Source organism: Apteryx rowi, unplaced genomic scaffold (genome assembly GCF_003343035.1).
Source record: "Apteryx rowi isolate R43461 unplaced genomic scaffold, aptRow1 scaffold_405, whole genome shotgun sequence".
In the NCBI taxonomy this organism is placed as follows: Eukaryota; Metazoa; Chordata; class Aves; order Apterygiformes; family Apterygidae; genus Apteryx; species Apteryx rowi.
In genome coordinates, this window is record NW_020450580.1 from 32,550 (window position 1) to 99,636 (window position 67,087).

Here is a 67,087-nt window from a genome sequence, read left to right on the forward strand (position 1 = left end):
TCAGCATTGCCCTGCTGACCTAGTGAGGGACGGTGTACACAACCAGGCAAAAGGTCTTCTAGACCTCTCACATGGAAAAGGGCTGCACCTTCATCCTTCAGGCAAACATCGGGAAAAGCCTAGGTCATCTATGAAGCCCTTATGGTGATGGGAAGGTGGGAGTGGTGGATGTATAGGATGCTATCCAATGGTTAGCTCTAAGCAAGGCAGTGGGTCTGTCTTTCGCATTCGAAGCATAAGCTTTCCAACTCGCTCCTTCTCTGTCCTAGCATTAATTTTGTGCAAGTACAGCAGAAGTGGGCCTTCAGTGGGCACACGAATGTAAAGAGCATGGTGGTCTTGCAGATCAGCTTGGGAAGATGCCTTATTTGATGATGGCATCCTCCCTGTAACCCCTGCATATTTTGCAGGCAGTGTCACATCTGCCTGGGGCTCTGGGAATGTTTTGAAGCCCCGGCCTGTTCTGGCCAAGGGTGTTTAATTTGCTCTCGGAGGCAGCTGCCTGGTTTGAAGTGGAGAGCTAGGAGGGTTTATTTAAAACTCCGTCGGCACCAGGGGAGTTGTGGATTGTTTCTATAAACAGGAAGCCTCTTGGCTGTGTTGACAGATTAGACAGGAGTCCGAGCGTGGAGCTATTTGGGAGTTGTTCACGTCATTCCCAGAAACCGAGGGATTCCTAGGAAAGGGAAAAACAGAACAAAGCAGCCGCAGCGGTTTCAAATAGACCCTGGGGTACGAGTGCTGCCCTAGTCCCCCGGCTTTGTGCCGCAGGTCGGTGATGGCCACCCGAAACTACTCGATGAGATGAGTGTGAGGATACAGATAGCACTGGCAAGCAGGATGGGAAACGCCAGCCTGTCGCCGGCGGTGCTCAGGAGGGACCGGCACCGCTGCCGAGGCCTGGGAAAGCCACAGAAACCTCCCCCCAGCCCAGGTTTTTCTCTTCAGTAATAAGAAAACCAAGTTTTCTTGGTAAGAGCTGCAGGAAATAAACTGAAAGGTGCCTGGGAGCTCACCTAGGATGTGGTGGGGCTGCAGGTGTCCCTGCCGGAGGGGACGGGACGTGGTGCTGGCTGGGGCATCGCACCGAGCCCTGTGCGAGTGTGGAGGAGGACTTGGCCTTGGAGCGGCAGCGTGCTGTCCCCAGGAGCCAGCCATCCCGCAGAGGCCGTGGCGGTTTTTGTAGAAACAGGCTGGTTTGCTGCCGGGGCACACGAGCATCTCTGCAAGTGGCTCCCGCCACCTTGGCTGAGGTCCTGGTGGCGGTGGAGCTGCTCTTCTCTTGCATCTCTGGCTCCTTGGCACTCCCGAAACGGCAGAAGCTGCGGTTGGTGTGGAGACCTCCTCCAGGCCTTGGTGTCCTGACGCCGGGTCTGGAGCCTGGCTCAGCGGACAGTAGTGCTGAGCAGCCCGGGCATCTCTGCAAATCCTTCTTTTGGCCCTTGCATTGGTGGAAAACCCAATGTTTGGAAAATGATTCATTTGGCAACTGGCCTCTGCTGCTGGGAAAGAGAGCACTCAGAAAAAGGGGTTGAAATCCAAATTTGCCTGCAACTCCAGGCCTGTCCTTGACATCGCCGGCTGCCGGACCTGGGCGCTGGGGAGGACGGGGGAGAGCCGGCAGGCTGGGCGCACGAGGGGGACGGGGGGATATTGCGAAATGCGCGTCGGCCCGGGTTGGGGCGCGCAGCGTAACTCCGGGGTGGCTTTGCCATTCCTCGGCAGCGTGGTCCCGTCAAAAGCAGGCTGATCTCACAAGTTCGGGCCCCTCCGTCGTGTTCACGCCTCTCTACCAGCCCTGGCGTTACCCGCTCGCCGGCACACCGACCGGCGTCCTGCTTCCCAGCCCCGGAGGAGCAGAGGTTTGCGTGCGGGAGGAGCAGGGCTCTGCTGTTCCCTGTTAAAATATCTCGAGCAAGGAGGCTTTTATGGTTCCTTTGGGGAATTTAGTAGTGTTTTATATAAGATTTAATCTTCTTGGGGGTGACTTGTCTGGGATCATTACCGTGGTCAGAGTAAATTTTCCCCTCCATTTTGTCGCTAATGGGAACTGGGACTTGCTTGTGAAAGCTGCTGGTTACTCATTTCCAGGCACTGCGCCATTTCCCCTTTTTAATGAAAACAATGTAGTTATATAATCTGCACAAAGGTTAATTATTATTATTGTATCATTCCTGATAGTTCCTGCAAGTGTGCTAGAACAGAAGGGATCAAAGAGCTGGAGCTGAACAACAGCCCTGGTGAAATCGGTATTAGCTGAGACTTCAGTGAGACCAAATTTCGGCCATTAATTCTTTCTGCGCGCTCACCAAATAATCTAAGCTGTCATAAGCTGGGCTAAGTGGCACCATTTATTATTAAAATTGCCCAGCAATTCCCTTTATGAAACTTTCTTTTCAACTGCTTACTCCTTTACCCAGTTCCAGCCGCGCGGGTTGACATTTTACATGACAAGTTGCATGCCTGAGGCTGTTGTTGAAAACATTGTAATTCCCAGGAACGGAGCTGCAGAAAAATAAGTGTTTGCAGGCTGTTTTATAATGTTGGTGGCTTTGGCACAGGTGGGAAATGGGGCTGAAGAGAGCCGAGAGTGGTGGCCGGGGCTGTGACGGGAAGGGGCTGTGGGAAGGGCTGCTGTCCCGAGGAGGAACCAAATACTTGGAAAAGGACAAATCTGGGCCCCCGCTGGACAACCTTTCCCTCCAGAGCCTGGCACGGGGCCCGTGCTGTGAGCAAGCCTCCGGGGAGCCCGTCACGAGGGTGTCCTGGCCCTCTCCACGCTTGGGCCGCTCCAGGGAGGGCGGCCTGATCGTGCTGCTTCGTTAGTGTTGGATCAAAAGGAGCCAACGCTGATGATGGTCTGTCCGGGCTCTGGCAGGGTGCCGTATGATGGGTCATTTGTTTTCCAGTTGGCTTTTCTAGAAAACAAACAAACAAGGAGTACGGAATTAAACCTTCAGGAATGAAGGATTGCAGCGAGGTTAGGAAATGAAGCCAGACATACCCGCACTAAGGCATATCCACGTTACGATACAGTCTTTTTATCTTTCCCACGAGGCTTGGATGGCGGTAGCGAAAGGGGCATGGGAGGAGTGTAGGAAGGTAAATGCGATGCTCGGAAAACAAAACCAAAAAAACAGTGATACTTCTCAGGCCACAAGAATTGCAGTTAGTAAGACTAGGGGTTGCATAGAAAAGGGAAAATGCGAGCGGGTGGTGCTAAGAACCTGCCCTGCTGGCGAGGGAGGGCTCCAAGAAGAGCCCGCAGGCTCGGCGGCAGGACGGCGTTCTGGGGCGCGCTGGTGAGACGGGGTGGGGGGTAATGGGCAGCCTTGGGCCGGGCGCTGCGCCGCGCGGCTTTGGCAACGCTCCTCTAGCTTGGGATGTGGGGGGTCTCCGCGGGCAGGGGGTTCCCGGGTCAGCGGCGCTCCGCTGTGCCGCGGGCAGGAGCGGGAGACCCAGCAGCCCGTCGCCGCTCCCGCGGTGATGCCACGCAGCCTGGAAAGAGGAGCCCCGGAGCGGCCGCGCCAGCTCTGCGTTTGCCCTGGCATCTCAAAGCCTCCTAGCCTGCGAGGAAGATGCTTTGCTGTGGAAGCAAACCACAAGAAAAAGGGGCAAATAGCGTTTTGGGCCCCTCGGGCTGGGGGCAAAGTTTGCACCTGGGAAGCGGGAGGCTGAGAAGACCTGTGGGTGGGAGGCTGTACTTGGCCACCCCCAGCTCAGCATCTCTCTTGGCCGCCCGGCCTCTGCCCTGGCCAGTGACAATGAAGGAAGAACAGTGAATTTAGCTAACTTTATTGTCATCTTTGGTAAAAAAGACAAAAAAAAGTAAAGAAAAGGCACTTTGTAATTGGGCAGCGTTAAAAATCTGTGTTTATTAACTGGATTGAAAACTAATCCCCAGACAGCTGAAAGCTAACCGGGTCTGAGGCGCAGCCCATCAGCGTAGACGCTTCTAGGTTTGCCGGGGAGCTGGGCATGGCCTGCTGCTGCTGCCCAGTTATATTAATGATCTGGAAGAAAATACAAAATCCCGGCTGAGAGCACGCAGGTAGCGCTGATGTTCGCGGAAGGGCGACCGGCGATTGCATCGGGGTCGCCCGTAGACGTGGACTCCAGCGGCTCTGCGAAATGGGTTCGTCTGGTCCTTTAGAGGAAGGAGCAAAGGCTCGGAGACGGCGCTTGGCAGCACTCGGAGGACCCTGCCGCTCCCGCCGGCGCGGCTCGTCCTTGCACCCGCTTGGCAAGCGCCTGGGAAAGGAGGAGAGGATTCAGACCCGGGCGGTCTGAGATCAGGGAAATCCGCCCTGCAAAGGCGAGACGAGCTCAGTCTGGCCAAGCCGCCTGCAGAAGGTGAAGACGAGGTGAGTCAGTCGTGACTTATTTATGGAAACCCACGTGAGTAAGAGATTTCCGATCCGCGGCGGCGGCTCTGTCCCTGGCTGGCGTCGGTGCCGCCGGGGGTTAGGGCTGGAGGTCAGATCCGCACTGGAAAGCGGGGATGAGGATGGGCTGAGCTGCGAGGGCTGAGGGGGTGACCCGGGGCCGGGGCGAGCCCTGCGGGCACGGGCGCCCACGGGCGGGCTGTGCCCCGTCCCCATCGGCGAGGGGTGAGCGGGGAGGGTGCGTGTCCCTTGGCCGGGGCTGCGTCCGCCCCCGGGGCAGAGCGCATCCGGGAGCCGGGCTGGGGTCTGGCCCCCTCGCACCGCGGGTTAAGGAAGAGAGTCAAAGCGGGGGGGAATTGTGGCAGGAACGGAACAGCAGCGAAGCTGCCTCCCCTCCCTGCAAACCTGTGGTCCTGGCCGCTCCAGCAAGCATCACCGTGGGAGAAGCCTCCTGGCCTTGTTCTGGTTCTTGTCTTCACTCCTTCTGCTACATGTTTGGTTAGAGGGCGAGTTAGTGTTTTGATGGTTTTAGATGCCATTCAGTACAGTAAACACCAACATTCTGAATTTCATGATTAAACCAAACATTCTGGCAGCTGGATGTTGCCAGGCTGAGACTTTTTCTGAAACATCCTTTCCGCAGAAGAGTGCGAAGTGTTGACGTGATGTCCCAGGCGAGGACAAAGCCGTGCCTGGGGGGCTGGCGCTTCCCACGGAGCAGTTCCTGCGGCATCTGGCCCCCCTGAGCCCTGCAGGTACCTGCTCATCTCCACTGAGAAGGAGTGGAGGGACCTTGAAAGGTTGCAGCTGGGTCCTGCTCCAGGTTTTTTTGAGACCTTTGTGCTTTTAAAAAAACAAACAAACAAACAAAAAACCCCCAAGCCACAAAAAACCGCTAGTGGAAGAGCTAGTGGGCAAAGGGGAAGATGTCAGGGTTGGCACTCGGAATAGCACGGAGAAATGGTCTGTGCTGCCCCGAGCCTGTCGGGAAACAGGCCCTGGGTTGAGAGCTCGGGGAAGCTGGAGCTGAGACTTGGCTGCCGGATCAGGTCGGATGCGGGGGCAATGCTGGGGGCTGTCGTGAAGGCGCTGTTGGCAGGGCAGTGGGCCAGGAGAGCGACGCAAGAGCTGGGTAACAGCAGCAAGGGTCTAACCTGCCCTCTGCCCCCTTGATGGAGGTGGCTCCTGGGGCTCCCCAGCTGGTGCTAGTTTGGGGTTATGACTCCACAAGCCCCAGAAGACCCTGGTGCAAAAAACAACAGCTTCTCCAATTAGCTTGGGCCGTTGCTTTTTGTCTCCAAGGGCCTGGTTAATCGGAGACGTGAGTCCCTGGGGTAGGGACGCCCTGGGTGCAAGAACTTTCTGCTTGGCCAGCTCCAGTACCTGTGACTCACTTGTTCCCTTGCAAAACATGAAACGAGTTTCTCTGCGTATGCATCAGACCGGGTGATAAATCCAGCATTTTGGTTTCCACTGCCCAGGCAGGACGTGGGGAAAGAGGGAGCTCCCTCTTCGTCGCTGACGGGTTCCCGCAGGCCCCTGGTGTCAGGGCTCGGCCTCGGCGGGGGTGCAGGTTTTGGGCACGGCAAATAACGAAAGGAGGCTGCGAACGTGGGGCCGGGCCAGCGGGGCAAGCTGGGGCTAGCTGCTGTTCGGTCTAAACCCTGGCTTGGTTCGTGGCTTGCTAGGGAAGCCCTGCGCTCCCCGTGCCTCAGTTTCCCCGTGGAGGGACATGGCAGTAGGTGCCCAGCTTTGGGGGTACAGCAGCGCTGCGAGGATGGGTGAGTTTGGGGGGCGGGCAGGCGTGCTGGGGTCAGCGCTGGCCACGGGGGCCGGATCGGTGCATTGCGCCCACCGACGGCCCCATCTCTGTGCCGAAGGGGTGCAAAGCTGCGCCTGCCCTGCTGGGCTGGGAAGCGCCGTCCCCCCCCGGCTAAGCACGCGCTTATCAGGCGTGGAGCTTCTGCCCCGTTGTGAAAGCGCTTGCCAAAAATAGCCGGTGGCCAGCGCTGAGCAAATAACGCCCCGATAAGCGCTCGGGGCCTCGCACAACCCGTGGCTGAAACCTGTCCCGGTCGTGGCAGGATGCCGGTGGCACGCGGTCCTCGTGGGCGCGCTGCGGGGTGGGGACACGCCGGGGCGCGAACGGTGAAAGCCCCCGTGCAGAAAACGCTGCCGGTGGGTCCTGCGCCTCCTCCGGCCCCTGGTGCGACCGGTGCGCGGGACCTGCCGGGTGTCTGGCTGCACGGAGGCGCGTGCTTTCCCGGCTGGGAAATGCAGGAGAAACCGCGTGCTGAATGAAGCAAGAGACCGTTCCTCTGAGGGGAGAAGGTTGGGACTGGATTGGTCACCGAGCACAGGCCAATACCGGGATCAGGACGTGGGAATTCGAACCAGCGTTTGTTCCCTGTGGGTTAAATAGGAATTGCTGCAGCTCGTTAATCCCCAAATCCCTGGGCTCCGTCACCAGGAGTAGCCAAACTGGGACGAATTCCTGCTCTTGCAATGATCTGTACGTGCTAGAAATAGGTCCGTCGCCTCCCTTTTGTGGCCACCTGTCCTTCCCTCCTCCCATTCCCGGCCCGGGCTTGCGGACGTGTCTGGCCGGCGCGCTTCATGCCCAGCCCCAAGCGTGGTTTCATTTAGCCCAACTGGAGGCTCCTTGCTGTTGCCAGGAAATCCAGCTCACCGGTCGGCAAACAGCAACGTTTGGATTTTCCAAGGTGTTTTAATTGGGAATTCTCGATGCCAGCATCCTGGCAGGGGGAAACGAAACAGAAACCAGGTCTAAAACGTGCCAGTGACCGGAGCCCGTCCCTCGCGTGCTGCGAGCAGCAGATTAGCGCTAAAGCGGGGGGTCTGGGCGGCCCGGAGCAGCAGCGGGAGCTGCGCCGCTCCGTGCTCGTCCCACGGCGGGTGCCTTTCCCCAGAAGCGGCGGGTTGGAGCAGGCCCGGAGGCGGGCCCCGGCCGGCGCCTTTCTCGCCGTGCCTCGGCCCGGCCGCCCTGCTGGGCCCCGGCCAGCGCGCTTGCCCTCGCGCCTGCCAGCGCTAAAATTAGCCACCGACATCAAAGCAGGGAGAAAAAGAGAGGCAGAGCGTTTATTTTAATCTAAAATAATTTGCGGCCGTGCATCTTCTTCCAAAACAAACAGAGCAGGAGCCTGCCTTTAGTAATTTGGGAAGCTGAGAGGGAGTTAAATAAAAACACGAGTCTGTGACGGGGAAATGACCGCTCGCCGGTGCTAAAATAGAGCTGCAGAAGCCGGTTTGCCCTTCGCCAGCTCCTCCCGACCGAGCTGAGCAGAGAGGGAGACAGCCCGGCCAGCGTGCGGGGATGCTCCAGGGATGCTCCCGGGCCACCCCGTGCCGGGTACCAACACCGGGCGCCCGGCCCTTTGGTGCGGAGCCGCTGCCCGGGGTGGGGTGCGCTTAGGCGGAGGGAGCGACGTCCCGCGGGCAGAGCCGAGGGGCCCGTGGACGAGGCGCGAGGAACGCGGGAGCTGGCGCATGCGGCCGGGCGGTGCAGGAGGTGGAGTCTCGCCTCCCGCGTCTTGGCCGTCGGCGTAGCCACCGGCGTTCCCCGCCTGAGCGCTGGCAGGCGAAGCACCCGTCGCTGCCGTTTGCCGCGGCGGCGGTGCCTCGGGGATTAGCGGGCCCGGCTGTCCCCCTGCAGAGGCGCGCGGCTGCCCGGCAGCGCCGCCGGAGAGGGCCAGCTGGCAGGGCGCTCACCCGGCAGCGGCAGGGCATGGATGGCTCGCATAGCTCGGATAGCGCGGCCGAGCCGGGCGCTGGCCTCACCCCGCTGATTGCTCGGGCCCTTATTAATAGCAGCAGGAAACGTCGCAGGGGAACCGCGTTCCTCCGCCGCGTGCCGGGAGCAAGCGTCTCCTGGGCTCGGCACCGCGTGCCCCGAACGCCAGCGCCGCGGGCGGCTTCCTCCGCGCCGGGCTCTGGTCCAAGGCAGCTCAGGCAGCAGGAGCTTTTCTCCCGTATCGTCTCTCCCTCGCCGCCGTCTCAAAGCCTACGGCTTTGGGGCAGGCACTGCCGGGCCGCCGGGCCCCTGCTCCCCTCGCCTGGCCCCCCTCGCACAGCGGGAGTCGGGAATCGCGGGAGCTCGCGCTGGGAAAAGGCACAGGCGAGCCGTGGTGGGGGCCGTGCTGATGGCCCGCGCTGCTGCCGGAGGGGGAACGGCAGCGAGTGCCGCTTCTCGCTAAGCCTCGGCGTCAGTGCGCTGCCGCTGAAGGGTCTCTGGTGCGTCACCGCGCTGCGCTTGGAGGTGCCGTCGTAGGGGGCCGGATAATAAAACCATCTGCTTCCGCAAGTGCGCCGATACGTTCATTTTCCCGGCGGAGAGGAGCGGGTGCGTGCATTTGAAATCAGGGCACGCCGTGGGAAAAGCAGGCGCCGCCGCTGGCTGCAGGGACAGCCTGTTCTGGCAGGGCCCCCCGGCGCGTGTCTGCACCCGGGGCCGCCCGGGAACCGGGGCGCTCGGAGCGTTGCAGCTGCTTCCCACGGCTGCCGGGGAGCGGTTCTGCCCCAACAGCCGGCGGGCGGGCGGGCGGGCGGCGCTGGGGAGAGCGGGGCTCGCCGGGGGCTCGTCCCCCACGGCCGCGCAGCCGGCTGCAGCAGGGCTGTCACCCGTTGGGGACGGCGCCAGGGTCCGGCCCTGCCGTGGGCCTCCTGTAGCTGAACGCTTAGACGTCGCCTGTAGGATTAGGCACGGGAAGAAAAACGGGGCGAGAAACATTTTCTCTAAAGTTTTCCAAATTACTGGTAGCCCTGAGACTTGGCCACGCGGCGATGCTGGTTCAGCTGTGGTTTTGAGAAGGGGGGGATGCATATCGGGGGGGGGGCAGGGGGTGAAAAACCTACGCGCGTTTCTTCCAGAGGAAACGCGCTGCCTTTGCTGGCCACCTTCTCGCCTTGTTTGCGTTTTTGTAACCCGGCGACGTTTGCAATGCGTAAGGCGATGGTTTGGCCTCACTCCCCCACCTGCCTCCTGCGGCGGGGGGAAAGTCCCGTCTTACAGCAACCGATTAATTGCCTGTCAGTATTTTTAGCCAGCAAGGCCTGAATTTAGCTGAAATTATAGCAAAGGGGAACGCAGTGCCGGAGAGGTCAAAAACGCAAGCCTGGCTGGCTCGGCCGTGCTGCCCGGCCGGCCGAGCGCTGCAGCTGGGTAACGTGGCTCGAGCGAAACAGCGGAGCCCGATGCCGAGAAAAACAAGCGCACGTGCCAAACGCCAAAGCCAGCAAAAGCGCCCGCAGCCGCGAGCTCCACGCCTCTCCTAACGAAAGGGTAGGCCTGTGCGGGGCGGGGGGGGGGCTTCAGGTTGGCTCTCCGGGGGAAGATCTTGGGGATGTGCCCGTGTCGGCTTCTTTCAGTAGCAACTAGGAAGCCCGTTTACAGCAGGGAGACCGAAAAGGGTTTCCCTTTCGGCTGACCCCGCGTGAAGGCCTCTGTAAGACCCGCGAGGTTGCGCACGCAGAAACGCGCAGCCGCCTCGTGAACGTCCCCCTTCGAAAGGACCTTGCGCAGCCCCAGCGCTGGAGGCCTGCAAGACGAGCGCCGATTCTACAGCTGCCCAGGCCGCCCCGACTTCGTCACCTGGGGCGAATGGTGGCTGATATCATCTTTAATGACACGGCATGTGGTTTGCACCCCAGGGGTATTTTTTTAATTGAAAAATGGGGCTGCGGCAGGAGGTTCCACCAAGCGCAGTTAATTGCTGACGAGGAGCAGGGAGCGCGCTGGGGGCCAGCGCGGCTCAGGGAGGGAGCCTCTCCTTGCTGCCGCGGGAGCTGAGCATCGCCTTCCCGTCCAGGTAAGTTGGAAGCAAGACATTAAAATAAAAAAAAAAAAAGCAGGACATTAAAAAAACAAAGCAAAACAAAAAAACAGCCAAGGGGCATGCAAGGCCCTACTGGCAGCAGCTGCATGGGGATGCTGGCCGTGCCCCACGCAGGGATGTCACCCGTGCAGCATCCCCTGTGCTGGTTTGCCCGTGGCCGGCAGCGGGGGACAGTGACAATATTGGCACGGCAGGCGTGCTCCCGCCTGACGTCACCCCGCGTTGTTCCCAGGCCGGCTCTGTTGACAAGCGCTATCTAAACCCCCGGAGCCACAAGGCACGTCGGGGTGGCTCCGACGGCGCTGGCCTCTGCACCCGCTTATCGTGGGTCATGCAGCATTCGGGCACCTTGCATGGGGACCGGCTGTGTCCTGCATCCTTGGCCAGACACCCAGGGAGAAAACAGCAAAGTTGTGGGCGCCCCGGTGAACATGCACTGCAGCCATCGGCTGGGGCAGGTACTACAGCCGGCCACGTCACGGGCTTGCATCGGCGAACCTGGCTCTGCGGCAGGCGTGTAGCAAACGCGAGCCCAAGCCCCACGCCTGCGGACCTGGGTGGCCCGTACGGTCCATCTCTGTGAGCGGGGGCTGATTTCTGCATCGCCGGCGGGCGCCTGTCTCTGATGCGGCGCCGGCGCATGGTGGGGGCTGTGCCACTGTGGTGGTTGCATGCTAATAGCTGCTGTTTTCCCTCGGCAGAGGTGGTTGGGTTTCTTTGCTGCTGCGTGTTTGAACGCAATGCCGAGATGTTTGCAGCGCTTTGTTTCCCGAGCCCTGAGGGTGACAGCGCTGGCTACAGCACATTTGCCAGCTGCTCCGCCGAGCCGGCCGCGCTGGGATTGCTCCCGGGCTGCTGCCAGCCGCGGTGGTACCCGGCCCGCCGTGAAATCCTTGCTCCGTGCTCCCTGTAGGTGTTCCTGAAACGCTGTGCTTCCCCGGGTTTGGGGAGCATCCGAACCCAGGGGATCCCAGGACGAGGGCCTGTCCGTGGGGCAGCGTCAGAGCTGGCTGTTGCCCCCGGCCGGAGCAAGGCTGCGGATGGGCGGAGAGGCGGTCACTGGCCGGCTTCGGGGTCTGACGCTGCCCCCCGAGCCTCGGAGCCGGCACGTGCTCTCTTTGTGCCGGCTTCGTTGCCGTGCGCCCCGTGGTGCTCCCAGGAGAAGCTCGGGCGAGGGGGGGAGCCTGCAGCCTCCGGCTCCTCCGGAGCAGCGGCGGCTCCCCGAGGGAGGCGTTCAGGGTGGCTAGAGCAGGGGCTGGCTGGAAAAAACGTGTCCCCCGGCAGCCTGAGCGATCCCTTGGGAGGGGACCCGCTCGCTCCCGGGGCGCTGGCACAGCAGCGCCTGCTTGGCTGGGGCAGCTCGCTCCGAGCAGCTCCCAGGGAGGCTGGAGGGAGGCGGCCGAGACGCCCGGCAGCCGGGAGCTGGACTCGCAGGACGGGCGATCCCTGATCGCGAGCCGGGCTGACGTGCGGCCCAGAGCCCTTCCCTGGCAGAGCCGGAGCACGGCGCGGAGCCGGAGCTGAGAGTGAACCTGCGACAGCAGGGCGCCGGGCCCTCGGGGCAAACGAAGCTCCTGCGAAAGCACTTGGCTGGCTTCGGCATCAGAAAAAACTGTGTTTAGTGCATTACCATCCCAGATCATTGCTAATCAGGGAATATCAGCGTGGGGCTTCTTTCCTGGGAAAGCAGTAAAAGTTAGACTCAAATTAAGTTGCGAGGGAGGACGGAGCAGAGGCGAATCCGGGCACCGCGGTGGCAGCAGGAGCGCAGCCGCCAGGGCGACTCCGCCGTGCGTGCGTGCGTGCGTGCGGGCCGGCCCCGGCGGCGCTCTGTGTCCCAGAGCCTCCGCGCAGGGGGACGCCTTGGAAACTCGCACTAAATCGGCGTGGAAATCTGTTCAGCTCGGTGCACGCGTACGCACGCGCAGGCCCCGCTGGAGCATTCGCGGGAGCCTCGCGGGAAGCGGGTTTCTTCCTCGCTCCACATCCCAGGGGGTGACATCCTCGGTTTCTCTCTGGAGCACGGGCAGATTGGGGCAGATTTTCGGGGGCGAGGGGCTCATGCTGCGGCACCGTGTGGGTTTTGCCACTGGCACGGGGAGCCTTGGCGAGCCCCAGGGACCCGCGGGAGAGTGCCGAGGCGGGGAGGGCAGAAGGGCCGTCTTCTGCTTTTCTCCTCTCCATGTTGTTTTTGTTTTTTTTTTTAATGTGGCTTTTTTTAGACTATTGAAGGCTTCAAGTTGCTGAAAGTGGCACAGTCTAATCCAGAAATTGCTCCAGCCCAAACAGGCTGCACATGCAAGGGAATATTACTGTGCTGGTAGTTACCTGCCTCCACCTGCACTTATGAGCTAATTAAGGACCATTGTGGGTTTGCTAATGACCATAATCCTGGTGTATTATTACGCCTGTGGCCTTAAAGCACCTGCCCAGGTGCTTTTGGGCTGGAAACTTCAGGAGATTCTTTGATTTTTCTGGTGTTTCAAAGGAACCGAGTGCCTTGGGCTCCCAGGGACGTCCTGGGCAGCCGCAGGTGCTCGGCACCTTTCTAAAGCCGGATGGGAGCGTCCAAGAGTCCTGAAACGTGCTGTCCCGGCAAGGCGAGGGGCGGCACGAGGTATCCCTCTGGGTGCCTTGCGAAAGGGTGAACCAGCCTGCGCTCGCCGTCCCGGGCCCCCCGAGCGGGGCAAGGAAGAGCAGCTGGGCACGGCCGGCCGGGGCACGTGCCTTCCTCCCGCGCCAGAAACGGGTTTGTCATCGAGCATCGGCAAGAGCCCTTGCTGCTGGGCTGGAAAAGGTTAACTTCCTCGGGCGTATTTTAATCTATTAATTAGGAAATAGATCCTGTTGGTAGAGGTTTGGGTTTCACCTGCCGTTATGTCAAGCGAAGGTCAGACCACTGGCTTATCTGGCATCCTGGTTTGCCTTAATTAAAACACTTTGTTCCTTAGTAACTCCGGGCTCCTGAAGCACGGGTAGGCTTCACGTCCCGCCGCGGTCTCGGCTGGTTTCGCCTGTGGGCTGGGGCTCCTTTCGGGGCCCGCGTGCTGCTTTTCCTCATGCGGTCCTCCGCGTCCCTCGCAGGTGCGTTAGCCAACACTGCTGCTATTGTTCCCTGGCTGAACAGCAAGGCATTGTTCGGGGCCGGAGCCGCAATCCCGCTCCCCGGAGACCCGGGGCTGAGCTCTGCAGCGAGCAGGGCGCCAGGCAGGCCTGGGGCCTCACCGGCACGTCGGTCCCGGCCTCTGCTCCCGGGTATCCGAGTGGGGCAGCGAGGCAAGGAGCCGTGTTCTCCTCTCTCGGCATCACCCCCCCCCCCCATGCAGGATATTACCAACTTTACAAGCCTTCCCAGCACCTTTCCTACCTGAAACGCCCTTTGCCACTGCGGGAGAAGCAGAGGGATCCGCGTGACGCCAGCTGGCACAGGCCTGCGGTGGATGCGCTGGCTGCAGCCCATCCCCATTCCCAGCACGCCCACAGTTATTTTTACAGCCCAGAAATATTGCACTCCTGATGACGTCAGTTAGCGGCGGTACTTTGGATGGATCGGACTGACAACAGCCATTTCCTCGCAGTGACGTCAGCTCTGGGAGCCAACTCCCGGCGCTGGCAGCTCTCGGGGCCTCGGCAGGGCTTGCCGTGGACGTAGAGCCTGCACCCGGCGCAGGGGCACGTGCAGCCTGGCCATGCCCCGGCACGCATCGCGTAGCTCTTCCCGGTGCAATCCCAGCAGAGGCGACGGGAAGGTTCCTGGCACAGCCCGGCTTGGCCCCACCGTTAAGGGGGAGCATGGGGGGCTAAACCTGGGACAGGGCACGTGGGAGAGCAGGAGGCCAGCGCCTTGCCAGGCTCTGCCGGAGATGGGCGGGAGTGAGCAATAAAACTGGCGATGAGGAAAGCAGAGGTGAAATCTCAGCAGGACCGACTGGTCCTTGGAGGGAGCCAGCAAATGTCAGCTTACGGGGAGGCATCTCAAGGCCCAAAGGGTGGATCATGGGAAGGGCTTTGGGCAGATGCTGCGGCTCTCACGGCCACAGTGTCTCTGTTCCTTAAGCTAGCGAAGACATTAATATGCAAAACTGGACTCCAGGAGCTGGTCTTGTATCAGCGCAGACAGCAGCGACCCAAGGCACGCACAGACCTTGGACTTCACTCTGGGCGCACTGCAGGAGATCAGCCCAGCCTGGATGCCCTCGCTGATGGAGCAACTGGGACAAATGAGCCGTGGCACCACGGCATCCCCTTGCACCAGGGGTGTGACAGCTCTGTGTAACCGCGGCCCCTGCCCGCAGCCCAAGCCCCCACCAGCCCTCTGCTCCCGGAGGAGCAGTTCGCTCTGAGGACGTGCTGGGCTGGAGGTGGAAAAAGGCACCAGGTGAAACCCCTCTGCGACCAGTCGCTGTTGCATTGGGGTGGGCCGATCCCCGCAGCCATCCCTGTTTCCCGAGCCCTGGGTGGTGGCTGCTTCTTTACTTGTCCCAAAGTAAAGGCGAGGGAGCAGTTCTCGCACATCACTGCAGCTTTCTGGTCGCACGGAGCGCATTTTCTCCTGCTGACGGCCACAGTCTCAACGTGGCTCTTCTTGCACCTTGAGGCCCCCAGGCAGCTCCTTCCCCGGGGGCAGCTCTGCGCCCGCTGCTGTTCCTGCGCGGGCCTGGAGGACCCAAGCGTGGCGATTCGAGGCGAGGGGCTGCGCTTCTGCGGCAGCCCGCTGTTTGCAGCGCCTGGCTCCGACCCCCGGGCTGGCTGCCCTGCGGGGGCTCGGCTGAGTCGCTGCTGCTGCTGCTGCCTGCTGCCGCAGCGCTCCGCTTCTATTTTCGTTTGCTTTGCTCCTTTGCCGCATTGTTTCCTGTGCCGAAAGAGCTTCAGGAGGCCGCGTTGTGTCCGACCCCCGGGAACAACGCCGGGCTGCCCCTCCGCCCCCCCCCAGCTCCCCTGTGTAGGGAGCTGCTTTCCCCCCCCTTTATTTTAGCACTTTGATGTCCTTAGGATTTATTTTTGCAGCGCAGTTGTTTTCATGGTAAAATGGAAATGCTTCCCGTGGGTGGCTTTCAAATGAAAGGCTGAGCGAAGAGGCTAAAAATAGGGCAGAGCGAGCTGCCAGCTGAGCGCAGGGAGCCGCTCGGTTACGTAAGGCCTCCCGCGGCCGGGAAGGGGCACAGCACTGCCCGTTCCCCAGCCGTCTCTCCCCGGGGCTAAGCTGGGGTACAGCTCATTCGGGGCAGAGACGTCCCATCTCGCAGGGGGTGGCTGCTGGCCCTGGTTGGTTGGGCGTCCGGGTACAGAGCAAGGGGCGTGCACGTGGGACCATCACCAGTGGCATCGCAAAACCAGAGGCGCGTTGATAAGGAGCCCGGGGGATGGTGGCACGTTCCTGGGAGCAAAGCTGCAGGCAGGGCCCAGCCTCACGTGCCCACCTGGCCAGCAGCAGGGCAGGCCCATGGCAGGAGGCTCTGCCCTTGTGGGCTCTCTGCGCCCCTCAGGAAAGCTCCTGAGATGTCTCTCCTGCCTTGCAGAGCCCAAAAGCCGCTCTCGAGCTGGTTCTTATGGTCCGGCTCCTTCATTTCCACATTGATGAAGTCAAAGAAATGTAAATAAATATCTTGCTGCGCACAGCCCCTGACTGGCTGCTGCCCATGAGTGGCCTTTGCAAGGGCCAAGCGAAGGGCTGCCTCCAGGGGCTGTGGGACATGCCCTTGCTTAGTGGTAGGACAGGGCTCTGCACCTTCATCCATCAGCAGTGAGATTTCTTTGGAGAGCTTTCTAGGTAATGTCTCCTTAGGGGGAACAACTGCCCTGTTAGTGGGAAAGTTCAGTCTTGTTTGCCCTGTTGACTCATCTTCTTTCCTTTCATCTTCTCTCAGATGTAGTTTATTATATGCAGCTATAAATAGGTTTTTCTCCTGACTATGTGTGCCCAACCATTACCATTTCTCTCCCAAGCATGACGTGAGCAGATAGCCTCCTGGCAGAGATCTGCAATGTATCATTATGGCTGTTGGAATAGGAGTGGGTGGGTTGGTTTGTCTGGGGCTCTCTCCTTTTCTTTTCCCCTTATTTTGGAGGCATTTAATGACAATAGCTCAGCTGATGCCCCTGACTAAATCTCACCGCTGTACCTCTTTCTATTGCCTATCTGCTTCTCTTCTGGTGCCCCTAAGTGCTGACACAAAGCCCTGGCTGCAGCTTGAGCCTCGAGTCCCATGCAGCCGGTTCCTCGGGCTGGGCTGACTGGCTCCTGCAGATCTGCCTCAGTGGCTTTTGAGCAGAAGTATCGGGGCTGTGAACTTGCATAGTGGTTTCACTCTGATGGCAGACTTCCCGTGAGAGAAGGCCATCGCCTAGAGGGGTTACTGTGGGCTAGTGGCCTTCGGTGGCTGCGACGGCTGTGAGAGGAGCCCGGTGGCGAGCGCTTGGTGTGCTGCTGAGCTGGCTCCTCTTACTTCTTGCCTGGAGCAGCCTCACGCTGGGACCAACACGCAAGGCAGTCCCGCAGCGTGGGCGAAGGGCAGGCCCATGCAGCAGCAGCAGCAGCGGCGACGCTGGCAGAAAGCGACAGGGCGGCAGTTGAAGCAGTTCAGCAAAACCGGGTGGGAAGCTAAAACAGAAAGCTGCAATCACGTGCACCGGCGTGAGACGGGAGAGGGTAAACACAGGTGGCCGCTGTTTTGGCCAGCGTGCAAGCCCCGCGCCTCAGCTGGGGTGGCAGGGACACCCGTGGGAAGCACGCACGGGGGACCGGGCTCTAGCCACGGCCGGCTCCAACCTGCCCCCAGCCTGCGTCTCCTGGCAGCAGGAGCAGTGCTGCCAGCCTGCAGCGGGGCCGAGGAGCTGGGCACGCTTTCCTCGGGCACATGCCGGGCTCATGCCCCTGCCGCGCTGGCAGCATCCCTAGCCCGTGCTGGCGGCAGCGGCGGGCGCGCGGGAGAGCGGCTCTGCGTCTGGCGGATTTGCCCTCTTCTCGGCATCGCTATGCGTCCTGGGGTGGCACCATGCGTTTCGGTCACGGCACAGCAGGATCCCACGTGGTTCCTTCTTCTGTGTTTCTCTTCCCTCTGCCCTGCCTGCCTCGGCGCCTCGCGCCCACCGCCCCGCAGGTGGTCCCACCGCCAGCCACGCTCGAGCAGAGGTTCTCCTTTTCGCCCGCGGCGGGCCCGGCAAGAGGGGGCGTTTGGAGAGGATGGGCGCGAGAGGGGAAAGCCCAGCTGCTCAGCGCGGGGCTGGCTGTCGCGGCGTTTCCCGCCTACCCCGCGCGAGCGAGGCACCGGGGCAGCGCGGGCAGGCGGGTGGCGCTTGCTCGCCGCGTACCTGCTCTTGGCACGCCGCGGGCGCGAGGCCACGCGCGTGGAACCGGCGTGGGGGAAGCTCCGCTGCGGAGCCGGGCGCTGCGGACTTTGTGCGGCTTCGCCTTCCCACCGCCGGCCCCGGTAACCGTGTCAGCGGCGGCAAAGAGGACGCTATATAAGGGGCAGGTGCTTTCAGGCCATGATCAAGCCGCCCTTTAGCCGTCTCCCTGATTAGCTGAACAGATTGGGCTGCTGGAGTCGTCTGATCTGAGCTGCGTTTCCCTGCCCTTATCTGGGTTTGCGGGGATTAGCCGGAGCAGGAGGCGAGGGCGAGCCAGCGGGCAGACACAGCCATCTGCTCGCCGGTGGCAAAGCCGCCGCGGGGGAAAGGCGAAGGGCAGGCGCCTGCAGCAGCGGCGGCAGTGATGCCGGCAAAAAGCAACAGGACAGCAGTTAAGGGAGTTCGATAAAAACAGACGGGAAGCTAAAACTGAAAGCTGTAATCATGTGTGCGCCGGCACGAGACGAGAGAGGGTAAACACAGGTGGCCGCTGTGTGGGCCAAAAGAGCTGCTCCTGAAATACAGCTCGGTGACACGACAGGCATTTCGGAGGCACGGCATGGTGGCAGGGACCGAGCCCAGCGGGGACGGCCCCGTGGCTGCCCGGCGTCCCCTTTGCAGCCCGGGCAGCGCTGGCACAGATGGTGCACCTTGCAGGGGTCAGGCGCTCCTCCATCCAGATCCACCCCGTGAAGTGATTTACATTAAAAATCCTGGCATGGATTGACCTGGCCTGAAACTGTAAAGAGATAAAGTGCCAGATGGGTGAGCACGTGCCGTCCTTCCTGCAGGCTGTGCCACTGCTGCACGAGGCGGACGGGGACCGTGCTCTGCCTGGTCTTTCTCTGTCCTCCCTCCTACAGCTTTGACTGTGCAAAGCCCTAACGTAGATAATTCCTCCTTGCTTTTCCCCCAGGGCTCAGTGCTTATATCCTGTGTTGCCCCAGCAGATGCTCATTCCTTTGCGGCTACGTTTTGAGCTCTGTAGTGTCCTGGCATGTTTGCTGGAGGCCGGAGGTCGGAAACTGCCCTGGGCAATCAGGATGCAATTGTATTTGCTCTGCTCTTCCCATCTGCTGCTCCCATGTTCTTGGCATTGACAGACTGAGCCTGAAGGCGGGTGATGGGGAACGACTTGAGTACTAATGACTGTGTTACAAACTCTGCTGTGATCCGTGGGGTCGTGGGGTTCCCCCCTGCCCTGCCGCTTGCAGAGAGCTCTCCTGGCCCTGGCTGGGCCCTGGGAGCCTCCAGCACCTCCAAATCCCGAACTGGCTGAGGCACCTGAAGGTGCCTTTTGGTTGTCTCTGGAGAGGTGTGGGGCATAGGCTGTGCCGGGGCTCTGCATGGGGGACTTGGTAGCCTGGTTATATGGCTTGCCATCCACTCACTTGGGGAATGCTTTATGTTAGCCATTTACTTTGAAATTGCTCTTAACTCAAGCCAAGTTAGGTTAAATTGTAGATGGAAGTCAAATATTTACAGCGTTCAGATTAGACAATGCAGCTTGCACTTCACAAAACCCCAAGCGGGCAGAGATGAGGAGCAGCCAGGTCGGCATCCACCTGCTTGTAGCAATGAACCCAAGTGTGGAGGTTTCCCTCCCTGCGGCGCGGGCCTGAGCCATGGGAGGCCTCCCCGCTCGCCGGCCCAAGGTACAGCTGTCCCACGGCCCTCATGTCCTAAGGGTGCCTGCACAGACGGGACCTAGCGCTGGGTTATTGTTTAGATTCATCCTTCGGGTTATTCAGCAATCATTAACCCAAGCGAAGGGGCAAGCAGGGTGAATTCTTCTTTCCACTGCTCTCCACTTGGCATCTTCCACGCTGGTGACACTAATGTCCCATGGACTGGGCCTGACCTGTCTCATGGCCATGAAGTTCCCGGCGGTGCCCTGCTTGGGTGAGTGTGTAATAAATGATTTACTCGTTGTGAGCACGGTGTCCTCACAGCTTGATTGGGAAACCTCTTTGTACACTAATTCTTATGTTGCATATAAATATTTGTAAATTGGCAGTTTTGCCCTATTCACACATACGGGCAGGTTTAATGCAGTTGAGAGCAGATACTGCATAGGTCAACCATGCCCTGGTGATTAATGGATTTGGCTGACCTCATTTCCCCATGCTGTTTTTGAGGGATACCAGTTCTGTGTGTATTTTCGATGTGAATTTACTATCAGTTAAAGCGTTGGTTTAGATTAATAGGTTTTTAAGGCCCAAAAGAGCAGTGATATCCATCTAGTGTGGTCTGCTCTATAATAGGAACTATTGTGATTCTTGCTTTCTTGGGCAAACCATTTGTGTGGTTAATTACCCTTGCTGCTAAGTAAATAAATAATTGTGTCTTATTGAAGATTGGAAGTTGAAGAGAGAAAAGGTCAGATACTGGCTCCGCTTCCCTCTTTTGTCACCAGCTTGTCCTTGCCTAGGTATGTGCTGGCAGAGACTAATCGCTTCAGAAACCTCCCATTCGCCAGCCTGCGCAGGTAAGCGGTCATGTCTCTTGTACCAGGCTGGTTTCCAGACCAGGAGCCGTTGCTGTAGCTCTTCTCTAACCCCCTTCTGACACCTTGAAGAAATGGTCTCCATGAATTCAGACCGATTTTGATGAATTTGCGTGACTCGGTGCATAATGAATTGATCGCTTGCCAGCGGGGTTTGCGTCACACAGTCCCCTGGCCATTTTGAAGGAAATGTGACAGGAAAAACGAGTATTTATTAATGATCTTCCATTCAAAGGGAAGCATCCTGGTGAGATGCTTGTGGAAGCGGCTGTGACCAGAGAAGCCAGGTTTCCCAGGTGGTGTTAGGCAGTGGGCTCTGAGCGGTTGCAAATCAGGGGAAGTAAAAAAGTGAATAAGATCATTAAGGTGAGGAGCTGCCAGGGCAGGACACGCTAAGGAGATATTGCTGCAGAGCCTGAAAAGTGTTACCTAGAAGGAAACACTGAGGCAAAAAAGAGGCATTCAGGCAAAGTGGCCTGGGATGCCGGGAGATGCTCGGCCCTAAAGGAGCCACAGGTGAGGAGGACACTGGGAGGAGGAATTGCAGGGGGAATGTTTCATTCTCCCAAAGTCTGTATCACGCTTTATGTTATTCTTATCTCATGATGCCTGGCTGTATTAAGGTGCTGCCAGGCAGAAGCTGGGCACCTTTGCAGATGGGCATCATGGGGCTGAAGGCAGTTTGGGTTTGCATGAGATTAGCAGCATATTGCCCCATATTCAGCAGTCAGTTCCAAACAGGCGCTGACATGACCCTGTTATCCTGATTTTCAGAGTGAGCACTGCCCTCAAATGACTCCTGTTGTCTGCCTGCATGCTCACAAAGACCATATTGCCCTGATTACTGCTGTGCCATGGTTTTTAGGTTTTCTTTGCATTAATGACCGGAGACATAATGGCTTTAAAATGAGGGCTAAAATGCTGGAAACTGCTCCAGCAATAAGGAGTCCATCAGGGCAGGGAGGTGGAGGGGTCTGTTGGCCAAGCTCACTCGGTGATGCACCCTGTTCTCAAATTTCCTAGAGCCCCCCATAACAGAAAAAGCTAAGAAAATGAAAGAAACAGAAACCCACATTTTCGAAGAACTTCTCTCTTTGCCTAAAAGAAAGGGAGGGAAAGAGCCTGAGCACATTTATTATCTTCTGTGGGACACCCAACACTGGTGAGGCTGTCTTGAAGCTGCCCAAGTGGAGACACAGGATTTAGGGCTTCACCGATGGGCGAGAAAAGCTCTCCTGGGTTTTGCCTCCCATGCTCCCTGTTGGTGCTGGTTTAACGTATCATGCTGGTGTATGCCCAGCAGCTTCAGTGGGGGAGAGCTGCCTTCTTGACCCCTGAGCACATTTTGCCACTGAAGGCCACACCAGATAGTGGGACCGGGCCGCCAGCTCCCCAAGCTGCCAACCTGCCCATCACAGCTTCCGGCAGATGCAGCACGGCCACAGCTGTCATGCGGGACATCGGCCACGGCAGGGCGGCGTGCGGCACGTGGCCACGTCTCCAGCTGCCCCTCGAGCCGGGACGTGGAGGCAGTGCTGTTGGTGCACGTCCGGGATGGCCAGAGTCCTTGCTGAGCTGCACAAAGCCCGTCCTGGCGGGTTGATGAAGGTGATGGATAATAATAATCCTTTCTAGCATTCAGCAGAGGTGCGCCACGTGCTTCCCAGGCAAGAATGAACTAAGCCTCTTGTCCTCGTTACGGGGATGGGATACCCGATGTGAGCCCTCCTCTGCTTGCTCCGGCTCGGTATTATGATTTGCGTGCATGTCCCCTGCTGTCATGACGTTAATCCACGTGTGCTGAGGGAACCGAAATGCTGCAGCTGGTAGGATTTTGAAGACACTTTCATTAACCTTGGCCTAGATGAAGTTTGGTTTGATAATCCTTACACGGATTGCTCAGATCAGGGCAATGCTTGCCTCATCTTGAGATGGGAGTGAGAACGGTCAGGAATATTTTTCAAATAGTTTCTTCAGCTCTGGGACCCTGCTCATAGATTTGGACCGAAAAGGGAGCAGCAGCATTTGCTCTGTGCCTGTCAAAACTCGCATTCCTCCCTTCTTTAGCATGGCTGCTGTCTGCACAGGTGGCTGCTGCTGGGGGTATTTTGCTTGCAAGCCTGCCCTACTTTGGATCAGCCCACAACATCTTTTATTTTGAGGTCAGTGACAGCTGCTGGCAGGCCCAGCCTTACTCTGTGTTTTGCTTTTCAAGCAGCTCAGTGCAGATACAAAATTAACAGCTTCCTTGGGCTGCTTTAACCATTTCATTATTCGTGCAGAGGAATTGAGGATGAATCAGTGTGGTGCACATGGCTTCCATGCAGCTGCATCCGTTTGTGTCAGATGAGGATTTGGTCCTTCTGCGTAAACCTGGGTTTGGTTTTATTGAGCCCTTACTAATATCTATGTTCCTCTGGGCTCACGTATAATCCGCAGTATAATTCTGTTATTCCTCTCCCCCGGAGGAAGGAGGAGAAGGGGAGAGCAGTTCTTTGCAGCTCTACAGTGCCCTTTGCATCCTCCTCCCTCCAGGGCGTGCCGTGGTTTTCTGGCAGGCATTTTGTAATGCATCGCTCGCTGTCCACTCCCTGCCAGACTTGCCACCAGGGCAGCGGTGTCCTGAATATGCGCTCGAGTTGCTCTCTTTTAGCCCAGCTCTTCCGCTGTCCTGAAGACCCCAGCTCAGAGAGGCTCCTCGGTGCGGGGTCATTGCCGTGCTTGGAGGAGCACAGGACGGTCCCTTTCTGCAAACGGCTTGGAGGAAAAGGAATTTCATCAAGAATTTCCTCACTGAGGGCCCCAATTCTTCGCCGAGTCTCTTGGGAGAGGAATTTAAGTGGGCTGGGATGTGTTTGGGGTGGCCGGTGGGGGCCGGGCTGTGCAGCCCCAGCAGGTCTCCAGCACGGGGATGGGAGCGTGGGCTGCATCACATGTGGCTATGAAGGATGCGCTACAGCTCCCTTGGCCCCTCTCTGCCACCCTTGGGAGCAGTGTGGAGGGGTCCCCATTCCCGGCCAGCCAGAAACGGGATCCGGGGGATCCCCATTCACAGAAATGCCAAAAGGAAACTGCTTCTGGCCTCAATGGCTGTGTGTGAAAGCTGGGGGACACAGAGCTGTGATTTTGCCCAGGTCAGTGTTGAGAAACCCCACAGAGCTGCAAGAAAATGGTTCGGATGCATAAAAGCCAGAATGTATTCCCCTGGTCCCTCACTTCTCCTAATCTCCCGCACAGATTTCTGTAGTCACTGGTAAAAGAGGAGGCACGTGGTGATGTAGAGGCGAGGAGGAGGGAGGTTAAACTCACGGAGGCTCAGGCCACCCCAGGGGCCCCGGGAGCTATGTAAGTGTGGGTAACAGTGTCAGAGCGACTGTGGAGGCACCTGGAGCAATTCCAGGCATCCTGAAATGGGGATCCTGTCCCTCTCCTTGCCCTGAGCGGGAGCTGCCCTGCACGCTTGCCCTCTGCTGTGGGGGCCGACGGGATCCCCAGGCCCACATGCGAGGGGCAGATGTTGCCTGGCCCTTGCACCGGGAGAGCTGGGGCTGCACGGCCGCGGGCCTCGGCGGGAGTTCCCGCTGCCCTGGGGCCGACAGGCCTCAAGGCAGCATTGCGCAGCCTCTTCTGCCAGCAGCACGAGGCAAGCCTTCCGCGCCGTCACGCGGCCGCTCTTGCCGCCTCGCAGCCCACGCCGTCTCCTCGTGTGTCTGTACAGCACATGAATTGCTGTTGTCCAAAAGCAAGAGCCTCTCGCCAGGCTGGAAATAATGGCCTCTCCACAGGAGCAGTTCTCTGCCCGGCTTGAGCTGCAATGTTCTCCTTTTGCTCGCTGCTCTCTGTGCTCCACGGTGTTTTGGGTACTGAGAACAGCCGGAATAATTAGCACTTTCGGTGCCGCTTGCTCATCAGGGACATTGAAGCACTTTGCAAATTTCACATCGCCTTGAAGAAGTAGGTCAGCATAAAATCTCCTTTGGAAAGAGAAGAAGCACAGAGGATTAATTAACTTGCAGAGTATTGCACAGCTGGGCAACTGTTGTGCTTCCGAAAAGCCCGATCCCCCGGTCGCCGGTCTTGCTGCAGGCGGCGTTCCTCCCCTTGCGTGTTGGCAGCACAGTCCTTGTTCGTTCCTCCATGCTGCATCGGGGAGCTCATGGGTACAGCCTTGCTCTTATTCTGGCTGAATTATGAAGTTCTCGTCACTACAGTAATGCAGCTCCCTTTAGCTGATGTCTGGATAGTCACAGCCAGGGCCTGTTTAAAAGCAGCATAATTTGTCTAGTTACATAACGTGAGCAGCCGTGCACTAAAAATAGCAAGAGGAAGAGTCCCTGAAGAAGCAGGAGAAATGGCAGAGAAGGGATATATCGAAGGGCTGAATTCATGGGAGATGACATTCCCAGTCAAAGTTGATTCACTCTGTCCTCTTGGCATTGCCTGAACTGTTGGTGCTTGCGCTCCAGAGGCTACGGGCTGGGAGCACTCTTTGACATCTGCTCCATGGCACTGGAGACCTGATGGAGCATATTCTTTGTAGCTGGAAGAGCGTGCTTGCTCATGCACGTCATTCCCTGTCTCATCCATGCATCTTCTTGTTTACACGTTTAGCCATGGGGAGCTGGTGGGGAAAAGGCTAGCAGGGGGTCAGCAGGGCTGAGCGCTGCGGGGAAGAGAAGGACGTTGCTCAGGTACTAGCCGTCAACATGCACACATGCCTTAAAAAATTTTCTGGCAGGGGGCAGGGTCTAGTATGGAGTGGCAGAGTCTGTTCTGGAAGCCCCACATGAAATATCAATAAAATTTGAAATAATGAAGCCTGGTCCTCCTTAGTGCCTATCACACAAGGCTGACCACCCCTGCACAGCCACGGTCACGGGCCCTTGAAGCTGCAGAGTGCAGCCTCCGCTGTGTCCGCAGTTCTTCGCTTAGCAGGCAGTCAGCTGACGGCCCACCTAGCGAGAGAGCATAGCAGACCATGACTTTCTGCAGCGAGCATCATTCTTGCCTTCAGATAATTAGTGGGGATAATTCAGTTTGGTGGAAGGATTCTGCTCTTCTGTGAAAAAAAGAGGATTTATTCTGAGACAAGCTGGACCTCTTCATTTAGGAGAACCTAGTAGAGTTTTTCCATTCAAAGTTAGATGAAAAGGGTCATCCACAAAGCTAAAAGATACGCAGGGGTTATAATCCAACTTCTGCAATGTTGTCTTCTCCCTGATGGCTGAACCAAGGGGCAGAAGCATAGGTGGTTGCTCAGAAGAAAGCTAATGGGATGAGTAGGCAAGGGAAAGGAATAGGAGGAAACCCACATCCAGGCTCCTCCACAGGAGATAAAATGGTATAGTGCTGGTTGTTACCCCCAGGGGCAGACTGCAGGGGGAAAGGGAAAGGGATGGAGGAGGAAGAGGGATGTTGGGTCCTGAAGTGGCAGGATTAGTGCCAGAACATCTGCAGCACAAACACTGCAATTTTGGGGTTGCTGCAGGCTTGGCCAATAGGGGAACAGAGTTGTCAGTAAGTTTGTGCAGTCACGAGCAGGAATCACACTTAATTTCTGCTGGGAACACAGAGCTGACGTATTGTCAGCCCATCTGTGTCGAGATTGATAGCAGCACATGAGGAGTCCTGGCTTGCTGGACAAAAGCCATCCTGTTATGTGCAAAATACAGTCAGTCTCCTCTGAATCCCTGTTTTTGCCAGCATTTATTTTTCTTGTTTGATTTACTGCTGCAAAGTCTTACAAGCATTAAATTGGCTGAATTGGGAAGTTTTCTGCAACCGATTCATCACTGGTTGACTCGATCAGACTTATTCACAGCTGCCGAGCCAAAGCTTCTCACCTTCGCTCACCTTGCAGAAGTCTTACAAAGGGTCTGCTGGGACCATCCCCAATGCCACAGAAATTCAGAGGGGACAGAATTTGGGGAGTGTATTTCCAAGTGAAACCAGGCTGTGCAAAGCAGTCAAAAAAGTGAAAATGGAAACTGAAGGGTGGGGAGGTTTGAAGCAGTTGAAGGATGACTCACATATTTTGATTGACCTTCACATCTGAGCTGGCCTTTCCCTACCCCAAAAAGTCCCCACTTCTGTGCTCCCGTGACCAGCAGCAGTGACATTTCTACAGCTGTATGCAGGTAGGTGTGGTGGGGTGTGTGAATGTGGGGTACCAGCCAAGCCCCAGGATCATCTAGCTCAGGAGCTTCCAGAAATGTTCCCTGGAGGAGTTTCACCGCTTAGCTGTGCTCCTCTTTATGTGCTCTGCAGTTTGTGCTATTTAGCCGGTGACAAAACAGCGCAAGTGCAAATGTAGAGATGCCAGAGAGCAGGGACTGAAGGGGGTGAACTCACCAGCTGCTCCCTGGCTGAGTGTGAAGGGCGCTTGCCCTCAGCATCTGGGCACGCCACCCCGAACTGAGAGGTCTTTGGGCCAGGCCTGGATGCTCTTCCGAAAGCCCAAGTCCCCAGCTCAGTAGTGCATCCCTAAGCACTACTATAATAAACGTAATTGTCCCACATAAGATTTGACCACCATGAAGACATACACTGGGAAATTACTGTCTGTGAAACACAATCTGAAGTACCGAATTGGTTTGTCTGAACAGGCCTAGAAGAGCTGAGCTCACTGATATTTGTGTCCTGGGGGACTCTGGGGGACCTAGTGCCGCTGCAGTTGGATGGCTGGTCGTGTGAGACCCAGCCGGAGACGCTGCCACAGGATGAGTGTTCCCAGACCCCGAGGGGAGGGCAAAAAGCACTGCACTCTTTTGGATGCTTCTTTATTCGCGTCAGAAGCCAACATAATGCTGCACACCGAAGATAACCAACTCCAGTGGAGGGGTATAGGGAGCCCCCAGCCTGCCGAAATGGCCCTTGTGCTGCTGACCATCTCTAATGGGATCCCAGAAAGGAGCAAGGAGCAGGCTGATTTATTCCCTGCGAAATGTCTCAGGGATGGCTGCTCTAGGAGAGTCTTGAACTCAGAAAGAGGAGAACCAGAAAGTGGAGCTGAAGGAAGGCAGGAGGCGGGGGACGGCTCTGCTTCAGTGTAGGAGTACAAGAAGAGGAAACGGAAACTGCCAGCTCCTTCCTGTGTCAGCAGGGCCTGCAACAGCCACCCTGCACCATAATGTCTCTCCTCATCCACTGAGCAAAAAAGCATCTACTCAGAAGGCAGGAGCGAAAGGCTGATCCAAACTGAAAACAGTAGCTTTCTGGATTTGGGTTTTTATTCTGACTGCACAGTCTGAGGCTGTGCTGGGTTGTGAGCCCTGGCCTTCCACCAGCCGGCTTTAACACCCATGTACCAGCATGGCAAATTCTCAGTGCATTGCACTGTGATCTCCCAGAAGAGCTCGAAGTTCAAGCTTGGGTGATGTCACCACACTGGAGCCGTCACGGCTGGATAACACCAGTTCTCTGTCCTTTCTTCCCTGAACTGGAGGAGGTCCCTGCTCCTCCCAGGAGAAAACAGCAGCTCCTTCTGTGTGTGACAGCTGGACTCAGGAGCCCATCCTTCCCCTGGGGAAAGAGGTTTTCCTCCTTCCAGCAGTGGGAAAGCTGGACAGATCTCTCTCACGCTCGCTGCATGGCCCGCATAGTGCTCCAGCCCTCCTGGATTACCGGCTTCCCCCTGCTGCTAGCGCAGCTCATTAGCGCTATTGTTCGAGCTCTGCAAATACTTCAGGACCCAAACTGGCTGATGCCTGATGTGTGAGGAGATGCAGGGCTTGCAGTTTCATAGAACAAGGGGTTTTGTTCCATACAAAGATAGCCTAGGAAATGACACCAGTGTTATAAATGTGGGGAGGTGGGGTCTTGCAGGAAGCTGTGGCTGTGGAATTCAAGACTCTGCCTTGCCATGCAAGAAAACTCAAAAAAAGATGATATGGAGAAAAAGCCTTCGGGCCTCTTCTAACTTTTGGGCATTTGCTCTCTATGTATTTTTCCTTTCATTTGTCATTTGTCATGTAATTATTTTATCTTGCAATAACACAGACAAATTCTGCTGTGCCAGAAGCTTGCTAGGTAAGAGATAATCCCGTTGAAGAATTACAGTCTCAATAGACAAGACTGAGGGGAACAAGGGTTCACAACAGTAACTGGTGCTTTGTTATCAGGAGCCCAAGCTGGATCTGAGTTCGCAGCCCAGGCTGCAGTCTCCAGGGCTCAGTATTGACTGGGTGGGCTACGCAGGCTTTCTGGACCCGGGGTATTCATCCCGGAACCCCTCAGGAATGGGCTGGCAGCTAGACGAGTGGGTCTGGCAAGAGTCCTTGAGCAAGGAAGAGGCTGAAGATCTCCCTGGAAAGGCCAGGGAATGGTTGCATGAATTGGTAGGTTAGAGGCAGCTCTTCCTTGCTGCTCTCTTTTGTGGTTGCTCTTCTATAGTGTTTCCTGGGTGGTGGAGCAGGTCCCAGCAGGATGGTGACGTCTGCAATATGTCTGAGGCTTCTGCAGAAAATCAACAAGTGCGGCAGGTTTGGGCACACAGCAGGGGTTGGGCCATGGCATTCAGCTCTTTTCCAGAGGTCACGTGTCCTCCCTACTTGTCTGAAGCGTAGCCAACAAATTAAACCCTTAAACTGTACATTACGGATGTTTTTATTTGTGGTTCCTGGATCTGGTCAAATCAGTTTAAAGGAACTGGAGTGGAGAAAAACATTCCATTAATCACAGCCTTTTGCAGAAAAGCACAGATCCTTCACCTGCGATCCCTCATACCCTGACTCACAAAGCAACAGCTGTCAGCTCTCCATCTCTGCAGCTCTTGAGAAATCCCAGAGCAGGGCTTCCATCCCAGTAAACAAAGTCCGGTTGTGTTTATCATCCGTGATTCATCCATCAATTTGTAATTGCCCAGGAGTAATAGAAAGTGCCTGGTAAGGGACAGGCCCTGCCCAGCAGGCATCTGAACTGCTGGTGCTCAGGCAGCTGGCTTTGCTGTGGACCTGCAAAAACACCCTTCCATCATTATCCTTCTTCTTCCAGATCCATTCTCATAATTATTATTTCTGACCCTGTTGGCACTGAGGACAGAGCATGGAATCTATTTCCGTATAAGACATCTTTAAAGCATGGCATTTTCCATTTACCCTATTACAATAAGTGCTGTCCTCCTTTAGTGGCCTGATTTTTTCAGCAGTGAATCAGACACATCATCTGATGAGTGTTTTGCAAGTAAATAATAACTAGAACCATGTGCATTAATTTGAACTACCATAGGCATGGTACAAATGGCACGGACCACACTGTGCAGACAGAGCACAGGCTTAATTAAGACTGTGGATGAGGACTACGCAGTTAGAAGACAACTGTCTTGGTTGGAACTGGGCTGATTTGGTGAGAAGTTACTGATTTTTTTTTGGCTTATATCTTGTGGTGCAGTCTCGGTTTTTGCATAAAGGAAAACTTGCAACCCTTGTCATGGCAAGGATAATATTGAACTTTGTAATATTCCTCTACTCTGTGTAAAAGGAACGATTTCTAGATCCTTGGCAGGGGACACAAAAAATGAATATGCATGAACTTTGCTCAAGGGTGTTTCCTCAGGATAGTGGATTTGACACTGGCCAGGAAAGAGAAGTTTGATCTGCTGCTTCCTATATTGTCTGTGTTCTGTAAATAAATGGAACAGCTTGTTCCTTTAAACTGTCAGTCTGGCAGTTTTCACCAGCTCTTTAAAAAAAATACACATGTATGCACACATACACATACACACAGCGGACACAGGAGAGAAGGCAGTGTTTGTGGGAGTGGGATATGTATTGCCAATTTAGTCTGTGAACAGTTTTGGCAGCGTGAGAAAGAGGCACCTTCCAGATTGCCTGGATGAGCTGAGCTCCGTCAGGGCTTAGTGCTGCATCTCCTTTGCCTTGGCAAGGAGAGGGGTTGCTATTACAGCAGCTCCCAAGCACCGGTAGAGCTGAGGATCCCATATACAGTAGCCTTGAGTCATTGCCCAGGGGGAGATGCTCAGCAGAGGCGGTGTGGGGTCAGCCGCAGTGCCCAACAAGCGAGGACCAGCCTTGCCTGCGCCTCCCGGAGCATGGCTTGCTCGAGGCTACGGTCCGAGCCAACAGGGGCCGGGTCCTGGAAAATGATAGTGGGTCTTTAGGAAGTGTCCGTGAGCAGTGTGCAATCCAGGGCAGCGGCAGGCTGAAGGGCGTAGTGAGAGCCGAGCTATACTGCGGCCCTGCCAAGCCAGGCTTGTTGTCAAAGTCTTATTACAGGCATGAATTGCACCAGGGAAGCTGATCCCAGGAGAGGTGGGGAGACATCCGAGTGACTCACATAACCTGGAATTGCTCCCCCACTAATTGAGAAGGACAGAAAGAAGTGCAGTGAGGAACAAGGCTTGAGGAAACCTAATGCCGCCACGAGCATGTGAGAATATTCCCAGCCCTCTGGAAGAATAATCAGGCAGCAGTCCCCGGAGGTTGCGCCTCGGCAGCATCTCCCAGGGGCTTGAGAGCACGAACCAGGCTGAGCTTTGGAGCGGCTTGGTGATGTATGTGGTGTTCCTGAGCTTGCAAACAAAGATTAAATCTAGTAGTATGTGTCAACAATCTCCAGCCATAACTCTCAATCTCTTAACTGAATTACAGACCAGCTCTGTAATGCAGGCTAATATTTTAAAACAAGGAGAAATCCCTCACCCTCTACATCTCTTTTGTGATGTTCACACCTCCGAATTGAGGAGCCATTTCTAAGCCAGATAGGCACTGTGGAAAATAGTTTTTGTTGTTTGCCCATGCTTGAGTAGGCATTCAGAGGTCGAATGTGGGAGGCTGGATGTGAGATACGTGCCCTTCCAGGGAACGTGCTGTGCTCGCAGCCCTGTCACAGCATCTGATCTCCAGAAACGCTGGTTTGCTTCTGGGAACAAAGCATGCCTTTTGCTGCGCGTTTTGTAAGGCGGAATTGTGGTAGCTAGTGTAGCTTTCAGCTCTCTGACCTTTACTTTATTTAAATTAAACGCAGAGTAATTTGTACCTAAGCGGAGTTGTTCTATCTCATTAATGTGATTAAATAGATGGCAGAGCGTTACTAAGTTCATTGTCAGAGAGACTGTTGCTTAGTAATTTAAACTGCAGTAATCTCCTTATTCAGTTTCTTCTTCTTCTTTTTTTTTTTTTTTTACAAGGATGGTGGCTCTGTTGTTACATGCACATTTGCAGACTAGCCTGCAAGCCCCAAAAACTGTGATGTCATTAAAACTGTTAGGTCACGGGCACCGGGAAGTTGCTCAGGGTAAAACTGAGTAGGGGGAAGCCTGTATAGGGCTTAAGGCTGTCTGTGCCTAAATAAGATTTTTAAGTGGTGTAAAAATAGAAAAGAAGAACTAATGAGTGAGCTCGCACATATGTTCCTGTGATTCTCCCCTGCTTTGAGGGCTAGCTGTTTGCTTTTTCTTGCTCCTTCTCTCCTCGGAAGTGGGATCGCGAGGGAGGGCGCAGCTCTGCTCAGCGGAAGCGGTGCAAGCACCGTTGCAGCCAGGCCCCCCCGAAACGTCCCAGCTAAAGGGCATGTGTTGCTCAGCACAGAGATGAGCCGCTTTAGAGCAGGGAGGAAGGCAAATTTAATGATAGCCCTATCGATTGCCGCTGCGGCCCGCAAGGAAAGGAGACACGACTAGTTCAAGATCATTAACAGGCACAGGAAGAGGAAACCAGACCTGCCTCACGTAACTGAATCTGCACACAACTGGAGGGAGCCTGAAAGCGTCTGGATGGAGGCCTGAGGCTCAGCGATGAGCGTGGGCGGCTGAGCAGCGAGCGAATGGACAGCACGTCGCGGGGCTGGCCCGGGCTGACCTCCAGGAGACGGTGCGTATGGAGCAACAGGCCCCAAGGCAAGCGGCGGCGGCGGGTGGGACGGTCGCGCGGGCCCCTTTTCCCTTTCCTTGCCGAGGATTTCACCTGGAGGCTGAGCAGGGCACAAGGAAGCCCTCGGTAGGCGCTTGGCCACCCCACCGCCCTGCGGCTGCAGCGCAAGGGGCGCGCGGCCTCCTCCTGCCCCCAGACCCCGCCCGGGGCCCTCACCTGCCCCCCACCTGCTCAGGGCAGGGATGCCCCAGCCTGGGGCCCCCCAAACCCCACTGGGGCCCCCCCACCTGCCCCCCAAGCCCCATCGGGATCTGCCCCCCACCTGCCCCCCAAGCCCCACTGGACCCCCCCCTTCCCCCTTAGGGCCTGCGCCCCACCTGCCTCCTCCCGTGCCCAGCCGCCCGCCCCGGCTCCCCTAGCAACAGCGGCGCTAGCGGCCGCCCAATCAGCGCGCGGCGGCCCCGGCCGAACCAATAGGGAGGCGGGCGCGAGGGCGGGGCGTGGCCGCGGCGCCGGGGTGGGGGAGGGCCGGCCCGGCTCCGCGCCGCCATTTTGACGTCTGAGAAACAAAAGAGGCGAAGCCGCCGCCGGCGCCGGCTTGAGAGGAGGTAACGGGCGCGCCGCTCCCTCCCTCCCTCCTTCCCTCCCTCCGCCCGGGCCTCCCGTCCGCCCCGGCCCGGCTCCGCGAGGCGCAGCGCGGGGCCGGGCTGCCCCGCGGCGGTCGGCTCCGAGGGGGCTGCCCGGGGGCTGCCGCTGGCGCCGCGGCTGTGCCCTCCCACCCTGCCTCTGCGGGCCCGGCCCCGCCTGCCGCGTGAGGTGGGTGCCGGCCCGGCGGGAGCGCCTGCCCGCCCTCCGCGGGGGTGCCCCGCCGCCGCCCCCGGCTTGTGGCGGGAGAGGGCACGGCTCTGGCTCCCGGGGGGGGGGGGTTATTGCCCTGGCTCAGCCCGCGGGGAGGCAGCTCCGCTCCGCGGGGCGGGGGGGGACGATGACGACACTCCGCGGAGCATCTCCGCTGCTGGCGCACCGCTTCCACCTTCTCCGTCCCTCCTGGTGGTGGTGGAAGCGGTGCCTGGGGTGTGGACGGGGCGGTAGGCGGCAGCCCCAGCGCCGTGTGGGGCTTGGCCGGCCGCGGCTCCGCGCGGGGAGGTCTCGGGTGCGCGGCCGGGTGCCCCGGGAGCGGGCTGTCGCCCCTTCCCGGCTGTTACATCCGCAGGATCGCGTCTGCCTGACTCATAAGATGTTGGTTTTCCGTTTTGCCTGGGCCGTGGACGTGCTGCAGGCTTGGTAACATGTCTGTTTCGTATGCTCGGTAATATTTCAAAATGAAAAAATGATGCTTCAGGATGTATTGCGTAAGCGGACGTGCTGTTCACGAACACCATTTTTTTTTTTTTGTGAAATGAGAAGTATTAGGCGATTGCTTGTTCTGTGCTTTTGTAAGCATCACAGGTTCATAATATTTTGTTAACACGGAGCCCTCAGGCTCCTAAACAAAAAACGCTTATGGTTGAGACTTTAGAAATCTACATTCCGTTTAAGAAAATAAATTTTATCATTGTTGACAGAATAACAGCCTGTTGGTAGTTACACCCGGAATATGTCCTTGGCCATAATTTCACTGTGAAAGGTACATGTGTTTAACACAGATATCTTTCCTGGTATACACTGGAATTTAATTCCCTCTACTTCTAGTCAGCTTTTTTTTCTTTTTGGACATGGTGCCTTATACGTCTTGTGGCTACTCAGATATTTTATGAATGTATCAAGTATCCACATGCTTTTTATACTCATTGACAACTGGGATCACTTACAATGTGGCAGTTGTGTCAAATATTGAAATTAGAATTTTGCTTTAATATTTAGCTCTGTAATGTTAAAGCTAATGTGAGTGTGGGGCTTTTTAACTTTTCAGTCAGATGCCATGGCGTATGTTATTGACTCAACATGTGAAATTAAGTGGGACTATTACAGTTAGAAATTGAAGTTTGAGAATAACAATAGATTGGGGGGGGTCATTTTAGGCTCTTAAATGTGTATAAGAATTGGTATATCTGCTCATAACTTTATAAATGAGCTCTTTGTGAAGCTGAAAATTGTGTTTCTTTAAACTGAGCTTAATTGGCATACTTTTGGGCTTACAGTAATATTAGGAATGGAAACTGGGTTTATATACCTATGTATGCCACACACAAATATGTACAATTAAGGTGCTGATTAAACAATTATACCTTGTTTCCCTTGTATTTGGCTGTTTAGCATCTTACAGGTAGTTATATTTTTTTCTTGATTAAAATATATTGGCAAATGGGGAAAAAACCCCAATGTTTTAACTGTTGGAATCTAGGGGTGTTTCTTCCAAAAATGACAAATATTTGGGAAGCATTACAGCCTTTCCATATTTACTTTTTTGGGGGGAGGGGGCTTAAACTTGTCAAAGTAGCTTTTCATAAATTTATATTCATTATTTTAATTGAAAAGCTGTTTTCCTACCTTTTCTGTCTTTGCTTTTCATAGCTTCCTTGAGGTAATGATCTGTTAACTTCCCTTCAGTGCTTTGGTCATACAAGTAATGTAAACTTATGCTGTCTTTCCTTCTTGATGATGATCAGAACCATGTGGTACAATAACTTGGGAAGGAGATGGAAAACTGGGGAGTGGTCAGAAAGATAATATGAAAGCTGGGTTTTGTGTTCTCAGAATTCCTTTCCCCACCAGTTGCTTGCAGGAAATGCTTTAGATTTGTTGGGCCTGCACTCCTGGAAAAAATAGAGGATGAGGAAAGATGTTAGTGAAAGAAACTCTTAGCTGCCCATCAGCGGCTGGGCTTCCAACCAGGTCACGGTTTGGTATGGTGCTCCTTTTTAATTGTTCTCTGCTCAGCTGGGGAGTGTGAGGGGATATTTTGGGGGAGAGAAGTTTCTTCCCAAAAATGTCTGTGTGGGGAAACCTTCTCATAAGAGTGCCTCAGTCTGTCGGATATGGTGCTATGGACTGCAAATATTTTGGTTTGTGAATAGGCAGAGATGGGAAGTATATGTCATCAAGATGATGATCAAAAAACTGCTTGTACTAATGCATAGAAACTCAACAAGGATGTTGCATCTAAAAGGGATATATTGAGCAGTAGTCACTCTTCATAACTTTAAGTTCTTTACTGTCTGAATACTTTGTGAGTTGAGTTGGGTGAAATTTGGGAATTTTAGAGTAACTGGTATTAAATAACAGTGACTGTCAATAATTCTCTTTTGATGGTGGTTGGAAGTAAGGAGATAACTCCAGTAATTTCTCTAGGAAGCCAGATGTGCTGTTTCACAAGCATAATCAGTGTGTCACCAAACTCTGGAACAGTTCCAAATCCATAATGTGCAAATCACGTGTCTCCTTAGTAATGTTTGTGATACTGTCTTGCCTGGTGACACTGTACTTAGGGTGGGAAGGACTAGGGGCAGTTATGGTATGGGCAAGGTTTTGAAGGAAAGTATGATTTGATGTGGCTTTTAATGCTAGGCCAAGGTATGACTTTTGTTTTGATGAAATACATTGGGTTGCTCAGTGCTTATATATCAAAGCATAAATACAGAGCTTGTTTTATGGCTAGGAATGTATTCTGAAAGTTCACATACTGGATCAAAAGATTGAAATGGCAGGAACTTAAAAAAATAATAATGTTGTTAGCATGTTAGTATTACGTTCTCTAAATTGAGTTTTGAATACAGTTTTAACTTGAATGGATTGTACTACTGTAACTGTGTCTAAAGTGTGGAGGTAAGAGCTAAGTACCTTGGAGTTTGATGTATTGTTAAGAGCTAATGGATGTTTTATATTCTTATTGATTCTTGTGTATCTGGTGAGTGTGGGTTAGAACCATTATATGAAATCTGTCACTTTTTTACACTAGTGTGTGGAAAAAACTTGCTGCTTCTCATCTAGTTCATCTACTTACCAGCTGTTGAATTTGCTGATGCTTAGTTCCTCTCTGCTGGCAAGAAGCTGCGACTGGTATCTAGGCAACGCAGGTCCAGCTAAGCATCTCTGTGGCTTGCTTGAAGAGATGAAAATTTTCCATTGCAGGGGAGCGGATTTTTCCTTTGTAACTAATTCTTTTATCTGGCTTTCTGTCATGCCCGAGGTTATTGCATCATTGAAACTGTGTAGGGATAGTTTTCAAATATTAAAAGGCTACATTTCATAATTTTAAGGTATATTTGTTAGATGTGCATTTCTATAATTTTTTTAAAATACCTCATTAGAAGGCTAGTTTTGGACCTTATATAATAGCTGTTTTGTTACAAAATAGTTGTCCTTTTTTCCAATTCGCAAAATTTTAAGACAAAATGTAGTCTGGTATAGTAGCCAGAACTTGCTACTCCTGCAAAGTCTGAAATTATGCATACATTGTGGAAGCAGCAGTATTTCTTCAAATAAAGATCTGACATTGTTTATGGTTGTGTTTACTAATCTGGTGTCTAGGGGCATGAAATAACCACTGAAAGTTTTTGTAACTTCTTGACTTGTGTTGTAATAAGTCTTTGAGGTCCTGAATCCATCTCAGAAAGATGGGGTGTGTTGGAGTAAGGTGCTGATAGTCTTTGTAATAGATACAGAAGGAACTCTCTCAATATACTGGTTGTCAGACACTTAACTTTCAATCCATGATGACCCTGCATCTAGGTTGTTGGTGCTTATGGAAGATAATCTTTTACTAGAAGTAGCTGGAGCTGTTTTGTGCCCGGTTTTCCGCTGTTTCTACTGGAAGAATAAAGGCTTGCTCAAAGTGATTTTGATCACTCAGAGTTCCGTTTGAAGACAAACTCTGTGTTCTTGAAGGATGTTTTGTGATGAATGGGTGGACAAGAGATGGCACACATGCTGTGGCTGATTTGGAACTAGGTATGTGCTGATTAACCTGGTAATAGGCCAAACAGAATAGGTAATTGCTGAATTCACATGGTAGCCTTTCAGTTGTACTGTGTGTCTTGGTCCATCTTGTCTATCCTGCTGTGTTGACATCTAGAATGTTGGAAGGATCTAGCAAAAATTGGATGACATGCTGACACTGGCCAGTGATGTCCTGGATTGTTGAGATCTGGAGTGGACAAACTCAAGGACAGAAGGTAGAATTATTTAGGCTGTCTTTCTCCAGAAAACCATGCTTGCAAGAAGCTAGGAATGTGGGGGGTTTTGTTTTTGTTTTTGTTTTTTTTGGCTGAAAAAAAGACCACTATCATTAGTACTGTTGAGTCTGTCTCTTAGAATGAGCATGGCAAAAAAATGTTAATTTTATTTTTTTGAAGCACAGAGATCTTCGACTAGAATACCTAAATAGCAATGCAGTATTGTGATGCAGAAAATTCCTAAAGTGCCTGAAACCATATCAGGAACTGTGGGTGCTGCCTAATTTTATGTTTATTGAAGACAACCACTTCCTTTTAACAGTTGCTCTTTTACATTTTCCATATCTTTTTCAAAAGAAGAATAAATTATGTGCATTGTACTCTGGATATGTGGAGACAGTATGATGGCAATTTTTTAATTGTGACATTAATTAGATGAACATAGCTCCTTATTACAAAGGTGAGGAGTGAAACTGCTGATATGCTAAACATCTTGATGTTTCTGTGGTGTTAGCTCTTTCAGAAAGTTGCATTAATTTAATGGAGGTATGAGGTTAAATTGATGGATTAACTAGCTTTAGGTGATTAGGAATCTGTTTAAATTTGGGAAAAAAATTGGATCTGGCTTAGTATAATTGGTCAATTTTCTAAACAGAAGTCTGAATGTTAAACCAAGGGTCTAGTTCTAGATGAGGAGAGGACAATGTTTTTGGAGAATCGTTTCAGAATTTATGCAGATGAGCAGTCTCTCAATGGTAAGGGGTGAATGGAATAAATACGGATTGAGTAGCAGTGGGGTGAGTGGTGAGAGAAGGACTGTCTTTCAATTTTCCTGTTGAAACAAAGCCTTTGAAATACTTAACCTTAAATTCTGAACGGTGATTTCTTGTGTTTAAAGTGTAAGTAATGATTTAACATCACTGTGCCCAGTTTGCTTCCAAAGAATAAAATGGTCTTTCATAAGCTTGACTTCTCCCTGAGATGAGTTTTTTCAAGTGTGCCATTTTTCAGAAATACTAAACTGGGACATGAGCACAAGATGGATGGTGCTGTATTGCAGTTTTTGGAAGAGAAAATTGATTGTCAGCAGTCATCCTGTCAGAGTTTTCGCTTTTTGGTTATCGTTAGTTTCTTTTTGAAGACAGTTGTGCCAACCACACTTGCTTGTGGTATAGAATCACTAGCTGCTTTTAAAACCTCTTGTAAAAGCAGCAAATGTGTTACAAGAGCATAAGAATCACTGTAGTTGTGTCCTATTACATGAGCTAATAAAACAAGATATTTTTCATTATTGAATGTATTTCAGCTTTCAGAGATGTAAACAATGCAGTCAAGCTCCTGTGAAAGCTTCCTTTTATAGATTATTGAAATTGATAAGTTTTTTCAAGTGGTTTCATACTGCTGATCAAATATATAAACTGAGATTAAAATGTATTAATTCTTTGACAGTGATTGTTATGGTAAGCCTGTAATTGGCTCCAGATGGTATACTGAGATCACAGAAAGATGAAAACATGAAATACATAATGCTTTAAAAAAAAAGGCATTTTTGAAGTATTATGCAGGTGTGCTTGTATACAAGATTCTTGTCCCTCTTTTTAGGGAGAAATTGTGTCCCAAATGAGTTATGGTTACTATAAGAAGCATTTACTTCTTTTCCTTTGGCTTTGTTGTGCCATGTTAAGTCATTCTTGTAAGACTCCTCTCCTGTCCTTACCTGCTTTTGTGCAATCTGCTGCAGTTTAACAGGAAACACAGTGAAATTATTCTTCCTCATGTTTTGGGATTGAACTTCAGTAATTACTGAGTCATCCCAGAGAGAGACGTATGTTCAAGGTCTTAGTTTGTTTTCATTATACCTTTAACAAGTGTGGAACGGGAAAGAAGAGTGCTTAAAATCACTAAATCCTGTAAACTCTTCTCTTTAAAATGCAAGTCTAGGTTGTGTTATTTGACTCAAGGTGTGTTTTCAGTCATTTGATACATTATGAACCAGAAATACAATTTTAAAAGGTACGCTAAATGCATCTCATGTACCTTAGCTGTTCTAGAGCACAAGCTCCATCTATCGTGATCATCAGAGATAAAGCTTAAAAGCCTCAGAATCCCAGTTTAAATTGTAGACAGACATTTGAAGTCTTTTTGGCTCCTTTCTTCTGGACTGCTTTTGACCAGTATCTATTTAAAAAAAAAAAAACACTGTCCTTTGTCTGAAGGAGTATGTTGATGGGATACATGAATACACACATATAAATGGGATGCATGAAATATTTGATGTGGGTTGTTGGTACTGTTCTTCCAGGAATGGTTTATTTGTAGATGATCTTTGTGCTCCTTTGGAAACTTTTGTTCAATGAGCTAGGCTGGATTGTAGGATTTGGCCATCTAAGCTTAATTTAAACAAACTTGTGCTGTGCACCACTAGTGCTTCTGGTTTGAAAACTGTTCTGAAAGATACCTGAAGGGAATACAGGCAGAAGAAAACTTCATCTAGCTAAATGAATGTGACCTTTGAGCAAAACTTGTCAGTCTTCCTCTTTAGCAACTTCTTATATGTGGCAACTTGTTTGCAACTTCAAGGGTCAGTTACAAAGATATCACCTTATTTTATTGAACGGTTAGAAATACAGTTACCAGACTACTAAATTCATGATAATGAGGAAGGCATAGTCATGGGTTTATTTTAATCCTTGAATTTCTGTTTTTTTCATATCTTAAATAACACTTTTTCATGTGTAATCCACACAGTCTAGCTCTTGCTGTTGTGTTTTCAGAAGATTAAAGGCTGAATGCTATTTTGGTTTGTCTGTGACAAAGGGCAGTATTGTCTTTTTATAGCAACTGGTGTTTTTAGCTGCTAGTGCCAGAATACTGTTTTAAGATGGATCAGTTTCTAAATAGGAAGTTTAAGTAGCTTAGATTTTTCTGGTTCAGGTTTTCTAATTTCCATGGCATTTCTTTTCTTGGAAAAGAGACGAGTTCTTAAATTACACAATCCTTGGAAAAATACATGGGTCAAACTTGCATGTTCTTTTCTGAGTGGGTATACTTAACCTATAACTTGTCTTTGTTTTTGTTTTAATGAGATAAAACAGCTTTATTTGAGAGGTAAAACTGGCATTTCTGTCTGGAGTTTTGTATATGTAGCTGTTAAGCTTACAGATTACAAATAGTATAGGCAAAGCTGAAAACTGTTGCTCTCTTGGTATCTTGAAATATTACTTGTGTTGACATGATTGATCACTTCAGAATTGTTTTAAGAAATACCTTCCTAGAGCTGAGTGACCGTCATTGATTGCTGTACATGCTTCTATTAAGAGAAAGCTAGAAGCTGTTGGAGACACTTTGTTACTGAAGGATGACGAAGCATTGGGGGAACTGGAATTCTCCTAATAATGTAGAACTAGTTTAGGGAAGATAGATATAATAGTTGTTTATTTAAAAAAAAAAAAGCATATAAATGCACCTTGAGATTTTTTTTTAACTGTTTGCTCCCTTAATGTATGTTATGTTTAGATATATGAATGTTCTGTAGTTCTTTGGAAGTTTTGTCTGTTAAAGTTATATTCAAAAGTCTTGCAGATATTTTCTACAAGAGGTGGCTCTGCAGCTGCTCTGTTAACCTTACAGGTGTAGGATTTTTTCCTCTCATAGTGACTATTGCTGGTTCAGGTTATATTTAAAAGAAAACAGAATTAGAACTCCTTGTTTAGAGAGCAAAAGGAGATAGCTCAAATGTTGCTAGTTTAACAAAAAAAAGTTGTTTTATTTGCTGAAATAGTACATTTTTCTATACATTTGTCAGCATCAGAGTGCCTCATCTTTCATTTGCATATTATAATCAAAATTCCTATTGAATAGGAAAAGCCTGATGTTCTCCTTACAGATAGGGATCTTGTCAAAAGGTGCTGACTTTTGCACCTTCTTGGGAGGTTTGTAGCAGAATAGGGTCTTGAATGTAGCTGTTATGAGTCCTTGACTGCTGTACGCAATGTTGGACCATCCATCCTCTCCTTGCAGTAGAATAAAAGATCTAGAAGAGCACCTTTAGGTGATATACCTGATTTAATATCCTCAGAGGAATATAGGATATGTCAGGATGTTCTTTACTGCATTGTAGTTTTAGACCATCCCAAAATTTTTGTAACTGTTTAGTATTTCTGAAGATGTGTTACACTGAGACCACTGTCCGGTTAGCTCTGTCACTTTTCCAAAAATTTTGCAAACATGTTTTGCAGAAACCTTGTGCATGAGTTCATGTATAATTCTGTAATAACATAAATTTGTTCAAGGAATTTGTTTCCCCTTTTATCTGGAGAAGTTCTCTCTGTTCCAAGCTATAGCAGTGTGTTGCTGCAGTTGCCAGCCATTAGTAATAAGGATGGCTCTGTCAAACACCCCCTCCACACACCCTTTATTGGCATTTTTAACACAAGAAGGTGACTTCTTTCCTTGATCTAGCTTAAGTGCCCTTGATTTAACAAGAAAAATTTGCTCTAATTTTTTTTTGGCTTTTTGTATCTGTAGGTGGTTATGATGAACTCATTACTACAGTGCCTGACTTCCATCACCCTTGTGATTTACCAGTGAAGGCTATAGCAGAAGTATGTCTGTTTTGAAAGTGAATGCACATGTAGCCTCAATATGTAGGTGTGGAGGAGTTGTATTTTACTCTTGGATTTGTAAATGTTCCTTGCTGGGTATTTTTATAAAACCTCATGCTTACTCATCTTTGAGTATGTGTCATGTGGAGACACCTTAATGATCATTATATTGATTGATTTGCTACAGAAAAGCAGAAATAAGTTGCCTGGCATAGAAACATGTAGCTCAGCATCCTCTTTTTTTCTCTTCCCAGTTTTTATATATAACAAAATAGTATGTACCTTCACAGCCACTTGGTTTAAAGTTATCCTTGATAAAAAGAGCCATTTTTTCCCCACTCTAGTTTTTCTTTTAAATTGAGCTTAATTCAGTAGTTTTCTGAAATATCTTATGGGTCTGTGTATTTCCAGATGCTAAGCAACTTCAAAGACTGCTGCAAAGACCTACAACATGCTGCTGCCTTTTGTCATGTTTTTGTTCTTGTATTTAGGAAAAATGAAAAATCAGACAAGTAAAAAGCAATATGCTTACCTGTGATATCTTTCCCTGTGTGACAACATGACACTGCTTCCCTGCTCTCCCCCCACCCCATACTGAAAGCTATTAAATCTACTGTATTAAATTTGCATTACTTGTTTTGAGGAACTGAACTTTTTTGTTTATAACAAAAATAAAATTCTGGTGATTGACAATTGCGATGTACTCTTATACTGTGATGGAACTTTTTCCTAAAATACTGTTACCAGAAAAAGTGTCTGTTTCATGTAATCATACAAAATTTAAGGCTCCTTTTAAGGCTTCTTCCAAAACTGTAGGATTCGTATAGGTACATTATTATGTAGACTCAGCACTTCTACCTTAATGAGATAAGAGCTTAGAAGCTCTAGCTTTTATTGTTTAAACTTAGTTATATTGTTACTATAAAAGTTTTGAAAGACTTGGGGCGGGGGAAGGTGGGGAATTATCATACATTATTTAGAGGTATAATGCCCCATGAAATTTAGGAAACTATTAAAACAGTTGTGATAAATGAGTGTAGAGACCTTTTTCCATTAAGACTGAGAAGCAGTTATTGTACCAGGCCTTGCTCCCTAATCTATATGTAGTTCATCTTTAAAATGTAATTAACTTTTCTTCCCGATACTGTTTTAAGGCAGCTGACTAAATACTGAAGGATTCCAGTCTTAGGAAGAATTTTTGTAGCAGAACACACTAGAGTAACTTCAATTAATGAGCCAAACAGCCACTAAAGTGAATGTTTAAAAACAATTTGCCACCCAAAGTAAAAGTCTGCAGTTTGGAGACCCCTGTTTTAACAAACAAATTGATTAGGAGGGCAGCTCTTTCTCAGCAGTTCTGCTGTTAACAAGGTTTTGGGAAAAGGTATTACTTTTGTGAGATTGTTATGAAGGGAAGAGCTGTTAACCGAGAGCTGTGGTCTCCAGAGGGTGCTTTCGTTAATGCAATTACATGTGGGACTAAGTCAAGAAGCTATAATGACATGAAACACCTCTCAAAGAATGCCATCACCTGAGATTAATATTAGGTCTGAGTTTTGTCAAAACACGAGTTCACTGTGGTATCCTTTGGATAGTCATTGTGACACGTGAATGTCTGAGAATAAAATGCTGTCTTTACATGTTGCTTCCATTTTACAGATTTGGGTTTTATACATCTTTTGCTTCTTAGTTTAAGAATGATATTAGTCATGCTAATTATTATTTGTGAGTAGTCAAACTTATATTTGGTTCATTCAAGTTTATATTGGATTTATCTCTTGAAATACTTGATGCTTATGAAGGGATAATACATTTTTCTCTTTTTTCCTGACATACCCTTTGAACAAAAGCCACTACTAAAGGCATTTGAAAGCACATGGTGGGGGGAGGGGGAAGGGCAGGGTACATGGAACCTGAATTGTGTATTTGAGAAAAATCACCTGAAAACAGCTGTTTTGTGCTCTTACGTGCCCAAAGAGTATTGAAAATGAACTGGTTATAGGTCTTTGTTTTCTTTCCTTAAATTCTATCTCATGCTTGTACTGTTTAAAATCACTACCACTGGAAGCTTTTGATGATCTTATAAAAACAGGAAATGGAACCAATTTGACATACTTGTAAGGCTGTTTATGCAAGTAAGGTATTTTAAAATAAGACAGTGCAGAGCACTTCTGATAGGCATTGCAAATGTGATCCAGGTCCTGTTGATAATGAGTGGCAAAATTCTCATTAAGTGGAGCCAAAATAGGAAACAAATCCTGATTGTTTGGTAAATGGTAAATGGTTTGGTAATGGTAAAAAGCAAGTTTTTTTGAGTAGGATCTTAAACTGTTTTGATGTTGTATGCAAGTGAGAACAACTTTGGTCACCTCATTGCATGACAACAACCTAAATTTGTTAGGTAAAACGATGCTTTCCCACCTTGAAAAGGTAAAATGTAATTGTTCAAAGTGCAAACTAAACCTGCCAAGTTCACTGAAATATGAATTATTAACAAGAACGTGTGGGCTTGCTTCAAGCACTGTCGGTCTGTTCAAATCATATGCACATAATTGGCTTATATGCTTATATGGCAGGCGGTAAATTGCTTTGCACAAATAAGGAGCTTGGCTGGAAGCTTTATAGCAAGGAGTAAAAAGTTCCTTGCTGACGCATTGTTCAACAGTCCACTTGCACACAGATTTATAGTGTATTGGTGTAATAATACAGTCTTTTTCAGCATGAGCATATACTGCAAAAATCTGATAGTAGAAAGAATGTACTTGGCTATTATGCTATGTTTTAGGAGGATGAATGTAAAAAGAGCTTGCTAATGCCTCTGTAGTAAAGTCATCTTTGCTGGTGTGAGCCCCCCCCCCCAACCACCACCACCGCATGCGCGTGCGTGCACACACACACACACACACACTTATCTTTTGATAGATTCACGTTTGCCTTGTGGTCATGCAGATGAGGTATGGTGCATTTGATTTTGTACAGATGCTTGTAATTTTTCCTCTATAAAAAAGCCTAACTTGTGAGCTTCTCTGTCCCTTTTCAGCTGGTATTTATCCCTTCCTGAGTATTTTTCAGGATGAAGCAGCATTCTCTTTGGCTTCTCTAGCCAAAAAAACTGTCTAAGCATAACTGAGACTTTGTATAATATCAGAACTGTGAAAAACTTACTGTATTAGCTGTTGAGTTGGATGTTACACCGTATGATATATTCTCAGATCTTACTTTTTCAGGAAGTAGCAAAGTAGCATGAGTATTCCTGTGAAATTCTGTGCCTGATAATTCCATTGCCAATTGAGTATGGTGCACTGTGTACAAATATTCTCTAGACTGCTTGGGCATGTATGAAAAAAAACAAGTTGAGCTGCTACTAATGAGCTCCCTGAAGATGTGTTGGGAAAACAAGGTGTTGTGTATCATCTGTGTTGGAGTAGGACTGCAACTAGTCCTACCAGGATGCAGTAGGACTGGGACTAGTTGTTGTTAGGATGAACAACTTTCTGTTGATAAAGTGTTTTGGTTAAAGCAAGTGACCTGCTTAATTTGAAATAAGTATTTCCTTGCTTTTCTTATATGGCAAATTTGACCAGACTTGGGGAATGCAAGAGGTATTAGGGATAAGGGATGTTTCAAGCAGTTCTCTAGCTTTGTTTCAAGCTACTTTCTAGTTTGAATCACTGCAGCTGCATCAATAGGTCTCTACGTGAGGGATAATTAGGTGGCCACTGAATAGTAATGCTGTCTTGGCAAGAACCGCTCTTGAAATGCTGACGTACTGTGATGCTATTAAAAGCGTGTCCATGCCACTGTAAAGCCCTGTCGTTGCAGGGTCTTGTACATACTTAGCTATGCCTTCCAGTGAAAGTCAGAACTCTTCTGGGGGCAAGCTTTTACTTATGTGGTGGAAGAGGATTAAGCAAAATTCCGGAAGGCTGGAGGAATTGCTGGCTGTAGGAAATCCTGCTTGAAACTTTGAAACTTATAAAATTATTGATGCATTATACAAATACAAATTGATGCTTTAAATTTTATTAGTGGCCAATGGAAGTAACTCAGTGAGAGCTGTTCTTGGGAACTAATGTGGCTTGTTAATGTGTGAAAGCTTGAAATATGTTTCAGATCTGCTGATAAATGAACTTACAGTTGACTGAGTAAATGTAGAGAGGAATGTGGCCCTCCACTGAAGTGGGTGGTTACTGTGGGGAGATGTCTAGCAGATGTATTCTGAAACTTACTGTGACTCAGGCACTGACAGTGCCACCTTCTGGCTATGGCTGTTGCTGAGATTGATTAGATCATCTCGTATTTGAGGTCAGACAAGGGTATGTTGGTTTCCATGGTTTTCCCGGCACTGCAGTGTCACTTAGCTTGATTATAGTTGAATAGATTTTGGAAATGGCTTGTGTCTGGGGTGAAATCGAGAGTTTTTAAAGCCATATTTCTCTAAGTTGTCAAGTTCTTGATATTAGGGTAGATGAGAAACTTCTCTGGGCATATAGTAGCTACATTATGAAAATACTAGAATAACAGTGCAAATAGAGAAGGAAAGTTTACTGATTTTTGCACTAATCTTAAAATACAACTAGAATATCAGAAAAGAGTGTTTTAGGGAAATACTATCCCAGATGAAATTTTCCATATTCCTGTAGAGGCGCTGCAAGTCTTGGTTTCTGCATTCAGTAATTGAGGTTTTTTTTAAAGTAGTTCTTTATTAAATAAAAAGGGGGTGGGGGGGAAAGCTGGCTTGAGTGTGGTGGGTAAAACAATATTGATCTGTTATCCTCAGCTGCAGATAAACATTCCAGGAGTTGGAGTTCAGTTGATTGACCTGTTGTTTCTTTAAGCTGTTTAGTTGCTTAATTCGATTAATGTCTTACGTATGAGGTATACTGTAGGCATTTATACTTCTGTTAGCACCATTGCTTTAAGCCTGCAGTTCTCTGCTTTTAAAGTTAATATAAAGCCGTTAAATATCTAAGGAGGACAAATAAAAATAGACCTGTGACCTAGAACACTTTGTAGTCTCTTTGAATTAAGTGCATTATTGTTCGTGTAATGATCTTCAGACAAAATAAGCATAAGGTTGTTTTTAGATGCAAAAAGTTAATCATTAAAGCTTGGGTCTAAAATTAGAGCAACTCAACTTAAAAACTTACCGAAAGGCACAGATCGAGACAGTCATGGGTTTTTTTTAGCTTTCTTGTTTTAATTGCATATCAAAGCACAAGTTGCATGAAACTGGAAACTGGCCAGAATTGAGTGGGATGAAGTCATAGGGACATAATAACAGATACTTCTTATCCAACCAGATTGTATGAAATACTGCCTCCAGCTGTACATATGCAAAAATAAGGTCTTGGAGAATGGCGGCTTAGTCATACGTTTTTCATCTGAAAACTTAGTATCTATGAATATTTTAAGTATTTGGCATGCTGTTGTGAATAAACAAGCGAGGTAATTGCCCAGCCCGGGCCTCAGTAGATTTTTGTGATTGATGTTGCTGTCTAGAAAGTATGAATTGTAAATTTATTTTTAATTACTGCTTTCTTCGGCTGACTTAGCGTGTGTGTTTCGTTAACGTTCAACGCGAGGGAGGGGGAGATGATTCCATCTGGTGCTGTGAACATACATCGGAGGGCTTTAAGCGTATTTTAGCCTCTGTTCGCACTTGTGATGAATATTTAAAAAGCGGGGGGGGGGGGAGGGGGGCGGCCTAGCGCAGGGTTTTGCCTCCCGCTCGCCCTCTGAAGGTGGCCGCGCTGGGCGGGCGCTGGGCGGCCCCGCCCCTCGCCCCGCCCCGCGGCGGCTCCCAGTGGCTGCGGCGCGCTGGGCGGTGCCGCCCGCCGCCTGCGCCTGGCTGCCCGCGCCCGCCGCTCGCCCGCACTCAGCCACCGCCGAGCGAGCGGCTCCTGGCTCCCCGCGCGCGGCCGGCGGCGCCCGCTGCGAGCCGTGCTGACCCCGCCGCCAGTGTTCCCGGAGGCTGACGGCCAGGCCTTCTGTTGTATTTGTTTTAACAGACTTTTTGAGTCGGAATACACGCCTTCAGATCTCGGAGACTTGTGGCTCTGAAGTGCCTTCACCACTGTCACCTTCCTCTGTCTAATGTGCTACAAGGATGAGCCCAGCATTTGGAGCTATGGAAGTGGAGCACTATTCCAAGGGAGTCCTGCTCGAACCGTTTGTCCACCAGGTCGGAGGGCACTCCTGTGTCCTCCGGTTTAACGACAAGATCATCTGTAAACCCCTTATTCAGAGGGAACACCAGTTCTATGAGACTCTCCCAACAGAAATGCGTAAATTCACTCCGCAATATGAGGGTAAGTTACCAAACCTTAGAATGGGGTTGGGCTTTTTCCTTCTGTAAATGCAAGCATGCTGTGCTCTCTGTTATCTCTGAAATCTCTTCTATGTGGAAGAGATTTTAGGGTTTTCTTTTCATGTATTTTGATGTTGTCTGAGGCAGGCTGTGGAGATACAGGGTGGAAATGCTTGTCAAGTTGGTGCTTGGGCTGACTAACAGCATTAGAGTAGAGCAGCTCTGCTGGTGATAGCCCATATATCTCCCTTAGGCACAGGTAAGTAGCTAACAGCTTGTAAATGTTTTCAGTAATGCTCTGCTTTTATTTATGTGGAACTTCTAATATTTTTTGACACTTGTTTAATGTTTGTTTACAGGGACTTGGTAAGATTGGTTGACAACATTTTGTGTAAGCTTAGCTGTGGTTTCTTTTGTTTTTGGATTTGTCCTCTGACTCTCATTTTGATCACAGTAAATAAATGTCAGTGAAGTGTAGTGTTAAATATTTGCAGTTTTGTTGTTGCCATTAAGGAAATTAAAGTTTGTGGCATTTTGGTAGGCAAGGATCAAGTAGCCGTGATGAGGCTGAGTCAGATGGTATGTAGGAGTGGAAATTCCAGTTCTCCTAAGCATTGCGCTAGTTAACAGAAATATTTTCTTTCTGTTCATTATTCCATGAGCTGCTGCCTGGTGATTAATAAATAATGTCTGAAGCATTTTTTTAATGGGGTTGCTTTTTAAAGCATATTGTTTTAAACAACCGAGTATGGGTGACCAAGTTTTGCATACTGTTTGTTGTGAAACTGGTGGAAGACCTCAGAGAAGATGTTTCAAAGTTATGCTCCCTACAGGTTTACTGAGACTTTTGACATAGCTCACTACAAGTTCTGTTGGACTGTTGAAGAAAATGTGACCTTTGAATGATTCTTTTCAAAATGTAATAGAACAACTGTACTAGCGTACCTGGCTTTTTTGGGAAGTGTGGGGAGGGATTTAGGGGTAAGGGGCCTCACTTGGTCCGTCTCTGTTATTTTTTTCCAGGATAAAGCCAGAGGTCACTTGCTAGCTCCCCTCCCCTTTTTTCCTGTTGTCCTTTCCTTTGTGGCAGCAGGACTGTCAGTCAGAGCTTCTGCACTCCCTGCCCCAGCTACTGTAGGTCTCAGAGCCGGCCGCCTGCCCAGCTCAGAAGTGCCAGTCTCTCGCCGAGAACTCTCCCCTCTGGCCTAGTGATGAGCTGCAAGAACTGTGCAGATTGAGTGATTTGAGGATAAAGAGAGAGGACTGAAAACTAAAACTAAAAACCAATTCACACTATTGTTATGGCTTCTTCATTAACCATTGAAACTTGCTAATATAGCACGGAGGGCACTTCTGTCAGAGCTCTCCGCTAAGACTCTTAAAATGCAATGCAGTGCTCTAGAGACTCTTGAGGGGAGGAGGAGAAAATGCTTTCAAGGTTCACCATGTTTCTGTGTACCACAGTCAGATTTGTTTTGTATTGCATTTTGTTATTTATTTCACAAGATTGCTGCATAACCAGTATCAATAAAATATATTCCAAAAAGGAGAAGAAAATGTATAATTAAACGTGGTGATGCTACCTGGAAGCCTTGGAACTAGTTTCTGTTGTAATGTGACATATTCCTTGTTTTGCTTTGCTTGCAAATCTTTCCTTTTGCCTGGGAATCTATTACCAAATCTTGTTTGGATAAATGCTTTTTGCTTTGCTGTCGTGCAAAACTTAAAGCTTTTGGTGTTTTTCTGTGCAGGTTACTTTTCAGTGCAAGATGTTAAAGTGTTTTATATCTCAGGGTCAGACCAGTCAGATTTTTTTTAATTAATAAAAACTTTATTAATTGAAATTGTCTCCTGTTATTATTTGATTCTTGCTTGACTCTGTGCATCAGAGAGAAAAGAACCTTTTGTATCGTTTTGTCAACCTGATAAATTGTCTTTTGTGAGGTGTCGTTTTTGTCTAGGTGTTTTGATATTTGTTAGGTTGGCAGATGAGTTTTGGCCTGTGGCAAGATATACTAAGGACCAGGGTAAGAGAAAAAGCAAAAGTTGCTATATTCTTAGTGTAAAAATCATGTGTTGCAGAAGGCTTACTTGTCACTTCAGCAATTCATAACTGTTTATCGCCTTTTTTCTTCAGGTGTGGTGTCAGTGAGCTTTGAAGAGGATGAAGATGGAAACTTGTGTCTAATAGCATATCCATTAAATGGGGACCATGATAACTTGGAAAACTTAGATAATTCTGACTGTGAACCCAAAAGTAAGCTGTTGCGATGGACTAACAAAAAGACAATGTTGTTAGAGAATGACAAGATACCTAAGGAATGGGTCCGACAGCATAGGAAAGAAGAAAAAATGAAAAGGTACGTTTGGTAGGGTGGAAACTGGAATGCAGAGCATTGAAGGGTACAGAGCATTTTTTCTGTCAAACTGGGAGGTGAACTAGAGTTCTAGAGCAAAACTTTCATTTACTCCTTGCTTTTATTTTTTCTGACCTCTTCAATGCAGTCAGATTCAGTAGTGAAACTAATTTGTCCTAAGCCCAGTGATATTTTTGTCTCCACCTCCTCTCCCCTTCCTCTCCTCCCCTGCCGTGGTCAATTAAAGGTTTTCTGATGCATGTGAAGCTTTCACACCTGCAAAGATGCAATAGATGTATCACTGCAATTTTTTTCTTATGCTATATGTGGCATATTCTTGTAGGAATACTGATTTATTCCTATCGGTGAATTTTTCCCTCTCTTTCGTTTCTGTTATGTAACTTTGCCCACTGTAAACCATGTGAGCTGTGATGTACTGTGCTAAAACACTGAATTTAGCAAGGGAGAAACCTTAAAGCATGTTGCTACTTGCATTACTTCTCTGGAAGCAATTCAGAGAGGTTAAAAAAAAAATATATAAATAGAATTACTACATGCCATACTCTGTAACATGTTTGGCTAGATGCTAGTTTATATTATACGGAAGTGGCTTTACAAAGATTGAAATATTACTGATGGGCAAATTGTCCAGACATACAGAAAATAAAATAATGGTTTATGCTAGCTGTTAGTGAAGGAGAGCAAAATAGTCTGTAAAGTTAAAACAACAGCTCCTTTAAAGTGCTTGCTTTTTTCAATTTGACCTCTAACTTGCTGCTTTGTTCTGTTTTTTAGTCACAAATTAGAGGAAGAATTTGAGTGGCTGAAGAAATCTGAAGTCTTGTATTACAGTGTAGAGAAAAAAGGAAATGTCAGTTCACAGTTTAAACACCATAATCCTTGGAGTATGAAATGTCATCAGCAGCAGTTACAGCGGATGAAGGAAAATGCAAAACACCGGAATCAATATAGTATCCTTTCCTGAAAATATCCCATGACAATGGAATGAGTAGGGCTCTGCTTTTTATTTCTTGGATGTGTGTGTCAGATAAAAGTACAACACAGACTAACTGTAATCCAAAGAGACTCCCTGAAGCCATGATTTATTTAGTGACTTTGAAGGGATTGCCAGCCCTTGTGGAACATGGGCTTTTCTAGTACATAATGAAGTAGCTATGCTGGGAAGTTCAAGTAATTTAATTCAAACATACAAGTTGTGAATTGATTAGTAGAAAAGTTTTATAGCATACTGCATTTGGAATCTTCCACAAAACCAGTTTGCTAATGGAAGCTTTCGAAGGAAGAGAGTTCTGCCACTTCTTTTCCTTTGCAAGAGCCATCAATACTTGTTTTCAGTATTGACCTAAAAACTAGCTTCCTCTTTCCCTTCAGAGCAATTTCTAACTGTTGCTTTAAATATAGATCATAGTCTGTTCTGATATGAGGACTTGTCTGCTTCTAGCAATTTCTTTTTGACAAGCCCTTTTGATAAAGGGAAGCTGAATCTAAACTGTTATCTAGGTTTAGAGCATGAAGAACACAAAACCAGTAACTGTCTGAAACTTGAAACAGACTGTTTCTGTGTTCTGGAACTGTAGGCAAACATCTCCACCCTGAGCCTTTCCACCCTGCTATATGAAAAATGAGATCTTATTTACACAGGCTTGGATACAACTGATAAATACTGCAAAAATCTTAATATCTATAGTTAAGCAAATATCTTAGTTAAGTAAATTCTCATGCATGAGGTGTTTTGGTGAATGGATTACTGAAACACCTCTGAATAATAAAACTGTTCTAAACAACGGAAAATATTTCATGCTGGTATCCTCCTTATGTCACTGTAAATGATTATTAAATTATCTAAATGGCAATGTATGATATCTTTAGCACAGTAATACTTGATGTTCTGAAGTGGTTTTGAACTTCTGTGTTTTAGAGATGTTGTGAAAAGGCTTCCCTATTTTTTGAGTGGGAACTGAGGCATACAGAATCATGATTTCCCACAGAAAAGTAAGGAGTCTCTTGCTAGGCAGGAAGTAATTCCAGTTCTGTGCTTCAGGTGCCTGATTATATTTCTGGATATTTATTGGAAAATAATAAGGTGGGCTTTTGGATTGACGAGACCTAACTGAGCTGAAAAGGTGACCCTGGTGATTTTTCTGCTTAAAAGGTGGAAATTCACCTATCCTCACTAGAGAGCAGTGAAACTGGACTTGAGATGCCCACTCTATTTTATGCCAAGTGCAGGTAGCTGTAATTTTTGATAGGCTACTGGATCCCTTAAATTTAAGGTTTTGGCACTATAAAATTTGCTGTGATAATGGTTTTAAAATGTGTCTTCCTCATCGTAAGGACTGTTCCTTAACTAACCAGAATTTATTTTGCTGGAGAACCTAACGTCTCGATACGAAGTACCGTGTGTGTTGGACCTTAAGATGGGAACCCGACAGCATGGAGATGATGCATCAGAAGAGAAAAAGGCTAATCAGATTCGCAAGTGTCAGCAGAGTACATCGGCTGTTATTGGGGTCCGAGTTTGTGGCATGCAGGTAAGAGGAAAATGGGTTATATGCAGGGCAACAGACTTGTACCTGTTTCTATTAGTGGTTTTTGGCTGATGTAGTCATCCCATGTGTCACTGTGCTTGAGATTATTTTCCTCAGGGAGAGTGAATGAGGCTTGAGAGTATCACTAATTAGTTGAAGATGGCATCATGTGCAGGAGCAATCTGCAGCACACTCTGCATCACAGTGTGAATGCATTCTCTGAGCAAGAAGACACATTCCTTCACCATAAAAGCGATACAAAACTGTAGTAAAGTTACTGATTTGATTAGCATCTTAAGATAACATAGGAAATAATTGGAAGGAGGTTCTACTGACACATGCACTTTGAATAAAGCATGTGGAAATTTGCCAAAATATTAACAATCAGTTTTGTTTTGGAGACTTGGAAAAGCCGTAGACCTTTCACTGCTAAAACTAGACTTGTTGCAAAGTGCAGACAAGAAGTGGATTGGTAAATGTGATACGACTGGTGGTCAAATAAGGAGATAAAATTGCATGGACTTTCACCTATGTTTTTGTTTACATGCTTCTGCATTCCTGGAGTGACAAGAGGGAAACAACTTGTTTACTTTTGAGGCTTTTTTTGAAGCCTCTTTCCTCCCATCCAGTAGATTCCCAGAATGCCAGCAGTGTTTGCTCGGACTTGCTCCACAGCATGACTTTTTGTATGTTTGGTGTTCAGGTTGCTGCTTAAGTTCAGAAAAAAGCATGAGGCAGAAATTGAAGTATGGGAGCTGCATTTTTAACCGCAGTTCTGGGGTTTGAGTGGGGCCTGTTTGTCTATTCATCTTCTCAGTATAAACCTGTACTGGAAAACCAGGAAGAACTGTGGAGGGACCTGTAATCCTTACTTTTTCTGCTTACAGGTCCTTGACCCAGGTATTCGGGCATTATTGACCTATGTGATGTACAGAACACTCCCCTATAGGAAGGAGCCTTCCTGAAGGATAATACAGAGGACTCTGGGGCACACCTTAGTTTTGTATAAGAGTGTGTGTTGTCATTTAGAGCTCAGCATTCTGGGAATCAGTCTGGTATGCCCGTGAGCGGAGGCAGATAATGAGCTGAATGAGAGTGGCTATGGTGCAAGTTGTAACTTGACTTTGGGGATCTTGGCCACAGCTTTCCTAATCTCACTTAAACTCCTCATTCTTATGTTCCAAGTGGAAAAGCTCAAGTCTAAATTGAAGGAATTTTCCATTTCCGCTGTACCTCAGAGTTCCATAGATACTGCTGGGTCTGTTGTTGCTAACAGTTCTTGTAACTGTGCAAGAGCAATTTTAAGAGACAAATAAGTCATCTTGTAAAAGCTTTCCATAGCATGTCTTTTCTTCAGGGCTTTGAGTCAGTGTTACTGACAGTTTAAACTTTTTTTTTCTTCTCTTGTGTGTGTTTGTATATATAGGTCTACCAGGCAGGCACTGGCCAGCTAATGTTCATGAATAAGTACCATGGAAGAAAACTCTCAGTCCAAGGATTTAAAGAAGCACTTTACCAGTTCTTTCATAATGGCAAATACCTGCGCAGGGAACTCTTTGAATCTGTTATTAAAAAACTGACTGAACTCAAATCTGTCTTAGAAAAACAAGAGTCTTACCGCTTCTATTCTAGCTCCTTGCTGATCATTTATGATGGAAAGGAAAGGCAGGAAGTTGCTGTTGACTCAGACCCAGAGGACTTGGAGGACCTTTCAGAGGAATCTTCAGATGAATCAGCAGGAGCATATGCCTACAAACCAACTGCTAGTACTGTTGATGTCCGTATGATAGACTTTGCCCACACAACCTGCAAATACTATGGAGAAGATAGCGTGGTGCATGAGGGCCAAGACACGGGTTATGTTTTTGGACTCCAGAACTTAATAGATATTATTAAAGAAATAAGAGACGAAAGTAGCGAATAAACAGTTTGAATGCACATCAGTAGAAAGCACTATAGTGACTCTTTGTATTCCAGAATTACTGGCCACTTTCTGGTGGTAGGAATCTTTACAGACTCTACAGGGATGGTCCCAACAGAGTCAGACTTGTTCAGAGGGCATTTACTTACATTGGTGCTGGACCTAGCACTGGCAAAACTTGGTATCCTTATTTATTTTAACTTTCTTAAACATTCCATATTTGATTACTCAGATACCTCTGTTATCCCTGTGTGTATACGTTCCAATAAACTTCTTTTTGTTCATTGTAAGTGATGTTTGGGTCATTGCTGGTGACTGAGGAGGAAATGAAGTTACAAGATCTTTCTGGTTGTGTAATACAAAAGTAGAATGCAAGTGGCACGGCTTACTTGGCTCTCATTAGACCACATGTTCAATACTGCATCAGTTTTGGGCCTCCTGTCAAGAAAGATGATAAATTGGAGCATGTCCAGCTGAAGGCCACTAAGATGACTGGGTGCTGGAGGGAGAGGCTGAGAGAACTGGGCCTGTATATCCTGGAGAAAAGACAGTTTAGAGGGACCAAATGGCAAGAGGTTGGACTAGAGACCTCCTGAGGTCCCTTCCAACCAGAATGATTATGTGATTGTGATAGGTGAGACCTTGTCCTTAAAATCTCCAGCACGCCATTTCCTATTTTAGGATCTTGTAACTAAATCTCATGCTGTAATAGCAGCTACTAGGGGAGAGCTGCAGAGCCTGGAAGGCGTTCTAATCAGCCTAAAACCTAATTTGAGACAAATAGGCAGGAAGTGTCAGCAAGTGAGAAGACAGTAAATAACTGAAATAAGGATAACAGCATAACTCCAAACCATTAATTCTTCTTTTAGAAGAGGAATGTTTGTTTATCTAACTATATTTAGTTGGCTGATTTCTCCCTTCTGTGAAGTTTGTAAGTTTTCACAATAGCGTGAGACTCGGATGGTGTGAAAGTACTGAGGTAAGTGCAGGAACGTTGTCCCTTGGTGCACTTACCTGTGAGGAGGAGTGGGGTGATGTGATAAAGCAGGCAATGAGAAATGAAAAGTTTTGAAAGAGGGGTCATAGAAATGTGCCACGGAGAGGACCCTGGTGACTGCAGGTGTGTCTGGGAGGGGAGAGGTGGGGTGTGACACAAGAACACTGCAGAAACAATGGTGGAAGGTACCAGGCTTGACTTGCTAGGCTCCTGATGCCCTGGTGTCCAGGGAAAGCATGTGATCAGCAGGGCTACAGCTGTACAACCCTAGTTTCATATTCCCTGGCTCTTGCTATCAGGTTCTCCTGTTCAAAGTCTCTGTGCTGATGACTGTCCTGTGCTCTTTTGTACTCTTCGAAGAGACTTTTTACCTTAGCTCTTACAACATTAGTTTGTGGCTGCTGTTTTGATATAAGCACAAACTGATGTCAGCATTAAATAGATATTTCCACGTCTTGTAGTTGCTCTGTTATGTCTTCAAATGGAGGTGGGGGGGAGGTTTCCTCATTAGGTAGGTTTGTCGGTCATTAACTTGCCATTTACTGCTCCTTCATGAATCTCTGGTGTTCAACACAGCTGTCAGGTCAGCAGCACTGAGCTGCTACTGAACTGCTTGTGTCAATACTGTAAAAATGCCCTGGGTGGAGGGTGGGACTCTGTTTATTCTTGGCGCTTTCAATTTCAAAATGTCTTCAGCATTGGTCAGTGAAGTTTCCTGCTGTCCCTCTGCAATGTGTCACTAAGCGTGAGTCAGAATAGATGGGATAAGGAGAGGAATCACTCACAGCAACATGACGTTTCCTTTTCAGTTCTCCTTCTTAAAATGTGATGACCTCTACTAAGCTAATGACAAGCCTCTTGGCATGTGGTACAGTCACCTATCAGTGCTTCTGGTGCTGAATATAAATAAACCTGCCTGTGCAGATTCATCTGATAGGCTGTTAGACTTTGTAGTCTGTAATTTGCAGGGATAAAGTAGAAGTGATTTGATAACGTCCTTTAATGTACTTGTATTATGTATGAACTGTGGAGGGAATTCACAAAATGCGATGAAAACAATTGCATTTTGTCTGACGCAAACTGCCTCCAGAGCAAATCATTGTTTTGCTTCCTGCAGACAGGGCCCTGGTGACAGAGTGGGGAGTTGCTGTCTCGGTACTGTGGAGAACAGTATAAATTTGGGTCCTGATCTGGTCTCAGACCAGTGGGGTCAGCAGCCAGACCTGGAGAGGTTGAGGGTACGTATATGAAGATAAAGATCTGGGTGGAAATGCTGCATGCAGGTAAGAATGCAGGAGAAACGAATCTCACATCTGTTCCTATGGGCCCTAGCCTGTGCTGCTTTATTTCTTCTGCCAGTATTGTCTGAGGATTAGTAAAGGCCCTGCCAGCACTGCAAAGCAGCGAAAACATGGTTATGGAGCTTCCCAAGTCTGGAGGAATAGGAAGGGGAGAGCAGGGAAAGTGATAACCTTTTTTAGTCACTTTGAAAGGACAAGATCAAAATGTCAGGAGGAAAAACTACCTCAGGTGCACTTTGATCTAAACCACACCTTGGGGAGATGTCCTGGACAGAACAAGGAGGTGGTTCTCGTTCATCCCAGACCATGTACTCAAGGGTTAAGGGGCAACCTAGACAGCAAGTCAGTCTGAATGAAATATTATCCTGTAGAGTTCAAGAGCAAATTTGTTTTCCTTCCATGCTGTTCTGCTCAAATTCCTTCAAGCAGTTTCCTGTGCTTGTGGAAAGGCAATTATGTAATTGCCTGCCCTTGGGCTTGCCAGCATTAGATACCACGAGTGGTGGGAGCGAGGGGAGCCTCCTGCAGCCCCAGGCGCTGGCTCTGGCTGCGCATGTGTCCACAGCTCTGAAACTGCCATCAAGTCAGTCACTCCTGTGGTTGGGGTTTTGGGTAGGCAGGACTTGGACAAACAGGTTATAGATTTGTTACGGCTAGTGTTCCCCTGGACAGAGCAAGTTGGGGCTGCGACACATGTGGAGGGGGACACGTGTCCTGCCTTGCCCCTTCCGTCTTGGAGAGGGTAAATGCCCTCTGCCCTTGAGGTGTGTTTGTGTGCTTGCAGGAGAGGTCTGAGGGATGCCTGGCTGTCCAGGGTGGCAAAGGGCTGAGTTACTGGATAACAAGCGTGCAATGGTTTTGCTGAGGAGGAGACTCTGGGGCTTTTTGTTCTGTTTTCCCTCTGTTGGTGTAGGGCTGTTGTTGGCAGTTTTAACTCCAGCACACGGGCCGCAGTGACGCGCTGACCTTGCGCGCAGATGCTCTGCCGCAGTCCCTCCCGGCTGCGGCTGGCGGCAGGGCAGCGGCTGAGCAGCCTGACCTCCATGCTGCTGCAGCCAGCAGCGACTGGGCTGGGGGAGAAAGCGTAAAGCAAGCGCTGGGGCATGCATGCCGCGGAAACCGGCCCTTCCGCCTCGGCCGCTGCGGAGTGTGCCTTCCCCTCCAGGGAGCAATCGGCGCCTTGCTGCACGCGCCCCGAGCACGGCTCCCCCTCGCCCGGCTCCCTTCCCTCCACTTTGCAAGGGGCTGGCCTGAGCGGGATAACAGCGAGTGGGAAAGGGCCGGGCAGGAGGAGCTGGCCTTCCCTCTGAAATACTTGCTGGGCAGCAACTGCTGAAGCCTGCACATGAGGAGGGGAGGGGGGCGAGCCGGGGGAGAGGCGCTCTACTTGTCGTGGGCAGAGCGTGGGCTGGCTGGGCGTCCGGGACCAGGCTGTGCTGGGGGTCTGGGTGTGCTGGAGCGTCCCCCTCCTCCCGGGATGCTCACTGAGCCCTGCTGAGCCCGGCCCTGGGGGTCGGACCACCGCCCCACCACCTGGGTGGGCAGCCTGCGCCCTGGCTTCGGCGACGTGGTCCTGTCCTCCGACAGCTTCCAGCGCGTTCAAACACTTCCCTCTTCTCTCTCGCAGCAGATAAAGGTGCTGTTCGGTTCTGCTTAAGATTTTTTGCATGTTGTGCTTTTGTGCATTTCCCGGATGTGTCTTGCCAGGGCCTCATTTAAAAAGAAAAACAAATGAGTGAGCGGCTGACGTGGTCTGTGCAGCTGGGGGAGGCTGCGCTAACCCTAAAAGCTGGCTTCTGCCTTTGCGTTAGCCCCGGGCAATGTCCTCCCCGCTTCCCCTTTGCAAACTCGGCTGGGCGAAGCTGCCTCCGTCCTGTCCCCGGCTGCCGCAGCTGCCTCCTCTCTCGGGAGCCGGGGGCGAGGGCAGGAAGGAGCAGTGCTGCGAGGAGGCCCCCGCGCCACCCTGCGCCCCTGCCGGCGCCGAGCCTTTGTGCCTTGCAGGCAGGATGCGGCTCAGCCGGGCGCGAAGGATGTGGGTCCTGCTGCGGGGGCAGGTACGGGCCCGGGGCGGGTGCAGAGCTGCCTCTAGCAGAGCAAAAGGGCTGGCGGAGAAAGCACTCCTGGCCCCATCTCCCCTACTGGGAAGGCCGTAGCTCCGGCTTGCTGGGAGCCAGCGGAGGCAGCGCTGGAGAGGGGCGACGCAGCGGTGCAGCCTCATCGGCACGGTGGTGCCCGAGCCGGCTCAAGGCCAGGCAGCGTGGCCGTGCCCGGGGGCCGCGGGGATGCTGCAGCAGCCTGTGTCCCTGCTCCGCTGCTGCCGCGGGCGCCTTGGGGTGAGCGGGTACCTGCTGCGGCGCCCGTGGGCTCCCGGAGCCGGCAGGGCCCCTGCTCCGCAGAGGACGACACTGAGCGCACATCCCCCGTCTCTTGGCCCCTTTCGCGGCGCCTCCGGCTCCCCCGTGTCTGGTCTCCTCCCTGGCCGTTTCCTGGTGCTTGGGGAAGACCTACCTTTTCCTGCGAGCCCGGCCCGAGGAGAGCCTTCGCCGCCGGGGCCGGTCGCGTGGCTGCTGCCCGGGGTGCAGCCCCCGAGCACGGCGCCGAGGCACCGCCGTGCCTCCCCCCAGGGGCCGCGTCCCCCTCTGCTCCCTTGCCCGGGGCTCATGGCGGGACGCCCTTGGCAGCCCCACTGGTGGCACCGGGCTGATTTTATCCCCCGGTCCGGTGGCCGGGGTGGGAGCCAGGGCTTCGCCGGCCGCGCGCCCGCTTCCCCCTCGCCGCAGTGCTGCCCCTCACCCGCCCGGCTGTGTGCGACACTGTGCCGGCCCTGGGGGCTTGCAGGGAGCTTTAATTATGTAAATAGGTCACTTCTAGCCCAAAACTGGGGCAAGGGGAGGCTGCCGGGAATGGCCACGGGTCATCTGGCCGGGGACGAAGCACATTCCTACAGCTCGCGCCGGCTTTGCCTGGGAATTGAGCTCCGCTTTGGTGGCGACTCGCTCGGCGTTTCGGGTGCGCGGAGGGGGATGCTCGCACCCGGGGTGCTGTGGGTGCCCGCTGCCCCGGGGAGGGCAGTCCCTGTGCTGGCACCCGACCATGAAGGTCCCAGTCGCGGCTCGCGGCAGGCGCCCACGGGTGCAGCCTGGTGCCGAGCGGGGAGTTGATGCCGGGGAGAGAAGGGTGCCGGCGCGTTGGGCGCGTGGGCCGGCCAGGGGCTCACGTCGGATGCCAGCGGAGGGAGCGCTTGACGAAGAGCAGGGCGCAGCCGTCCGAGGCCGAAGAGCTTGTTTAGCCCAGGTGGAGCTGGCTGGGCAGGCCGGGCTGCGAGGTTTCGTCTCAAAGCCTGCAGCGGGTCCCCCCTTGCGCCCCGCGCGAGCCCCTCCGGTGGCGCCCGCCTGCCCCGCTTCCCCCGCCGCGCTCCCTGAACTCGCGCGGCCTTCTGTCTTCTCCGTTTCTAGGAATTCCAGCTGTTGACAGCAGCTGGATGTTCCTTCCTCGCAGCTGAAGGAGGGGCCCTGGGCGCCGGCCAGGCCGCCGGCAGGTTTTGAGCAGAGGGTTATGCAAGGGAGGCGTGCGAGAGCCCGGCCCCGCGGGCAGGCAGCGGCGAGCGGTTCCCAGAGCCGCCTTCGCCTCCTCGCCCTCCCGGCTTCCCGGGAGGCAGGAAGCGGCTGCCAGCCGAGCGGCTCCTTGCCGCTGTTCCCAATTAGCGGCTCTGCCCCCGGGCCAGCTTTGCAGGGAGCGCCGTGTTCCCGGGGACGTTCCCTCCCGCCCGGCGGGGATCGCCTTTCCCCACCGCTGGCTGGCACCGCTTGTTTTGGTGTTCCCTGCCTGCCGTAAGGGAGCAGACGGAGCCGTGGGGGCGAGAGCCCCTCGCCCAGCTGTTGACCCCGGCGCGTGCGCCGGCCACAGGGCTCTCGCTCAGAGCTCGGCTCCCGGGTCGCGCAGGGGGTGCATGGCGTGGCGCCCGGCTGGAGCCTGTCCCGCTTCCCTCGCGTGCCGGGACTTCACCTCCCGCGGGCAGCGCGCCTCCGCCACCAGGGCCCGCGCGGGGCGTGATGAGCAGGGGCGAGTTAGAGCAAGTGTTTCGCTGGAAGGGGGGCGCCGACCCTCGAGGCGGCCTCTCGGCTGCTCCTGCCGACAGCCTGTTCCCGAGGCTTTCCAGGAAGGCACGCTGCCGGCACGTCGGGCAATTCCCAGAACAGGCCTCCCTGGGCAGCTCTGACGCCGCCGAGCGCCGGAGGGGCACCGGCCTGGCCCCCCGGGCGCCGTCCTGCGGGGGCGCGCTCTGCATGCCGCGTGGTTCCCGGAGCTGCAATTCCCGGGTGCCGGCAGCACCTCCTGCCCCGTGTGACTTTTCGCCCAGAGAGGGCTCGCTGGCACGCGATAATATTTGTATGCCTAAAAGTAGAACGATCGATGGCGCTGCTGTTTTGCAACGTGTTGACGACCAGGCAGCGTGGCATTATATAAGCGCGTGCGGACCTGGCAAGTTGCGCTCCGATCATATGAGCGCCGTTGTGCAACGCTTCCTATCCGTGGCGCTGAAGGAAATCGGGTTTGCTGGGGCTGGTAGCGCTGCTGCTTTAGCAAAGGCTGCTGCGCCCAGGTGTCAGCGTGCAAAGGTGCCTTCGAGCGGGAGCTAGGCACGACCCGCTCGGAGGCTGAGCGCTGTGCAGCCGGGCTCCGTCCGTGTTACACGGGGCTTTGGGGAGAGCTGCTCACGGTTCCCGGAGGGGCTGCTACGGGGGTCTCGGAAACGGGAGCCCTTCTGCCAGGCTTTCCGAGGTTCCCAGAGGCTCCTTTCTTGCAAACTTCGACAGCACCACGGAAGTGCGTGTGTGTGCATGAGAGGGCTGTAGACAGCACATTGGATGAAGAAGGAGAGGTCAAATCCAAATGTGGAGAATAATTTCATCACCTTGTGCCTCAGTTTCCCCTTCCGTGCTGTAGGATGGTGGTGTTGACCCCCCACGGCTCTGAGAGCCACGAATGAGCCTTGTTATCTGCAGTGCGATAAGGGAGTTCAGCTTTCAAAGTGGCTCCACAAGTGACACAGTGCTCACTGTCCCAGAGCCCAGGGTGAATTGCTTGGAGCAGGAATTCATCCCGAGCTCTGCAAGGCTCAGCAGGCTCTTTCCGTCCTGTGCACCATCCCCGGGTGTAGGAGGTTTTGTGCCGGAGCGCTTGTCCCCGGGCAAGCCCGGGGCGTTAGGACACGGCGTCATTAGCACTAATTCATGGTCTTTGAAGGCTACTGAGAGCAGCAGCCGCCGACGAGCCCAGCTGGGCGCTCGGACCCCACTGCGAGACTGCTGTTACGGGGCGAGGGAACGTGGCTGCAGGGTGGCCGAAAGGCTCCGGCGTTCCCAGCTCGGCCGTGGCGGCAGAAAGGCCGTGGTGGAGCGCCCCGCAGGAGGGCGCAGCGGCGGCTTGGCGGCGGCGGGAGGAAATCGGGGCCCTTCCTGGCCGCGGGCACGGCGCGGCCCGGCCCGGCAGGTTGCACCAAGCACGGGGAGAGGCCGCGGTGCCACCGCAGGCTGCGCGGGAGGTGGGTGCTTTTTTCCCCTTTGGCTGCCGTCGCCTCCCGGCACACACTGTGCCGCTGACTTCATGGAAATAAAGCTCCATTATCCCAGTGCAAACAGGAGCTGGGCCCGTTCCAGGGAACAGCGGGAGCTGCCGCTCACCTGGCGCGGGGACGAGGGCTGTGTGCCGAGCGGGAGGGAGGGCAAACATCCCGCACCAGGGGGAGCGGGATGGAGGGGCTGCGTGCCGGAGGGGCGGAAACGAAGCGGCGAAGCGCAGCGCGACTCTTCCTCTCGCCTCCCTCCGTCTTTGCCAGCCGCTGGGTTTGCAGGCTGCCGACAGGCACGAGTTGGTCCGGGCGCTCCTTTGGCAGGGGAAGGCTTGGAGCTAACCCGACCTGCCAGGAGAGGGCCAGCAGAACCCACGGAGTCTCCTCCAGGCCGCCGGCGTGTCCGGACGCCCACGGCTGGAGGCTCTTGGCGGACAAGCGGACGTGCCGGGGCAGAACCCGGCGCCTCGCAGGCGGGACCCGGTCGGACTTGGAGGGGGCGGAGGAGGGAGACGGTCGGCTCGGAGCAGGGTCTCTGCTCAGGGTCCTTGTCCCCAACTCAGGCGTTAGGCACCACGGAGGGTGATGCTAAGAGTAATAACCCAGCAAGACGGCGTGGTTCCCACAGGGGACACGTGTGGCACCTGCTCCCAGGCCACCCACCCCAGCCACCGTCACGCCGTGCCCCGGCTGGGGACCTGGAAGGGACTGGGGAGCTTCCTGGGCAGCACTGGCTGGGACCGGGCACGAAGGCCAGCCTTTGGCAAACCTGGAAAAGCTCCCCGGCTTGGCCTGAAGGGTTCACCCCACGTTTGATCTAGCAGCTCACACTCAAGCCGCCCAGCTGGATTTCCAGCCGGAATTTGCCTGGCTCCAGCTTGGAGCCGCTGGTTCCGGTCACATGCTGGGCAGTGGGAGAGGTGCCTGGGGAACTGCTCGTGTCCACCCCAGGGATCAGCTCATCCTCGTCCATAGTAACGAGGCTGAAATTGAATTACCTAACGGGCCACGCTGGGGGAAACCGGAGGGTCGGCAGGGGCCTCGGAAAGCCTGGCCTCGCTGGGAGAGGTGGTACACAGCCGTCTGCCAGGCTTGATTGCTGTTGTCCGAACAAATGAAGCTCCCCCGCTGGCAGTGGGGATGGAGGGGGGTCTCTGGACCGGTTCCGCCTCCGCACCCCTCCGTGCCGGGGGTCCCCGTGGGCACGTGCCAGGTCACCGCGGCCACTGCTGGGCACTGGCACCTCCCAGTCCGGGGCTGGTGCCTCCCCTCGCGGTGCCCTCACCGGCCTCTCCAAGAGAGGGGCTGCGGGCAGCGTTTCGGCAGCCCCCAGCGAGGGCTCCCCAAATCCCGGGGAGGCCGGAGGGGTGCTGCAAAGGCCCCGTTTGCTTCCCTCTGAGCCTGGGGACCGAGCGCGGTGGCGCGCCGCCTGTGCCCTTCGGGACGTGCCGCTGGGGTTAAGCGCGCACGTTCCCAAGCGGCTGGTGTTTCGGGGACGGTCACGTAACCAGCGACGTGGGACTCACCACGGGGCCTTTCTGCTCCGTGCAGAGATGCCAGCCGTGATAGGGGACATCGAGCCCTCGCGGAGGAACTCGAAAACAGATTTGATATTGTCCAGAATAAGGAAACCTCACCCTGAAATACAAGCTAATCTCTACGGAAACACAAAACCATTCCTGTTCTCAGCTCTGATTCTCCAGCTATTCTTTCTGCTCCCTCGGCTGGCGCCGGCCGATTCCCAAGGCCTCCGCCGCTGGCGGGGGTGGGAGAGCGAACGGTGCCCTCGCACGCGGACCAAAACCTGCCACCCCGAGAAGCAGATCCCTGCCGAGAAGCCACTGGACGCATTCATGACGGCCATGGGGTTGTTGGGGCAAGTCAGCGAGGGGTTGCGGTGCGGAAGGCGCTGCCCACGCTGCGCTTTGGGCAAGGGGAGCTCTGCCCACGGAGGCGGTGTGCGGCGCGCTTCCTCCCCGGAGAGCAGCAGTTCCTCCAGACGGCGTCTCGCGCTGGGTGTCTCCCCCGCGGGGGCCGTCAGCCGTCTCGCACCTGCCCCGGTTTGGGCACGTTGCTGGCCGAGGCTGTTCCGCCCTACCCGTGTTGCTGTGACATCCTCTTCGGTTCAGCTTCGTCCGCTTCGGGACTCCCGCTGGGATTTGTGTTCGACCTCCCCAGCATCCACGGCTCTCCCTCCTCCCCAGAGAGCGCTATCCCCCTTCCCGCTGAACCTGGTCTCCTCTGCGCACGCCCCATGTCTGATGAGGACCCCTTCCTCCATCTCACCTCTCCGTGCAGTGGATCTGTCTAGGGCAGACAGCTCCTCGCACGGGGAGCGGACAAGAGGCAGCTTCAGCACCCCATGAGGTCCCCCTGCCTCCCACCCGGACCATCAGGTCCCATGAACGGGCATCGTGCCGTGAGGCGGAAACCACCCTCAGGACTGCTGCTGGTCTTTGGAAGGAGCTGGGTGAGATCTCAGCGTACCTGATGCCGGCAGTGGACACTTCCAGCAGGGATGGGCTCACACCTGCTAAAGCCCAGGCTGGCTGTGCTCCATTAGGAGAGCAGCGGTTTTGGGGGAGAGGCAGAAGAGTGTCCTGCATCGGCGAGCGCGATGTGCGTCCCGGAGCCAACCAAAGGCAGAAGCCAGAGGCTGCGAGGTGCCGCCTGCCCTGCTCCAGGCCAGCTCCTCTGCAGCAGCCCCACGGCAGGGCAGGGGCACCCCGAGGGAGCCACTCGGCACAGCCCTGCGGGGTGCGCTCCGGCCTGAGACCGGCACACTCGATGCACCCACCACGGGCGGCACAGCCCAGCAGCCAGGCCAGGGTCGGAGGCTGCGCCAGTGGTGCGCATCTCCCCTCCCTCCTCCGCCGGCACTGCTCATTTCCCCGGTTACCCAGGACCCCGGGACCTTTCACGGGGACAAGCCCACGCGGCCAGGCCAGGAGCAGCACGGCCACCCGCCCCCGTCGGGCCCGCGGCTCGCTGACCGCTGCAGCGAGGGCAGAACGGGGCCTGCTGCAGGCTGCGGGTTTGCACTGCGAGCTGCAGCCAAGCTCTGCCCGCGCTGATGTGCAGGCCGGGGGTGCCCTCTGCTGAGCACGCTCCCGCAGCGGCCCGCGCCGCGCTGCTCTGTACCACCCTGCACCGCTCTGCCCTGCCCTGCCCTGCACTACACTGCCCTGCCCTGCACTGCCCTGCCCTGCCCATCCCTGCCCTGCGCTGCCCTGCACAGCCCTGTGCCTCTCTGCTCTGCTCGGCTTCCGCTGCTTGGGGCGATTCAGCGTGGCCAGTTGCACAGTGCTGTTGGCCATCCAGTGCGGCCGGTCATGCAGTACCGCTGGTGCTGTAGTGCTGCTGGTTGTGCAGTGCCACCGGTTGTACAGTGCTGCTGTTTGCGCAGTGCTGCCGGTTGCTCACTGCTGCACTGCTGCTGGTTGTGCAGTGCTGCTGGTCACGCAGTGCTGCTGGTCACACTGTACCACTTGTTGTGTAAGGCTGTTGTTCACACAGTGCTGCTGGTCACAGCGCATCCCTGCGCGGGAGGGACTGATGGAGCTGCCGCACCGCTGAACACCCAGGAGAGGGGAGCTGTTGCACTGCCGCACACCCACAAGAGGGGAGTTGTTCCACTGCCGCACACCCGCGAGAGCGGAGCTGTTGCACTGCCGCACACCCACAAGGGGGCAGCTGCCGCACACCCGTGAGCGGACAGCTGTTGCACTGCCGCACACCCGCGAGGGGGTGACGCAGTGGCAGCACGGCTCCAGCAGCGGCAGCGGCAGCCCACACGCTCCCTCCCCGGTGGCTGCCCAGCCCCACGGGGGTCCTGCCATGGGCTCCGTGGGACCGGTGCCCCATGGGCACGGTGGGTGCTGCTTGTCCCCACACCCCTGCACACCGCGCAGCCCTGCATCCCCCCCCCCCACACGTGTGGCCGTGGCTGCGAGGGGGCAGGGGCGGCTGTGGCAGTGGGGGCCTGGCGTGGGGGGCCTTGGGGCTGGGGCTGATGGCAACGTCGCCTCGGGGGCTGCTGAGCACGGGGAGAGTGTGCAGGTGTGAGGGTGTGTGTGTGTGTGTGCGTCTAGGGGTGTGTGCGTGCATGTGTCAGGGTGTGTCTGTATGTGCATCTCTGCTGTACGGGGTGTCTGTGGTGTGGGTGTGGGTGGGAGTGTGTGCAGGTGGTGTGTGCATGTGTGGGGGGGGCGGTGTGTGTGTGTGGTGTGTGTAATGCGTGTGGTGTGCGATATGTGTGTGTGTGTGTGCAATGTGTGAGTATGGTGTGTGTAGCGTGTGTAACGTTTCTGTGGTGTGTGTGTGTGCGCAGTGTGCGTGTGTGCAGTGCGTGTGCAGTGCGTGCGCAGTGTGTGCGTGTGCGCAGCGTGCATGTGCGCAGTGTACAGAGAGCGCGCAGTCCCCGCGGAGCACCGCGCTCGCG

At 52.1% G+C, this 67,087-nt stretch overlaps 2 protein-coding genes and 1 long non-coding RNA gene across 5 annotated transcripts in view; 2 read left to right on the forward strand and 1 right to left on the reverse strand.

Annotated features, from left to right (window-relative positions):
* Positions 1 to 26,883: 26,883 nt before the first annotated feature.
* Positions 26,884 to 31,852, reverse strand: LOC112970759. Its single transcript, XR_003255159.1, has 3 exons — positions 31,771 to 31,852; positions 28,828 to 29,044; positions 26,884 to 28,739 (listed from the first exon to the last, which is right to left on the reverse strand). It is a non-coding gene; the product is annotated as an uncharacterized LOC112970759 (long non-coding RNA).
* IP6K2 (inositol hexakisphosphate kinase 2) lies at positions 31,825 to 55,066 on the forward strand. Of its 3 annotated transcripts, XM_026075498.1 has the most exons (7): positions 32,434 to 32,529; positions 47,651 to 47,950; positions 50,087 to 50,309; positions 51,102 to 51,277; positions 52,683 to 52,858; positions 53,743 to 53,755; positions 54,282 to 55,066. In XM_026075498.1, exons 2-7 carry the CDS (start codon positions 47,749 to 47,751, stop codon positions 54,320 to 54,322), a joined length of 831 nt encoding a protein of 276 aa, XP_025931283.1. In that variant the 5' UTR covers positions 32,434 to 32,529; positions 47,651 to 47,748; the 3' UTR covers positions 54,323 to 55,066. The 3 variants fall into 3 exon arrangements, with proteins under 3 accessions (XP_025931282.1, XP_025931283.1, XP_025931281.1); XM_026075497.1 differs by lacking the exons at positions 32,434 to 32,529; positions 53,743 to 53,755 and adding an exon at positions 31,825 to 31,921; XM_026075496.1 differs by lacking the exon at positions 53,743 to 53,755.
* An 11,355-nt stretch (positions 55,067 to 66,421) lies between these two features.
* NCKIPSD (NCK interacting protein with SH3 domain) overlaps positions 66,422 to 67,087 on the forward strand; it is a 60,186-nt gene continuing 59,520 nt past the window's right edge. The window contains exon 1 of the mRNA XM_026075505.1: positions 66,422 to 66,517. Coding sequence (XP_025931290.1) covers positions 66,509 to 66,517 — 9 coding nt within the window. The 5' untranslated portion in view covers positions 66,422 to 66,508. The remainder of the gene's footprint in view (positions 66,518 to 67,087) is intronic.

Excerpts from the sequence above, each read along its gene's own strand:
- IP6K2 (XM_026075497.1), top strand. The coding sequence starts at position 47,749 with ATGAGCCCAGCATTTGGAGCTATGGAAGTGGAGCACTATTCCAAGGGA. Across the intron at positions 50,310-51,101 it reads AAAGAAGAAAAAATGAAAAG|TCACAAATTAGAGGAAGAAT; the intron begins GTACGTTTGGTA and ends TCTGTTTTTTAG. Across the intron at positions 51,278-52,682 it reads AAAACACCGGAATCAATATA|AATTTATTTTGCTGGAGAAC; the intron begins GTATCCTTTCCT and ends TTAACTAACCAG.